At 44.1% G+C, this 72,089-nt stretch overlaps 1 protein-coding gene across 1 annotated transcript; it reads left to right on the plus strand.

The window, feature by feature from the left end:
* The first annotated feature begins 9,136 nt into the window (after nucleotides 1-9,136).
* LOC132394499 (E3 ubiquitin-protein ligase TRIM39-like) lies at nucleotides 9,137-32,371 on the plus strand. The gene is made up of 6 exons (XM_059970737.1): nucleotides 9,137-9,630; nucleotides 23,702-23,797; nucleotides 24,931-25,164; nucleotides 25,253-25,275; nucleotides 25,855-25,967; nucleotides 28,347-32,371. Exons 1-6 carry the CDS (start codon nucleotides 9,220-9,222, stop codon nucleotides 28,931-28,933), a joined length of 1,464 nt encoding a protein of 487 aa, XP_059826720.1. The 5' UTR covers nucleotides 9,137-9,219; the 3' UTR covers nucleotides 28,934-32,371.
* The last annotated feature ends 39,718 nt before the right edge of the window (nucleotides 32,372-72,089 follow it).

Genomic DNA, 72,089 nt, shown 5'->3' on the forward strand with positions numbered 1-72,089 from the left:
TATAATATACTCCAGACATATCGTACAGAAAAAGTAATTATGAGAACTAAACAGAAATATTTTGAATTAGATGAAAGATCACATAAGATTCTTGCTTGGCATTTGAAAACAGAACAGGCTTCTAAAACAATAAACGCAATTGGAACAAGTGTAATTAAGGTTACTTATAAACCTTTAGAAATTAATGAAACTTTTAAAAAATTTTAAACTGAACTATATCAATCAGAATCACAAAATAAGATTGCTGAGATAGATTAATTTTTATTTATCCTTCCAAAATTAAATTTGGAAGAACAGAAAGGATTAGATATGCCCTTTACATTAAAAGAGGTTGAAGAAGCTTTAGGATCACTTCAGAGTAATAAATCCCCAGGAGAAGATGGTTTTCCTCCTGAATTTTATTAAAAAAATTTAAAGATTTATTAATTCCTCCTTTTATGGAATTCATATATCAAGTAGAAAGAATGCATAAACTCCCACTATCTTTTTTTAACAGCGATCATAACTGTATTGCCAAAAAAAGATAGAGATCCTTTAAAACCAACATCATATAGGCCGATTTCTTTGTTGAATACAGATTATAAAATAGCAAAAATTTTATCTAATAGAATATCTAAATATTTAGCAAAATTAATACATATAGATCAAACAGGTTTTATTAGAAACAGACAATCAATGGATAATATAACCCGTTTACTTAGTATAATTCATTTAGCACAAAAAAGAGAGGAAATGAGTGTGGCAGTTGCTTTTGATGCAGAAAAAGCATTTGATAGATTGGAATGGGATTTTTATTTAAGGTATTGGAAAAATATGAGTTTGGAAAATCTTTTAAACAATGGATTAAAACCTTAAATACTAATCCTCAAGCTAAAGTAGTTACAAATGGTCAGATTTCAACACCATTTTGCTTAACGAGGTCAACTAGACAAGGCTGCCCATTATCACCTGCTTTATTTGTATTGGCAATAGTAACATTAGCTAAATTAATTAGAACAGATTCAGACATTAAATTATTTGCTGATGATGTTTTGATTTATTTAACAAACCCATTGCAATCTTTGCAAAGATCATCTTTTAGATTGGGAGAATATGGGAAAGTTTCAGGGTATAAAGTTGGGATAAAAGTCAAATTTTACCCCTTACCAAAGGAAATTATAATCAATGTCAATTAATAACTCAATTTCGTGGTCAATAAATGGGATAAAATATTTAGGTATTAGAGTTGATAATGATGTAAAAAATGTATATAAAGAAAATTATTTGCCATTATTAAAAAAGGATCTTGATAAATGGATGATGTTATCAATAACATTAATAGGTAGAGTTAATGCTGTAAAAATGAATATTTTCCTAGATTGCAATATTTATTCCAAACTTTACCAATACAATTACCTCAGAAGTTTTTTCAAGAACTGAATAAATACGTAAGGAAATTTCTTTGGAAAGAAAAGATGTCAAGAATATCATTGGAAAAATTGACATGTAAATTTGATTTCGGAGGGTTACAACTTCCAAATTTTAAGAATTATTATAAAGCGAATCAACTTAGATTTATTGCGTCTTTTTTTGTTGAAGAAAAACTGGCATGGATTAGAATAGAATTAAATAAAATAGGAGAAAACATACCAGAAGATTTTATATATAAATGGGAATCCAAATGGACATGGGAAAAAAAAAGAATCTCCTATATTAAGACACTTGATTGATTTATGGAATAAGGTAAATATGGACGATGAGATAAAGAAATCTTTATTAGCTAAAAGAACTTTTCAAAATAGGCTTATTCCTTTTACAATGGATAATAAACTTTTATATAATTGGTTCCAAAAGGGGATTAAATATATAGGTGATTGTTTTGAAGGAGGTATATTGATGTCATTTGATCAATTAAAAAATAAATATAAAATATCAAACAACACACTTTTCTGTTATTTTCAATTAAAGGCTTATTTACAAGAAAAGCTGGGTCAAACAATGTTGATGCCAAAACCTAGTGAAATAGAAATATTAATTCAAAAAGGGAAAAATAAAAATTTACATCTTGCATGTACAATTTGATTCAAAAACAGACAATTAAATCAGGAATTCATAAATCAAGACAAAAATGGGAATCTGATTTGAATATTAAAATTGATGGAAAAAGCTTGTCAAGATTATGTTCTGATAGTATGATAAATACAATAAATGTTCGACTTAGATTAGTACAATGTAATTTTTTACATCAATTATATATAACACCACAGAAAATAAATAGATTAAATTCAAATATGTCTGACCAATGTTTTTGATGTAATCAAGAAATTGGTACTTTTTTACATTCTACTTGGTCTTGTTTTAAAACTCAATCATTTTGAATAAATCTAAGACTTTTATTGGAACAAATGACTGGAGTACAACTCCCACATAGTCCAATATTATTTTTGTTAGGAGACATTGAAGGGACAATACCGAAACTTAAATTGAATAAGTATCAGAAAAAAAATTATAAAAATTGCATTGGCAGTAGCCAAAAAAGTTATCACAGTTACCTGGAAATCTGATTTATATTTAACTATGGATCATTGGAATAATGAAATATATAGTTGTATTCCACTTGAAAAAATTACATACAATCTAAGAAATGAATATGATATATTTTTGAAAATTTGGCTCCCATACCTACAAAATATAGGATTAAATACATAGGTCCTTTGAAGATAAAATTATAAAGTAATTGGGGAAAGTAAAAATAAATATTAAAATTATTTTGAACTCCATGGAGCATGTGGGGATCCTCCGATATCCAGGCAATCTTTCTCTTCTTTCTTTCTTTCTTTTTTCTTTCTTTAGACAAGGGTTAGGGGGGAGGGTTAATATTATTTTTCTCTTTCTTACTATTTTATCATTACATTTATTCTTTGTAATTTTCTAAAAATTAATAAATAAATAAATGTTAGTACCGCTCCAGTTCAGGTGTAAACCGTCCCTTCGGAACAGATCCCACCTGCCCTGGAACAAAGCCCAATTATCTAAAAACCTGAAGCCCACCCTCCTGCACCATCCTCTCAGCCACTTATTAATCTGTATATTCCTTCTGTTCCTTGCCTCACTCGCACGTGGCACAGGTAGCAAACCTGAGATTGTTACCCTGGAGATCCTGCTCTTTAGCTTCGCACCTAACTCCCTGAACTCACTACGCAGGACCCCCTCACTCATCCTACCCACGTCGTTGGTCCATACATGGAGCACAACATCTGGGTTCTTGCCCTCCCTCTTGAGAATAACCTGCACCCGATCTGAGACGTCTCGGACCCCGGCACCTGGGAAGCAACATACCATCCGAGACTCCCGATCTTCCCCACAAAATCTCCAATCCGCTTCCATGACTATAGAATCCCCTTTCACTACCGCTCTCTTCCCTTCCCTTCTCCCCTTCCTAGTCGAGGGTCCAACTTCAGTGCCAGAGACAGGGCCACTGCAACTTGTTCTTGGTAGGCCATCCGCACAAACAGTATCCAAAACGGTATACTTATTGTTGATGGGAACGGCCACAGGGGTGTTCTGCTCTATCTGTCTGCTGCCCCTGCCTCTCTTGACTCTCACCCATTTGCCTACCTCCTGTCTTTTCGGTGTGACTACCTCCCGATAACTCTTATCTATCTCTGCCTCTGCCTCACGAATGATCCGTAGTTCATCCAGCTCCTGCTCCAATTCCCTAACTCGGTCTGATAGGAGCTGCAGCTGGATGCACCTTTTGCAGGTCTGGTCATCAGGGACAACTGTGTTGACCCTGACCTCCAACATACTGCATACAGAGCACACCATTGCTCTGCCTCCCCCATTACCTGATCCCAGATTAGTCAGAATAAATGAAAAAAGTACCTACTGACCTTACCTGTTTTACCTCAGCAACCACGTACTGAGGTTCACTGATTTCCACTCACCTAAGTCCCCTTGCGCCAAAGCCCAACGCTCCGCTGCCCGATCCTAAGAGTGAGCCTCTGTTTAAACCCCGCGTTCGCCGCTGGCGTCACCCGCGCCTGCGCAGAATTACATTCCTCCTCAAGTACTGTGCAGGTAGGTCCGACAGTCTCGGCCTACCTACAACAGCTGATCCTCCGATCTCCAGTCGTCTGTCGACCTCGAGCACACCTTGCTCCTGCTCCGCTGCCCGCACCGACACCGAGATAGATTTGATAAAGGTTTACAAAATGATGAGGGGTTTATACAGAGTAAATGCGAGTAGACTCTTTCTACTTAGATCAAGAAAGATAAAAACGAGAGGGCATAGCTTTAGTACGAAAGCAGAAAGATTCTGGGAGAACATTAGGGGAAACTTCTTCACTCCGAGAGTGTGGGAGTATTGAATGAGCTGCCATCTGACGTGGTAAATACGGGCTCACTCGTAAGTTTTAAAAATAAATTGGATAGATACATGGATGGCAGAGGTCTGTAGGGTTATAGACTGGGGCTGGTCAATGGGACTAGCAGCATAAAGTATCGGCACAGACTAGAAGGGTCGAATGGCCTGATTTCTGTGCTGTAGTGTTCTATGGTTCTAGGTAGGATTTATGAAGATTTGGAGAGGCATAATATGATTAGAAACAGTCAGCATGGCTCTGTCAAAGGCAGGTTGTGTCTTACGAGCCTGATTGAATTTTTTTGAGGATATAACTAAACAGACTGATGAAGGTAGCTCAGTAGATGTAGTGTACTCTATATGGATTTCAGCAAGGTATTTAATGAGGTGCCCCATGGAAGGATTTTCAAGAAAGTAAGGAGGCATGGGATCCAAGGGGACCTTGCTTTGTAGATCGAGACTCGGCTTGCCCACAGAAAGCAAAGAGTGGTTGTAGACAACTCCCGCAAGACGAGCATTCCACTATCAATTCATATGCCAATATACAGTATCTTTGGTCTAATCCACTTTATTGTTTCTCATGCACCTTATTGCACTGACGTTTCCTGTCTCTATTGCAACTTCTGCTCAGAGAAAAACTGAGTTAATATCAACTAAGCATCATCCATTCTGCGTTCTATTATTGTATTACCCTGCACCATCTTAATGCACTTTGTAATGATTGATCTGTATGAAAGGTGTGCAAGACAAGCCTTTCTCTCTGTTTTGGAACTTGCAAAAACAATTAAAAATCCATTTCCAATATTCCTGTGATGGCACTGTGAATCCTGATGATACTTAGTTGATATTAACTTGGTTTGTCTCTGAACAGAAGGTGTCAATGAGTATTTCCAGAACTTCCCTTTTATTTCATATTTGGCTTCTCATTTTGGAGTCCAGAAGACATGGACTGGGCACCTGCAGAGAATGGAGGAGAGGGGAAATAGTGACAGGGGACAGAGGCAGAGAAAAGGCAACTGCAGGAGGTTGGTATAACCTCTGTCCATTCAAACAGTTGTCCTTCGGCCCATTGGTTTATGCTGATTGTCAAATACATTGTTGCACAATGGCTACCTTGTAGGTAGATCAGCTTGTAAACAGCCAATAGTCTCCCAGCAACTGAATGCATAAGAGTATGCATATATTGTCAAGAGATTCTATTGTCTTCAAACATCAAAATAGGTAAGAAATGGGGAAACAAGTGTGTGTGTTTGTCTCCTGCTCTACTTGCTTTATACGTATGACTGTGAGGCTAAGCATAGCTACAAAACTATATTTAAGTTTGCAGACAGCACCACTGTCCGTGGTCAAACTGAGGGTGGGAACATATCAACATTTCGGAGGGAGACTGAAATTTTAGCAGAGCTCTGTCACAACAACCACTCTCTCAAGTTCAGAAGGACAATTAAAGTATTACTAACTTCAGGAGTTGTAAAGCAGAGGTGCATGAACCAGTCCTCATTGGGGGATAGGAGGAGGAAAGGGTAAACAACTTTAAATCCTTAGTATTATAATTTAACAGGATCTGTGCTGGCTCCAGCACTTGTCTTTACGAAAGAAACATGCCAGCGTCTCTACCTTCTTAAAAGTTTGCAAAGATTTGGTATGTCATCAAAAACACTTCCAAATTTCGATAGGTGTGTGGTGGAGATTACTTTAACTAGTTGCATCTCGGCTTGTATAGAAACATCAACGTCCTTCAACGCAAAAGCCTACAAAAAGTAGCGAATATGGTCGGGACCATTATGAGTAATGTCCTTCCAATATAATTGAGAATATGTACATGCGACGCTATCGCAGGGATGCAACAGCTATCATTAAGGATCTCCACTATCCATGCCATGTTGTTTGGATGCTACTGCCATCAGGAAGAAGGAATAGGAGCCTCAGTACCCACACCATCAAGTTCAAGATCAGTTATTACCCCTGAACCATCAGTTACTTGGACTACACGGGATAACTTCACTCAACCACTCACGCCCCATTACTGAACTACTCCCACAACCTACAGACTCACTTTCAAGGACATTTGATCTCAGGTTCTTGATAGTCATTGCTTATTGATTTATTTTTATTATGTATTTTCCATCTTATTGTATTTACACAGTTTGCTGTCTTTTGTACATTGCTTGTGTGTCCGTGCGTGCAGTGCAGTTTTCATTGTTGCTTGTACTTACTATAACTACCTGGAAGAAAATGAATTTCAGAGTTGTATATGGTGTGATATATATCAAAGTGTCTGTGTGTGTGTGTATATATATATATCAAAGTGTATGTCTATGTAATATATATATACACACACTTTGATAATAAATGTGTTTTGAACTTTAGAGTGTCAAAATGTGATCTAAGTGAATTTGACTGGAACGCTTATTGTTCTCAGACGGGGTGGTCTGTAGATCTCATCAAGTCAAGTCGTCAAGTCATGTTTATTGTCATTTAACTATATAGAGCACATGTATTTATGTATATAACGATATAATGTATGTGGAAACATTATAAGAATGAAAGGGTTACCACATGAGGAATGTTTGATGGCACTGGGTCTGTACTTGCCAGAATTCCGAAGGGTGAGGGGGATCATAGTGGGAGAATCTAGGACAAGAGGGCATAGCCTCAAGATAGAGGGGCACCTTTTCAAAACAGAGAAGCGGGGAATACTCTTTAGCCAAAGGCTGGTGAATTTGTGAAATTTATTGCCACATGCAGATACGGAGGTCAGGTCATTGGGTGTACTTAACGCAGCGATTGTTAGGTTCTTGATTGGACATAGCATCAAAAGTTAAAAGGAGAGGGCCGGTAAATGGGGTTGAGGAGGAGATTTTAAAAAAAGTATCAGCCAGGATTGAATTGCAGAGCTGACTCACTGGGCTAATTCTGCTTCTACCTCTTATGGTTTTACAGATGTTGCCTGATCGTCAGAGTTCCTCCAACGTCTCCAGCATTTGCAGGATATCCTGCCACAGAGTTCAAATATGGCCCAAGTATGGAGTGAGAGACACTGAAACATAGAAAATAGGTGCAGGAGTAGGCCATTTGGCCCTTCGAGCCTGCACCTCCATTCAGTATGATCATGGCTGATCATCCAACTCAGGACCCTGTACCTGGTTTCTCTCCATACCTCTTGATCCCTTTAGCCATAAGGGCCATATCTAACTCACCCTTCAATATAGCCAATGAACTGGCCTCAACTGTTTTCTGTGGCAGAGAATTCCACAGATTCACCACTCTCTGTGTGAAGAAGTTTTTCCTCATCTCAGTCCTAAAAGGCTTCCCATTTATCCTTAAAATGTGACCCCTCGTTCTGGACTTTCTCAACATCGGGAACAATCTTCCTGCATCTACCCTGTCCAATCCCTTTAGAATTTTATACATTTCAATAAGATCCCCCCTCAATCTTCTAAATTCCAGTGAATATAAGCCTAGTCGATCCAGTCTTTCTTCATATGAAAGTTCAGCCATCCCAGGAATCAATCTGGTGAACCTTATTTGTACTCCCTCTATGGCAAGAATGTCTTTCCTCAGATTACCAAAACTGCACACAATACTCTAGGTGTGGTCTCACCAAGGCTGTAGAACCTCACTGCTCCTGTACTCGAATCCTCTGGCTATGAATGCCAACATACTAATCGCCTTTTTCACCTCCTGCTGTACCTGCATGCCCACTTTCGATGACTGGTGTACAATGTCTCATTGCACCTCCCCTTTTCCTAATCAGCCACCATTCAGATAATAATCTGTTTTTTTTTTAACCGATCTGAAGCAGATCAATAGTTCACAGCCTTTAATACAAATGGTGTTAATGGAAAAAGAAAACAGTAAACGACAGGCCAAACTGGATCGTTAACTAAAACTCTGAAATGGAGAACAAAGCCCAAACTGTGGTTGAAAAGAACAACTAAGAGTAAAATGAATACCACTAGTCTTCAGAGTCAGATTACTCGACAATCCAATTTCTCAGGCAAATCGGAATGCAAGCAGGTAGCGAACTGTTTCTGTATCCAAGTCTCGAAAAATATGATCACATTGAAATAATAATTAGCTGACACGTGCATATTCACGAACTCAAATGCCGTATCTGCTGCACGGCCGAATCCGTGGTTGTGATATAGCCTACCTTCTGATTCCATCTGCATTCACCTTTCCTCAAATTCTTCCCATTCTTCCATCCTTTACCTAACATATTTTAGTCCTTGTATGCCTCCTGAACTTTTTCCAGCCTTTGTCTCCAACTTTCACCCTTCTCTTCCCTCACCTTGCTCCATTTGCCTCTCATCTTTCTCCCCCTTCTCTTTCTCTTTCTTTTGTTCTCTCACTCTCTCATCCTCTCAGTATTTCTCTCTTTGGCTGCTCCCAGTTCCTTTACCAATGACTCCAAATTCCTACCCAACAAGCCCCTCCCAAACTGTTTGTTATCACACACCCTACCTCAGTGCAACAAACTTTTCAGACATTGCCTGGCATATGTTGAACTTGGCTCCATTTTGTACACTGAGGTTCAGACGTTTATCACTTATATCCATGACACTTCAAGCACACACTGTCAGTTTAAATTACAGACAATTCCTCTCCCTCCGACTCGGTTTCCAGCTCAGAGGCTCCTCGATCCGCTGAATGCCTCCAGCAGTGTATTTGTACAATGACGTGTAGTGTTTTCTTCACGATGATTCCCTATGCGAACTTGGTTCGCTGCCAGACGGTTCATAGTTCAGTGGTGACTCAGAGGAAACATGCAAATACTTTAGATTTTTTTTGAACCTCGGGATAATTTGAAAAAGAACTAATGTTTCCGGAATCAAAACTGAAAGCAGAAGAGCAGATAATAAACAAGCTAGACGATGGCGTCCGGAAAACTGATCGCGGGACTATGCCAGGAGCTAACATGTCCCCTCTGTTTTGAGTTGTTCACCGATCCGGTATCTCTAGAGTGTGACCACTGCTTCTGTGGATCCTGCATCTCTCAGGTTTGGGAGAACGTCCTGGGAGATGTCTCCTGCCCTCAGTGTCAGCAAGTATTCACCCAGCGGAATACAAGACCCTCCCGAACCTTGGGCAACGTCGCAGAGCAGCTCCGGCGTTTGAGCGTGAGGGCGAAGCAGCGGGAACTGGAACTGTTCTGCCGCGAACATGACGAGAAGCTGAAACTGTTCTGCGAAGAGGAGCTGGAGTTGATCTGTGCGGACTGCTGGAATTCTCAGCACCAGACCCACAGCGTGATCACTGTCAAGGCTGCAGCCAAGAAGTACAAGGTAAACGTACCGCAGAGGAGAATGGGAGGGGGAAATGGGGACCGAGAGGCAAGATAAGCCAATGATGAAAAAAAGTCAAGAGGTGAAGAAGCTGGTGAGAGAAACAAGACATTACATTTGCCTTCCTCACCGCAGACCAACCTGCAAATTAACCTTTAGGGAATCCTGATCAAATACACCCGTCCCTTTGAACCTCAGTTGTTCTTTGTATTTTCTCTTCATTTAGAAAGTAGTCAACCCTTCCATTTCTTCTACCAAACTGCAAGACCATACACTTCCTGAACACTGTATTCAATCTGCCATTTTTTTTGCGCATTCTCCTAATCAATGTCCTTCTGTTGCCTCTCTACTTTCTCAAAACTATCTGCCGCTACACGTCTTCACATTGTCTGTAAACTTTGCAACAAAGCCATCAATGCCATAATCCAAATCATTGACATATAACAGTGAAAGAATCAACCCCGATGCAGAATTCTGTGGCATACCACTAGTCACCAGCAACCAGCCATAAGAGGCTCCCTTTATTCCCACTATTTTCCAATTCACCACTGCTTTATTCATGCTAGATCCTCTCCTGTGATGCCATGGGTCATAACTTGTTAAGCAGCCTCATGTGAGGTACTTTGACAAAGGCCTTCTGAAAAGTCCACAACATCAGTTGAGTCTCCTTTGTCTATCGTGCTTGTTACTTCTTCAAAGAATTCTAACAGATTTTGTCAGGCAAGATTTTCCCTTGAGGAAAATCTATTTTATCATGCACCCTCAAGTACCCTGAGAGCTCATCATTAATAATCGACTCCAACACCTTCCCAACCACTGAGACCAGACGAACTGGCCTATAGTTTCCTTTCTTCTACCCCTCTCACTTCTTGAAGGGTGGAGTGACATTTGTAAATTTCCAGTCTTCCAGAACCATTCCAGAATCAAGCGATTCTTCAAAGGTTATTACTCATAACCCCAGGATCACTTCAGCCACCTCCTTCAGGATTCTTAGGTGTGCACCATCTGGTCCAGGTAACTTATCTACCTTCAGACCTCTCAGCTTCCCAAAAACCTTCTCTCTAGTTATGGTAGCTTCAAACACTTAATGACACCTGACATCTGGAACCTCCATTAAACTGCTGGTGTCTTCCACCGGGAATGCAAAGTACTTATTCAGTTCATCTACCATTTCGTTGAATCCCATTACTACCTCAGCAGCATCAATTTCCACCAGTCCAATATTCAGTCTCATCTTTCTTTTTCACTTTTTCTCTCTGAAGAAACTTTTGGTATCTATTTTAATATTATTGGTTGGCTTAGTCTTGTGATCCACCTACAACTTGTTAGTGACTTTTTAGTTATTTCCTCTTGGTTTTTAAAATCCTCTAACTGACCGCTAATTTTTGCTCTATTATTTTCCCTCTCTTTGGCTTTTATGTTGGCTTTGACTTCTCTTGGTAACTCCAGTTGTGTCATCTTTCCTGTTGAATATTCTCCCTCTTTGGGATGTATACATCCTGTGCCTTCCTAATTGTTTCCAGAACAAAGATGAACAAAGGGACCTTGGGGTTCAAATCCATACATCCCTCAAAGTCGCTGCACAGGTTGATGGGGTAGTTAAGAAGGCCCATGGGATGCTAGGCTTCATTAACAGGGGGATTGAGTTCAAGAGGAGAAAGGTCATGTTGCAACTCTACAAATCTCTGGTGAGATTGCACTTAGATTATTGTGTTCAATTCTGGTCACCTCATTATAGGAAGGATGTGAAAGCTATCGAGAGGGTGCAGAGGAGATTTAGCAGGATGTTGCCTGGTCTAGAGAACAAGTCATATGAAGTAAGGTTAGCAGAGCTGGGACTTTTCTCTTTGGAACGTAGAAGAGGGGACTTGATAGAAGTCTACAAGATTATGAGAGGCATAGTTAGGGTGGATAGTCAATACCTGTTTCACAGGGCACCAATAGCAAACACCAGAGGACATGTATACAAATTTAAGGGTGGGAAGTTTAGGGGAGATATCATGGTTAATTTTTTTTTTACACAGAGGGTTCTGAGTACCTGGAATGACTTGCCAGGGATGGTGGTGGAGGCTAAAACATTAGGGGTATTTAAGATCCTCTTGGACAGGCACATGGATGAAAGAAAAATGGAGGGTTATGGGGTGGTGTGGGTTTAGTACATTTTTAAAGATTATATGGGTCGGCACAACATGGAGGGCTGAAGGGCCTGTACTGTGCTGTAGTGTTCTATGGTTCTATGGTTAACTTCCAGATTTTGCTGCTCAGCTATCATCCCCACCAATGTTCCTTTCCCAATCAATTCTAGCCAAATGTTCTCTCATGCCTCTGTAATTCCTTTTACTCAACTGTAGTAATGATACATTTGATTTTAGCTTCACCTTCCCAAATTTCTGATTAAATTCCATCATATGAGTCCTGCCGAAGGATTTCGGCCTGAAACGTCGTCTGTACATTTTTTTATAGGTGCTGCTTGGCCTGATGAGTTCCTCCAGCATTTTGTGTGTGTTGCTCAGGTTTCCAGATTTTTTTCTTGTTTGTGATTCAATCATATTATAATCACTTTTCCCTTAAGTACTCTACTCAATTCTATTCATTGCACCTAATCCAGAATAGGGGATCCCCTAATGGAAACAACTATGAGCTGCACTAACAAGCCATCTCATAGGCATTCTACAAATTCCCTCTCCTAGAATCCATCACCAACCAGATTTTCCCAATAAAAGTACCCCATGACTATAGTAGCATTGCCTTTTTAGCATGCATTTTTTTATCTTCCTTTGTAATTTTTAGACCACATCCTTACTACTGTTTGGGGGTCTGTATACAACTCTCATCAGGGGCTTTTAATCCTTACAGATCATTAGCTCTATTCATAACCACTCAACACCTTCCAACCTTTTGTCACCTCTTTGTAATGATATCATTTCATTTTCTTTCCCCAACAGAGCAATGCCTCCCCCTATGCCTGTTTCGATACAATGTGTATCCTTGGACATTAAATCCCAGCTATCAGCCGTGATGCAGCGATGCCTACAAAATCATACCTAGTAAGATTTAATTGTGAGCAAGTTCACCTACATTATTCTGTACATTACTATCAGGAACGGGGGCCGGATGGACCCAAATGCAGGACGCAGACACTAGGGGGAGGACAGGATGGGGATGCAACGGCATTTAAGAGTTAATGCAGGCGGGGCTGGATCCAAGAGTTCAGACGAGGCGGGCGGGTAGGAGGATTCCACAGTTCAGACGAGGCGGGCGGATAGGAGGATCCGAGAGTTCAGACGAGGCGGACGGGCAGGAGGATCCGAGAGTTCAGACGAGGCGGACGGGCAGGAGGATCCGAGAGTTCAGACGAGGCGGACGGGCAGGAGGATCCAAGAGTTCAGACAAGGCGGGCGGGTAGGAGGATCCGAGAGTTCAGACAAGGCGGGCGGGCAGGAGGATCCCACAGTTCAGACGAGGCGGACGGGCAGGAGGATCCAAGAGTTCAGACAAGGCGGGCGGGTAGGAGGATCCGAGAGTTCAGACAAGGCGGGCGGGTAGGAGGATCCGAGAGTTCAGACGAGGCGGACGGGCAGGAGGATCCGAGAGTTCAGACGAGGCGGACGGGCAGGAGGATCCAAGAGTTCAGACAAGGCGGGCGGGCAGGAGGATCCCACAGTTCAGACGAGGCGGACGGGCAGGAGGATCCAAGAGTTCAGACAAGGCGGGCGGGTAGGAGGATCCGAGAGTTCAGACAAGGCGGGCGGGTAGGAGGATCCGAGAGTTCAGACGAGGCGGACGGGCAGGAGGATCCGAGAGTTCAGACGAGGCGGACGGGCAGGAGGATCCAAGAGTTCAGACAGGGCGGGCGGGCAGGAGGATCCCACAGTTCAGACGAGGCGGACGGGCAGGAGGATCCCACAGTTCAGACGAGGCGGACGGGCAGGAGGATCCCACAGTTCGTTCGGGGAGGGCAGGCAGATTCCTCACGGCAGGACGCAGGGATCCCGGGCAGGGCCGCCTCCCAGGCGGAAAGCACGGAGGCCTGGGCCAGCCGCGGGGCACAACCCGTGGGAAACGAGGGAAGGAAAGGGTAGGAGTCCTTAGGGCCGGCTGCATGATATTAACAGGCTCAAAGGGGCCGGGAGGGCAGCTGCAAGACCCGGAGTCCGGAGCACTCGGACCGGATCCTGACACTAACCCCCCCCCCCCCGCAAGGGAGCCTGCTGGCGACCAAAGCGGGGCGGGAGGGCAAGGGGACGGAACGGGGGGGGGGGTAGGGGGGAATATCCAGAGCAGAGAGGACCCCAGGGTAAAGGGGACTAGCCTCCAGTGCCTGTGTTGCTGGGTCCATGCGTGGGGTGGTCGTTCTGTCAGGAACGGGGGCCAGATGGACCCAAATGCAGGACGCAGATGGCATTTAAGGGTTAATGCAGGCGGGGCTGGATCCAAGAGTTCAGACAAGGCGGGCGGGTAAGAGGATCCCAGAGCTCAGACCAGGCAGGAGGATCCCAGAGCTCAGACCAGGCAGGGGGATCCCAGAGCTCAGACCAGGCAGGGCAGGCAGTTGGATCCCAGAGTTCAGAACAGGCGGGCGGGTAGGAGGATCCTAGAGTTCAGACCAGGCAGGAGGATCCCAGAGTTCAGACCAGGCAGGGCAGGCAGGAGGATCCCAGAGCTCAGACATGGCGGGCGGGTAGGAGGATCCCAGAGTTCAGATGAGGCAGGGCAGAAGGATCCCAGATTTCGGGGCAGGCAGTTAGATTCCTCATGGTGGGCCGCAGGGATCCCAGGCAGGACCGCCTCCCAGGTGGGATCACAGAGGCCTGGGCCAGTCGCGCACACATGGGCAGGTGTGGGGCACAATCCATGGGGAACGAGGGGAGGAAAGGGTAGGAGTCCCTAGGGCGGGCCACGTGGATCCCGGGCAGGGCTACCTCCCAGGTGGAATACACGGAGGCCTGAGCCAGTCGCGGACACCTGGGCAGGTGCAGGGCACAACCCTTAGGGAGCAATAGGTGGAAGGGGCAGAACCACCACCGGGCAGCAGCAGTCCGACCGGACCCGCCTGACGGAGACAATGGGTAGGAGGGGGCAGAACCACCACCGGGCAGCAGCAGTCCGGCCGGACTCGCCCAACGGAGGCAATGGGTAGGAAGCTGGGTCCAGGGTAAGCAGCAAAACTACAGTGATCTACCGGTTACATTAGTAAATTGGAAAATGAATGGGTTGCACTTGAATCCCAGGGGACCAATATCCTGGCGGGGAGGTTTGCTAAGATTACAGAGGAGAGTTTAAAGTAGAATTGTTGAGGGGGTGGGAACCAAACTGAAGAGACTGGGTAAGAAGAGATTAGTTCACAAATAGTGAAAGTTTGTAGATAGTATGAGAGGGAGGACAGGCAGGTAATAGGGTAGGGAAGTGCTCAGACAGAAGGCTTGAGATGTGTCCATTTTAAAACAAGGAGTGTTGTGAACAAAGCAGATGAGCTTACAGCATGGATCAGTACTTCGATATATGATGTGGTGGCCATTACAGAGAGTTGCATGGCTCAGAGACAGGATTGGTTACTTCAAGTGCCGGGTTTTAGATGTTTCAGAAAGGACAGAGAGGGAGGCAAAAAAAATGGGAGCGTCCATTGAGCAGACAGTGTCACAGCTGCAGAGAAGGCGGGAATCATGGAGGGATTGTCTACCAGTCTCTGTGGGTGGAGGTTAGGAACAGGAAGAGGTCAATAACTTTACTGAGTGTTTTTTTTTATAGGCCGTCCAATAGTAACAGGGATATCAAGGAGCAGACAGGGAAACAGATCCTGGAAAGGTGAAATAATTCAGAGTTGTCAAGATGGGAGATTATAATTTCCCAAATATCAATTGGCATCACCCTAGAGCAAGGGGTTTGGATAGGGTGGAGTTTGTTAGGTGTGTACAGGAAGGTTTCTTGACACAGTATGTAGATAAGCCTGCAAGAATCTGTACTTGATCTGGTATTGGGAAATGCACCTGGTCAGGTGTCAGATCTCCCAGTGAGAGAGCATTTTGAAGATAGTGATCATAAAAGGATGACAGGAGTGAAGGTAGGACCGATTAGAGATAAAGGTGGGAAGATATGCCTGGAGGTTGTGGAAGTGAGCAAGGTCCTCAATGAATACTTCTCTTCAGTATTCACCATTGAGAGGGAACTTGATGATGGTGAGGACATTATGAGTGAGGTTGATGTTCTAGGGCATTTTGATATTAATGGAGAGGAGGTGTTGGAGTTGTTAAAATACATTAGGATGGATAAGTCCCCGGGTCCTGATGTAATATGCCCGAGGCTGCTCCATGAGGCAAGGAAAGAGATTTCTGAGACTCTGGCTAGGATCTTTATGTCCTCGTTGTCCACGGGAATGGTACCGGGGATTGGAGGGAGGCAAATGTTGTCCCCTTGTTCAAAAAAGGTAGTTGGGATACTCCAGGTAATTATAGACCAGTGAGCCTTACGTCTGTGGTGGGAAAGCTGTTAGAAAGATTTTTAGAGATAGGATATATGGGCATTTAGAGAATCATGGTCTGATCAGGGACAGTCAACATGGCTTTTTGAAGGGCAGATTGTGCCTAACAAGTCTGATAGAGTTCTTTGAGGAGGTGACCAGACATATAGATGAGGGTAGTGCAGTGGATGTGATCTACATGGATTTTAGTAAAGCATTTGACAAGGTTCCCCATGGTAGGCTTATTCAGAAAGTCCGAAGGCAGGGAATTTTGGCCAGGTGGATTCAGAATTAGCTTGCCTGCAGAAGGCAGAGGTTCGTGGAGGAGAGAGTGCATTCAGATTGGAGGGTTGTTACTAGTGGTGTCCCACAAGCATCTGTTCTGGGACCTATAATTTTTGTGATTTTTATTAACACCCCGGATGTTGGGGTAGAAGGGTAGGTTGACAAGTTTGCAGACGACTCAAAGATTGGTGGTGGTGTAGATAGTGTAGAGGATTGTCAAAGATTGCAGAGAGACATTGATAGGATGCAGAAGTGGGCTGAGAAGTGGCAGATAGAGTTCAGCCCAGAGAAGTATGAGGTGGTACACTTTGAAAGGACAAGCTCCAAGGCAGAGTACAAAGTGAATGTCAGGATACTTGGTAGTGCGGAGGAGCAGAGGGATCTGGGGGTACATGTCCACAGATCCCTGAAAGTTGCCTCACAGGTAGATAGGGTAGTTAAGAAAGCTTAAGGGGTATTGGGTTTCATAAGTCAAGGTATAGAGTTAAGAGTCACGATGTAATGATGCAGCTCTATAAAACTCTGGTTAGGCCACACTTGGAGTACTGTGTCCAGTTCTCGTCGCCTCACTATAGGAAGGATGTGGAAGCATTGGAAAGGGTACAGAGGAGATTTTCGAGTGTGCAGCCTGGTTTAGAGAGTGTGCATTATGATCAGAGATTAAGGGAGCTAGGGCTTTACTCTTGGCGAGAAGGAGGATGAGAGGAGACATGATAGAGGTATACAAGATATTAAGAGGAATAGACAGAGTGGACAGCCAGCGCCTCTTCCCCAGGGCACCACTGCTCAATACAAGAGGACATGGCTTTAAGGTAAGGGGTGGGATGTTCAAGGGAGATATTAAAGGAAGGAATTTTACTCAGAGAGTGGTTGGTGCCTGTGTCAGTGCTGGAGGCAGATACACTAGTGAATTTGAGAGACTACTAAACAGGTATATGGAGGAATTTAAGGTGGGGCGGTTATATGAGTGGCAGGGTTTAAGGGTCGGCACAACATTGTGGGCTGAGGGGTGTGAACTGTGCTGTACTATTTTATCTTCTATAATTCTATCTCCTTTACAATAGCCTTGGAGAGAGATAGGAAGAGACAAGTTAGAAAAGTGTTTAATTGGAGTAAGGGAATTATGAGGATATCAGGCAGGAAATTAATATTCATAGAATACGTGTGGAGTTCTGTATAGGCACGTTCCAATGAGACAGGGAAGTTATGATACAGGAACCATGGTATACAAAGGCTGTAATAAATCTAGTCAAGAAGGAAAGAAAAGCTTACAAAAGTTTCAGAGAGCTAGGTAATGTTAGAGATCTAGAAGATTATAAGGCTAATAGGAAGGAGCTTAAGAAGGAAATTAGGAGAGCCAGAATGGGCTATGAGAAGGCCTTGGTGGGCAGAATTAAGGAAAACCCCAAGGCATTCTACAAGTATGTGAAGAGCAAGAGGATAAGACGTGAAAGAATTGGACCTAACAAGTTTGACAGTTGGAAAGTGTGTATGGAACAGGAGGAAATAGCAGAGGTACTTCATGAATACTTCTCTTAAGTATTCACTATGGAAAAGGATCTTGGTGATTGTAGTGATGACTTGTAGCAGACTGAAAAGCTTGAGCATGTAGATATTAAGAAAGAGGATGTACTGGAGATTTGGAAAACATCAAGTTGGATAGATCACCGGGACCAGATGAAATGTACCCCAGGCTACTGTGGGAGGCGAGGGAGGATATTGCTGAGCCTCTGGCGACATTCTTCGCATCATCAATGGGGACGGGAGAGGTTCCCGAGGATTGGAGCATTGTGGATGTTGTTTCTTTGTTCAAGAAAGGGATTAGAGATAGCCCAGGAAATTATAGACCAGTGAGTCTTACCTCAGTGGTTGGTAAGTTGATGGAGCAGATCCTGAGAGGCAGGACTTATAAACATATGGGATGTATAATATGAATAGGAGTAGTCAGCATGACTTTGTCAAGGGCAGGTCATGCCTTATGAGCCTGATTAAATTTTTTGAGGATGTGACTAAACACACTGATGAAGGAAGAGCAGTGGATGTAGTGTATATGGATTTCAGCAAGGCATTTGATAAGGTACCCCATGCAAGGCTTATTGAGAAAGAGAGGAGGTATGGGATCCAAGTGGACATTGCTTTGTGGATCCAGAACTGGCTTGCCCACAGAAGGCAAAGTGTGGTTGTAAACGGGTCATGTTCTGCATGGAGGACGATCACCAGTGGAGTGCCTCAGGCATCTGTTCTGGGACCCTTACTCTTTGTGATTTTTATAAATGATCTGGATGAGGAAGTGGAGGGATGGGTTAGTAAGTTAGCTGATGACACGTGGTTCGAGGTGCTGTGGATAGTGCGGAGGGCTGTCTGAGGTTACAGTGGGACACTGATAGGATGCAAAACTGGGCTGAGAAGTGGCTGATGAAGTTCAGCCCAGATGAGTGTGAAGTGGTTAATTTCAGTAGGTCAAATATGATGGCAGAATATAGTATTAATGGTAAGTCTCTTGGCAGTGTGGAGGATCAAAGTGATTTTGGGGTCCGAGTGCATTGGACACTCAAAGCAGCTACTCAGGTTGACTCTGTGGTTAAGAAGGCGTATGGTGTATTGCCCTTCATCTAATCGTGGAATTGAATTTAGGAGCCAAGAGGTAATGTTACAGCTATACAGGACCCTGGTCAGACCCCACTTTGAGTACTGTGCTCAATTCTGGTCACCTCACTACAGGAAGGATGTGGAAGCCATAGAAAAGGTGCAGAGGAGGTTTACAAGGATGTTTCCTGAATTGGGGAGCATGCTTTATGAGAATAGGTTGAGTAAATTCAGCCTTTTCATCTTGGAGCGACGGAGGATGAGAGGTGACGTGGAGAGGTGTACAAGATAATGAGAGGCATTAATCATGTGGATATTCAGAGGCTTTATCCCAGGGCTGAAATGATTGCCACAAGAGGACACAGGTGCTGGGGAGTAGGTACAGGGGAGATGTCAGGAGTAAATTTTTTACTCAGAGAGCGGCAAGTGCGTGGAATGGGCTGCTGGTAAAGGTGGTGGAGGCGGATTCAATAGGGTCTTTTAAGAGGCTTTAAGTAGGTACATAGAGCTTAGTAAAATAGCGGTCTATAGGTAAGCCTAGTAATCTCTAAGGTAGGGACATGTTCGGCACAACTTTGTGGGCCGAAGGGCCTGTATTGTGCTGTAGGTTTTCTATGCTTCTATGGAGCAGGCCTTCTGGACCACACTGTTAGTTGACAAATAGTTACTTTCTCCCAAGCTGTCAGGCTGATCAAAACCTCCACCCATTAACTAACCCTATGACACCTCTCAGCACCACTAACTTATCATTTCCTGTCAGAGTTACTTCATGTAGAGATATTCCTGTACCTAGCGTCACTTTACATACATGCCCTATGTAGATAAGTTAATCTTATGTATTTATTCTTTGAACAATATGTTCTTTGTGCTAATTGTGTTTTATCCTGTATCGGATCTGGAATATAATTTGTTTCATTTTCCTTTACACTGGTGTGCAGATGAATGACAGTAAGCAAGCTTCAGTCTTGAATCTTGAAACTTGAGACTAATTAAATTAGTACTTGTGCACCTAATGAAACTAAATTATGTTCATGTTCCTCCATTCTCTGCACATCCTTATCCCTATCCAAGAGTTTTTAAAAATCCTCTATCAGATTTACAACTTCTGGCAGAGCATTCCAGGCACCCACCACTCTTGAAAAATAAATCTTGCTGGCACATCTTCTTTGAATTTACCCTCTCTCATATTAAATTCATGCCCTCTTGCATTAATTCTATCAGTTTCTTGACGGGCTCAAAAGGACATCATATTGCTGTGCATTCAATACACTGGGTTATTTGGTGGCAATAACCTACAGACCAAAGGCATTTTGGAAATTTAAATGGTAAAATGTGAAAGTGGTTGAGTAGGTTCAATTGTGATATTGGAATCATAGAATCATAGAGTACACCAGCATGGGAACTGGCCCTTCAGCCCCTCTTCTCCTTGCCAAACTATTATTCCAGCTCGTCCTATTGATCTGTACTGGGAACATAGCCCTCAATAACCCTCTTGTCCATACATTTATCCAGCATCTTTTAAATGTTAAAATCAAACTCACATCCTTGATTTCCAATGGTAGCTTGTTCCACACTTTAACGTCTGAGTGAAGAAATTATCCCTCATGTTCCTCCTAGAAAGGGTTTTGAGGTCTGGGTACAAATGGATGGGCTTAGTTAGATGATCGGGTCGCCATTGGGCCTGTTTCTGTGTTGTAGTTCTCAGTGACTCAAAGTAGACATTAGAATGTGGAACTAAGCTACTCCCTTAATCTGCGACTGTTCTCCTTGTGAATGTGCTGTTGGGGAGGGCGTTTCTGGATTTAGATCCACTGACAATGAAGGATCGACAAAGTTGTTTCAAATTAGGTGGGTGTGCAACAGAGATGAGGAATCCTGAGGAATAGGACAGTGGGGAGACAGGGGAACTGAGGGAAGAGGAGGTGGATTGCAAGTTAACAAGAAGACCACAGAGAGTCCGATTTACTTTTCCACCAGGTTGAAAACACAGAGTTAAAAACTTTCCTCTTTCTGTTCACACCCTTCCTGGTTGTGTAATGCACTGGCTGGGTCTACAGCCTTACACAACCTCTGGTCTTGGCCTTCTTTCATATGCACACTGCATAATGACAATGGAATAATATGATGAAGCATTTTTACTGAATATTTATGTCCCAACACCTCTCTCCCTCACCTGAATGGGGAAAATGACTTAAATCTCCTGCCTTCCAAAATTCTTCAAGATCATCACCCCTGTTTCTTTGGGATACTCCTTTAAACCAGTGGTTCCCAACGTGGGGCATACACCCCACAGGGGGGTAATTTGATTTTTAAGGGGGGCAATTCGAGAATGAGTTATTAACAGTGAATTTTTTCTAGTAAGTCTGAGTGAGTATGAGTGTGTGTGTGAGTTAATACATTTGTGTATATACAGTATGCATACATAAAAATACTTGTGTGTATGTACATGTGTAATTGCGTATGTCCTGTATATATAGTGTATCACCATCATTACAACCATCAAATGGCTTTCCTAATTAATGAATTGACGAATGAACAAGTCCAAACGCGTAAGAAACTCGTATGAGGTCGCGCCAATGCTGCTTTTTGCAGTAGCTTTCGTTTCTTGGTGGTGTGAAGGTGTGTACATTGCGTCATCTCTTTTAAACGGTGTATCTGTCTTTGTATGCTGTAGAAACGAATCAGCATTGTTTTATTTATTTATTATTATCATTATTTTAATATCACTTAATGTTCTTTTTTTTACAATGTCTTAGTAATTTCTTCCTCAGAACTTTAACAGTCCTTTGGTTCTTTTATTTTTCTTTTTCATGAATGTCATGTTCTTTGGAAGCTTGTTTAAACCAAGTTAATGGTCTTTTAGGCTTCCTCCAGGAGAATAGGAGTTCACTTTTTGAATAATAAGAATTATATATTACCACAGGGGCATCAGGATTTTAGAGGTGATTAGGTGGGCCATGGCCAAAAAAAGGTTGGGAACCACTGCTTTAAACTCACCTCTGATCTAGTAATTGCTGCCCATTCTAATGCCTTCTTCCTTGCCTTAAGACTGGGTTTGACCTGATTACTCAGTTTTACAATTCCTTGGATGCTTATATTATTTTGCAAATCACATCTCTGCCATATCTCAGTGTTTAACCGACTATTATATAAACAAAGAGCAAATTCAGAAATCAGAGTTGCACAAGGATTTAGGATTTCAAGAGCAGAATTCCTTAAGTGGTTACCTTGCAGACTGAGTCAGTTGTAAGGTGGGCAAATGCAATATTCACATTTATTTCCTGAAGAACAGAAGATAAAGGCAAGAATGTAATGCTGAGACTTTGTGATGTGCAGGCCAGACCACATTTAGCGTATTGTGAATCACTATCTGAATAAAAAGCTTGCATTGGAGAGCATCAGAAAAGATTTATGAGAATAATTCTGGGGATAACATATGAGGAGCATTTGATAGCTCTGGGCCTGTACTTCCTTGAGTTTAGAAGAATTTGTGTGGGGGTGGGATCTAATTGCAACTCACCGAATATTGCCGAAAATCTAAAAGCCTAGATAGAGTAGACATGGGGAGGACATTTCCAATAGTGGGAGAGTCTGGGACCAAAGGGCTCAGCCTCAGAGTACAAGGACACCCCTTTAAAGCAGACATGAAGATAAACTTCTTCAGCCAGAGGGTGGTGAATGAATGCATAAGCAGACTTGATCAGCGGAATGTCTTAATTTTCCCCTGTGTCTTAATACCTTAGGAATATATGAAGTATCTATTTTAGTGCCTTTGTATAAATAGAATGTCCAATTATTCATGTATTTTGTGTTTTCAATATCTGTCCACAAATTTTTCTATTTTCTTACATCATTTGACCTTTTGTTCAAGTTCAATTTTAATTGCCATTGAACCATTCACATGAATACAGCCAAGCAAAAGAGCGTTCCTTTGTGGCCAACGTACAGAACACAGTACCAACAGTAATGCGCAGCACACATATAATTATGATACAGAAAGGAAACATACAGTGACACAATACAATAATATGAATAATAATAACATAGCCCAAGTCTTTGCCATGGCCTGTAGACTGATGGTGCATGGAAGTTGTCCTGGAGCCACATTTCTGCAATCCCTTAGCAGTTTCTCATCTCGCACAAGCATAGCTGCAGATAAATAAAATTCCCAGTGCCTTTCAGCTGCCATCAATTCCCCCACTTATTTTTAATCACATACCACTGATATTCCCAGTGTTTATTTGTCTGTTTTGAGTGCCAATGTAGTTGCCCATGTATGTCAGCCAGCCTGGTGTTTGTTCATATATATGGGGTGACCCAGTATTTGTGTGGATAGTTTGAGGTTGTGTGTGTTTTTGTACATCTATTGGGTACACCAGTACATGTAAATGTGCTTGCTAGTGTTTATCTATAATTAAAATATTGGACATCCCAATACTTATAAAAATATTTTTGGATTGCTGGTGTTTGTCTATTATATCTCCCTTAAATATTTAAAGGGTACTGTATATTAGTGATGCAAATATCCAGATATCAATTGAGCATATTTCACTGGTGGGCTATAACTGTGTTAATCCTGGTATCAAGGTAGGTTTAGTCAAAAATTAAGTGTAGCTGTACAAGATTGTATCTTTCGCTGCTGACTACTATAACAAAGACTGAATTGTTTATATTTTGACCAGTACACTGACCATGTAACAAACCATAATCATTTACACATCTTGAAAACTCCAAATGTTTCAGGGCAGACTAGAAGCTGTTTTGGATTTACTGAAAAGGAAAATGGAGAGCCTTACTCAAAGAAAAATGAAAGAGGAAGCAATGCTGGAGGAACCAAAGGTAAATCCAATTCACTTTTAATGATCTTACTGTGAATTAATTCAAAGAATTTAGCCATTAGTAGAAGGACTAGATTTACTGCCTATGTTTGGTGCTCTAACTGGTATTACTATCCATGCCGAGATCCAGGGTTATGTCCACATCCAATTATTTAATTGCTCAAGAGTTCTTGGGCAATGAACCCACCATGGTGAGATTCCTAATGTGGGCCTTTCTGAATTTTAAAATAGTCTTTAGACATAACGAAGATATATGTTGTATGAAATCAAAGAAATCCTGCCAAAAAAAAATAATCCATGGTTTTACATTCATAGCACTATTGCCTCTCATGTCGTTCCCTGAAGTGATATCACTTTCAATGTTCAAGGGTCTCCACATCAAGATCAACCCCTCCATGTGAGGCAGTGCAAGAATCCAAGATTGTGTTCTGTCCCAGAGCTTCTTAACATTAGCTTCACCAAGCTTCAGTGCATCCATCAGCATGTACTCCAGTAGCCTGGAATATGCCAAAATGAGTCACAATATGTAAGTGGGTGTTTGAAGAGTTACTGGATCTGGATTTGCAAAAGGATCCCCCTGCTCTTCTGTAGCATCACCTTAAGAGTCAGTGAGAGCCTTGAGAGCTAAGTTGCTTCACCATTCTATCGTCTGACGGTGGGATCACTGCACCAACACCACAACAATATACCAGTTAACGGAGGCAAGTCAAGCACTGCTGTGTCCATGTATTCTGAGATATCAGGAGGAAGAAATCACTGCAAATCAACAAAATGCTTGGATCTTACCAAAGAAACAAATTATATTATGAGGAAGAAAAATGTCATAGAATCATACAGCACAAACAAGCCCTTCACTCCAACTCATCCTTGCCAACCATCACCTATCTCAACTGGTCTTATTTGTCTGTGTTTGCCCCAAATCCATATAAAACCTCCTATCCATGTACCTGTCTGAATGTATTTTAAATGTTACTGGGTTCAGCTTACTTCAGATTCCGCAAAAGAGTTCATGGAAGCTCCAGCTCATCTTCTGTTGAAACTGTGGTTTCCCAGGTCATAATAACATGTGACAGAACTTCTTCAAGTTAGTCGATCTTTGCTGTTGCTTGTGCTTTTCCTCCTCATTCTCTGCAGGTGTGGGTGGAGGAAGTGACAGATGAAATTGGAGCAGAATTCGAGAGAATGCACAATTTCCTGAAAGAGCAGGAAGAGATCTTGAGACATCAAATAAAAGAGGATGAGAAAAAAATGTTGAAGAAACTGGAGGAGAGAGTGAAGGAAATCGAGGATGAAATGTCATCTACTGAGACCAAAATCTCCGAGATACAAGCACACCTAGAGATTAGTGATGACACCAATATGATGAAGGTAGCTAGTAATATGGAACTAAGTTCAGCTGATTTCAGAACTACGTCTGCTTGATTCTAATCACTATCCTTTGTCTTTCTCTGTTTAGGACATTAAAGACATTCTATGCAGGTGCGTCCATCTCATTCTCTGTTCTTGCCATGTACTTATTCTGTTGTTGTTTCCTATGTAGAAACCCACCTCCGCCCCCATAAATTTCTATGGATGTACATTTGGAGAGCATTCTGATTGGGTGCATCATCATGTGGTATGGAGGGCCCAATGTGCAGGACTGAAAGAGACTGCAAAGTGTTGACCCAGGTAGCCCCATCACAGGCACAACCCTGTCCACCACTGAGGGCATTTTCAAGAGAAGGTGCTTCAAAAATGGGAAAAAAGTATCACTAAGGATCCTCACCATCTGCAACATGCTCTCTTCTAGTGACTGCCATCAAGGAGAAGGAGCCTGATGACACATACTCAATGTTTTGTAGCAGTTTTTCCCCTCTACAGTCAAATGTCTGAGCAGGCCAGGAACCTATGAATACTACCTCACTATACCTCTTTTGGACTTTTTATTTATTCTAACGCATTAAATATTATGTCTTGCACTGTACTGCTGCCACAAAACAATATATTTCACAGCATATGTCAATCATAATAAACCTAATTCTGATTCTGGTGTTTGCACCATCTCATGTCTTTCCCAAGATGTACTGTTGACCAAGTAAGAGTAGGTGAAGAGGAGTTGAGCAGAGAAACCTTCACCGAACCCTTCCATTCTTTCAGAGTGTGGAAAGCCATGAGGAGAATAATTGAACCAGGTAAAACTGACTAGACTCTCCTATTCTCTGTTTGCTATGAGAATAAGTGTGTTATTTGTGTTAAATACTCAATCTTTCAACTGAATATTTAATCTGCCAGCCAGGACATTGAGTATAGTAGCAGAGATGCCATGTTACTACTGTCCAAGACATCCGTGAGACTGTGTTAGGAATGCAGTGTGCAGATTTGGTTGACTGGGTGAAGATGGATGTCATTAAGCTGGAAAGGATGTAGAAAATATTCAGAAGGATATTACTGGGACTGGAGTGTTTGTGTTAAAAGGTAAGACAGGATAGCCTGGAGCTGTTTTCTCTGGAGTGAAAGAGACTGAGGGATGACATTATGGATGTTTGTAAAATCATGAGGTTGTAGGTGCTCTGGATAGAGGTAGTACCCTTGTTGTTTGGCAGGTGCACCCTACCTAATAGGGTGGACAGGCATCGCTGGTCTTCATCCACCTCCAGAAGTTTTCATGTTTACATCCATGTGGCACATTGTGGTAATCCATTTCAGCTGGCAGGCTAAATGACATGAGGGCATGTTGTTAGCACGGCACCACTGTTTAAAGGACCTCTTCAACAAAGACACCGGCAAGGGCATACGAGTACCCCAAAGATCTACAATGGCCATGTGGCCAAGACCAGGGTGAGCCTCCAAGTTGGAGAACATTGGCTGTTGTCTGGTCTGGAGAGGTCCTGGTCTCACAAGCCCAAGACACATGAAAGTGCCCCTACAACAGATAGGCAGCTTGTGGGATTTGAATGGAACCAAAAAATCATAAGGGGCATAGATAAGTTAAATGGACTTATGGTAGGGATATATACAGCTCTAAAGTTAGGGTAATATAAAGAGTTTAAATGGGAAGGTAAAGATTTAAATGAGGTTCTGAGAGACATCTTTTTCAGACATAGGGTGGTGGATGTGCCATGCCTAAAAAGAATGGCATTGGTTTGGGAATGTCCATTGATGATCACAGTGATGGAAATGTCCATTGATGATCACAGTGATGGAAATGTTCATTGATGATCACAGTGATGGAAATGTCCATTGATGATCACAGTGATGGAAATGTTCATTGATGATCACAGTGATGGAAATGTTCATTGATGATCACAGTGATGGAAATGTCCACTGATGATCACAGTGATGGAAATTGAATAGTTGCCTCTTCATTTTAAACAGGCAGTCAAGCTGATTGTTCTCTTTGATCAATAAGTCACTCAGCGAATGGATGGAGGCTGATATAAGAGTATAAGCTGGTGGAGGGAGCTGGAAGTGAAAAAAAAGCTACAGATGCTGTAAAGCTGGTGGGGGTGGTAGGGGTCAGGGTTGGGGCCGGAACCAGTCTGTCGGAAAGAATGAATAGTCTTGTAGTGTCACTCAGTCATTCCTCAGAGGCCATGAAGGTAATCTGATGTCTAACCTCTTGTTTCTTTCTCTTCCTGGGGATCCAGCCATTCCTCTGCACCTGTCCCCAGTCCTTTGTGAGTGTAACATGACAGACAAATTGTGGCATGTTATTCTAAACAAGACAATGGTTAGACTACACTTGGAGTATTGTGTTTAATCCTGATTGCCCTAGTTATAGGAAGGATGGGAGTGTTTTGGAAAAGGTGCTGTAGAGGTTCACCTCAAATAGAGGTTATAAAATATAATGAGAGGTTAGACAAATTCTTCTTGCAGTTTACCTTTATGGGTGGTCAGAGTGAACAGGAAATCATGCTGCTGCTTTATGGAAGCTCATATTTTGGCTCTTACCCTTATCTCCTCCTCATCTGCCTATCGCCTGCATCTAGTGCCTCCTCCTTCCCTTTCTCCCATAGACCACTACCACTCCTATCATATTCCTTCTTCTTCAGCTGTTTCTATCTATCACCTTCACAGAAACATTTTACACAGTGTGGTAGAGTCCAGTAAAGGATTCCAAGGTTGTTGGTGGAAATAAACATACTGCAGCTGTTAGATGCATGAAAATACAGAGTATGGAAGGATTTTGGACCAAGCAGGAGCAGAAAGGATTTACTTTAAGTTGGCACTGAGTTCAGCACAGAAATCATGGGGTGAATGTAAATTGGCAACTTTGTTTATTATTGCTACATGTGCTGATGAAAAACCTGTCTGTATGCTATATATATAAATAACCTCTGCATGATAGAAGCTTGTTAGATGTTTGATGCTAAGGCCTTTTGTCATGCTGCACTGCTCCTTTCCCTATGTTAATTGGTAGAGAATCTCAATGAGCAATTGGCCTAATTTAGGTCCTTTGCCTAATAATGACTGAGGGATCATGAGACACTTTCCTTCTGTGCTTGTCCTCCTCGTCTACCCATACCAGATGGTGTTTTGTGATTGTAACATGTTCTCCTGATTTATTCCAGTCCCAGAGCATCTCACTCTGGATCCAGAGACTGCAAACAGGCAGCTCCTTCTGTCCCAGGACCTGGTTAGTGTGAAGCAAAGTGAGGAAGAGCAGGATGAGGAGGAAGACATGCTCAATCCACCGGCCCGGTTCGATGTCTACCTGTGTGTTCTGAGCTCTCAGGGATTTACGTCTGGGCGACACTTCTGGGAGGTGGATCTTGGTCACAAAGTCCAGTGGGTTATTGGTGTCTGCAGAGAGTCTGCCAACAGGAAGGGTGACATTATAACCATTCCTTCACATGGTTACTGGGTCATAGGTTTGTTTGGTGAAAATGACTACAGAGCATCTACCTGCCAGGATGCTGTCATTCCAGTTGATAGAAAACTTTGCAAGCTGGGGGTTTACTTAGACTATGAAGGGGGTCGAGTGTCCTTTTACAATGCTGACAAGATGTCCCACCTGTACACTTTCACTGACACCTTCAATGAGAAACTTTACCCCATCTTCAACCCTTGCAATAACCTGACTGGCCGAAACTATGAACCGCTAATATTGTGCAGTCATTTGACAGCACTCGGTCATCATGTACAACACTGTGCATAAAAGGAAGACAGTGAATGTTCCATCCCCTCTCTGAATCACAGTTCAACATTTAGTCCCATGATGTTCAGCAGATCAAAGTCCTATAGCAGTGAAACAGATCTTTCACCAACACAGTACGTATTCCAATTTAATCAAATCAATAATCTTGAAAAAATTGCAGGGAAAATTTACAAGTATATTTTCTGAACTTGAGAAACTCAGTGATAGGAAATGGTTGAATGGGTTAGGACTTTATTACCTGGCATGCAGGAGAATGAGAAATATCGTATAGTGGTTTACATATTTATGAGGGATATAGATAGTGAATGAGTGCAGACTCTTTCCCCTCAGTTTTATTGAGTCAAACTAGAGGTCATAGTTTTAGGGTGAAAAGGGAAATCTGAGGGAAAAAAATACTTCTATTAGAGGGAAAATTAGCGAAAATATGCTGATGCTGGAAATCCAAGCCAGGAACGCAGCAGGCCTGGCAGCATCTATGAAACAAAGTACACTTGACGTTTTGGGCTGAGAACCTTCGGCTGGAGGTTAACTGTACATTTTTACATGGATGCCGCCTGGCCTGCTAAGTTCCTCAAGCATTTTGCGTGTTGCTTCTCTCAGAGGGAGGTGTAAGTGCAGAATTGGCTGCTAGTGGAAGTGATGGATGCAGGTTTATTTGAAACATTTAAGAGAAGTTTCAGGACTCCATGACGCTATAATACCAGATTCTTCCCCCATATTCCCGTGTATTTTCCCATCTTTATACACAGTAGAAGCAATTTTCAGTGGTCAATTAAACTAATTGTGGGAATGAAACAGAAGCATTCAGAGGAAAGCCACAAATTGACAGGAAAAACCTGCAAATTCCTCGTACAGAAAGTGCTGGGGTTTGTCATTGAACCAGCATTGCAGAGGCTGGGAAGTTGTGGCTTTGCTCACTGTGCAACCATGCCCCTCTACATTATACAACATTAAAAATGGTATAGTTATTAAGTCAGACAACACAGACAAAGGGCCTCTACTCATCTGAGTATGAGAAAAATATTAAGTGTCTTATCTGTATTAATCCTATTTACCATGTATCTGGTCAGTAACCTTGAATTAATTACAGAGTATCAAGGCTCAGTGAGGTGAAGGCTTTTCCTTATCCCATGTCAATGTTTGATCTGAATATTTTCCGCAGCTCTGTCTCTGAGTGTGCGAACATCCGATTGGATCTGTCAGGCTTCAGCATAATTTCCAGAATGGACATCAGCCAGGAGGAGATAGAGAAAAGGCAGCATCTATTTTCCTTACTACAAGTAGGAAGTGGTACGTTGATAGAGGAAGGTGCCAGATGACACTTTTTGATTTTCATCATCGTACTATTAAAAAATCGGTCTCAGTATATTAGTCAAGGGCATCCACCAGAGGTTATTCACCTACTCACCTGCACAACAGTGCAAAGTATCTTGTGGTGGTTCAGTCCGAAGTCCATGGTCTAGTCCACGGACTCCGAACTCCGGGTTTTCCAGCGGTCTCTTGCTGCGGTTGGACGTAATCAGAAACACCTGAGGCTCATATTGGAACTGGGAATATAAGTGGCCCTGGAATTGAGTGTGGTTGGGGGTTGTCTTGTCAGAGGTGCATGGCACAGATGGCTGGTGGAAGGCTAGAATAGGGTATTGCCATCCTTGGGGCGGTGTTGGAGAACCATGGCTTCTGGGAGCCTTGCTGGTAGTAGTTGGAGTGGTCATTGCAGTATGGATTCAGCTGTTTCCTGGGCCAGCTGGGTGACTGTCAGCCACTCTGAGCTAGGTGGGAATCTGGTTGCTTCTGTAGCCAGCCAAGGCTGCTGGCTGAAATGGCTACTTGGAGCTACCCTGGTGCAGAAGTGGAACTGTCCGTTGTACTTTGGTGTTTGTCTCTTCCTGTCCTTGCCCCTGTGGGGTAAGTCAGGCTGTTCTGCCGTTGCCCTGCGGGGGGAATCTGTCTTGTCTTGTCCTCACCTGTGGGGTAAGTCAGGCTGTTCTGCTGTTGCCCTGCAGATGTTCCTGCCCTACCTTGGTGTAGAGTTATAGATTTGGCTTGTTGGTGGATAAATCCTGGCTCTATGTTTGTGTACTGTCTGTCTCATGTCAGTGTCCTGTCAAAGATGAGACCCGGCTTGTCGGAGGGTAAGTCCTGGCTCTATGTCTGTGTACTGCCTGCCTCATGTCAGTGTCCTGTCAAAGATGAGACCTGGCTTGTTGGAGGATAAGTCCCGGCTCCATGTTGATGTGTAGTTCCTAGTCTGCCCCTAGCTCTAGCCTCCAAGTTCCCCAAGCTCCAGGACTGCAGCCTCGACCCAAGCCTCAAGCCTCATCACGTCCTTGCCTGGGTTTGGGGGTCTGAGCCCGAGGCAAGACCCAGGTTCTGGGTTCTTGTCCAGTCTCGGGCTTGGAGTCCACCCCAGGCTCCTTGTTCCCAGTCCCTCGTTCTGGTCCTGCTTCCTTTGCCTCGGCTGCATCCCGTCCCATCCTTGGGTTCCGTTTAGTCCTGTTTGCAGGACTTCAATGTCTGTCCTGCAGTTGGGTCCTGATTCAACACCTGACTTATGACACATCTGACACCCAGGAAACACCATCTCAAAGGGATGGTGTGTTTGTTAGCAAGTAAACACCAATGCAAAAAAAGAATCACTACAGCAGCACTTACACAGCACTTCCAAGCTGATAACTTCTTTTTAAAATGTAGCCAGAATGATAAAATAACTCTGACTAATACTTGCACTGCAAGTTTACAGAAATGAATGATGCTTTGCGGACTATACATTCAGAATAGCAGCAGGAGACCACGGACGTACACTCAGTAGCCATTTTAAGTACATCCTTACGTAGCCCTTAAATTAGTCACCCATCCACTTTGGTTCAATGTGTTTTTTGTTCAGAGATGCACTTCTGCACACCACTGTTGCAATGTGTGTTTATTTGAATTGCCTTCGTCTTCCCATCAGCTTGACTATTCTCCTCTGGCTTCTGTCTTTAACAAGGCATTTTCACTGACAAAACTGCTACTCGGTGGATTGTTTTTGTTTTTACACCTTTTTTGGTAAACTATACAGAGTGTTGTGTGTGAAAATCTTTGGAGATCAGTGAGATACTCTAAACACACCAATCATTCCACAGTCAATTACTTAGATCACATTTCTTCTTCATTCGAAAGTTTATTCTGATCTGAACAGCAAATGAAGATCTTGATCATTGCCTTCATGATCTTATGCATTGAATTGCTGTCACATGATTTGACATTTGTGTTAATGGACAAATGTACAGATGTACATAATAAAGTGGCCCCTGAATATAAGCATCAACCCAGAGTGGTATTTTTGAATGGCCAATTCTTTACTATAGCTCTGATTATAATAAATACTACATCTTTGTATAGATGCGTTCTACCTTTCTCCTGATACAGAAAGCCTCAATAAAATAAATTCACTGAGACATCTATTTTCTTACTTTATAAACAGACAATCACTCCTGAGTATTTCCTATTTATTTACTCCTACCATCTTGCTGAAGAATTAGTCACATCATTCCAAGTTATGATCGTGTGGCAGTTACCGAGGCACTATTACAGCCCAGGGCATCAGAGTTTGGAGTTCAGTTCCAAGGAGTTTATTTGTTCTCCCCATGACTGCATGTGTTTCCTCTGGCAGGTCTGGTTCCCTTCCACAGTCCAAATGTGTACCCATCAGTAAGTTAATTGGTCATAAATGATGGTCCTGTGATTAGGTTGACTGTTAAATAGGTGGATTTCTGGGAGGTGTGGCTCATTGAGTTGGAAGGGCTTGCTCTACACGTTATCTCCAAAAAAACAATAATAACAGATTATGGGTGCTGATTAAGTAACTATTTGTTTCTACAGCCTTTGGTGATTAATGCCAGGTTTTAAAAAAAAAGGTTAGCGAATTGTGACTGGCAGAAGGAATTTGGATCTATGTTATTAATTTGCAGTAACCAAAGCAGTGATCCCAGCATGGATGCCAGTAAATGCCAAGGCTACTTTCCACCAATTTGAATACAAACATTGAGCACCATTCTCTCCTCTTTGAAGTCTATTTTTTATCCACATTACTAATAATATTTTAATTCCAAGGTAATCCATTTAACAAACCAGCTTTTGAGTGAGGTTTAAATGCAACCCTGTAGCGGTGTGCTACAAACAGCGCTAAAATTACGACACGGAGTCGGTTCGCATACGCTAGGAAATGAGCCGCCACATAACCCCCCCCCAGAACCGGCGATACACCCCCCAATGTCCACAGCCTGGGCCAGAACCTGCTTGGGAGGTCGGCCTCTGCGCCGAGGCGCCGGAAACTCGGCCGGTTGCGCCAGGTCCACATGGGCCGGCTTGAGGCGGTCCACCGTGAAAACCTCCTCCTTCCCCCCAACGTCCAGCACGAACGTGGACCCGTTGTTCCGGAGCACCGTAAATGGCCCCTCGTATGGCCGCTGCAGCGGTGGCCGATGCCCGCCCCTTCGTACAAACACAAACTTACAGTTCCGTAGGTCTTTGGGTACGCAGGTCGGGTGCCGCCCATGCTGTGAAGTGGGTATGGGGGCCAGGTTACCGAGCTTCTCGCGAAGTCTGCCCAGGACTGCAGCGGGTTCTTCCTCTTGCCCCCTCGGGGCTGGTAGGAACTCCCCGGGGACGGCCAGGGGCGCGCCGTATACCAACTCGGCCGACGAGGCGTGCAGGTCGTCCTTGGGCGCTGTGCGGATGCCGAGAAGGACCCAGGGAAGCTCGTCCGCCCAGTTGGCTCCTCGCAGGCGGGCCATGAGGGCCGACTTCAGGTGACGGTGGAAACGCTCCACTAGCCCGTTCGACTGTGGGTGGTAGGCAGTGGTGTGGTGCAGCTGAGTCCCCAAAAGGCTGGCCATAGCTGACCACAGGCTGGAGGTGAACTGGGCGCCTCTGTCGGAGGTAATGTGGGCTGGTACACCAAAGCGGGATATCCAGGTGGCGATCAGGGCTCGGGCGCAAGATTCGGAGGTGGTGTCGGTGAGCGGGACCGCCTCTGGCCATCTTGTGAACCGGTCCACGATAGTCAGGAGGTAACGCGCTCCGCGCGACACTGGCAGGGGGCCCACGATATCCACATGAATGTGGTCAAAACGCCGGTGGGCGGGATGGAACTGCTGCGGTGGGGCTTTGGTGTGCCGCTGAACCTTGGCCGTCTGGCAGTGCATGCACGTCCTGGCCCATTCACTGACCTGTTTGCGGAGTCCGTGCCAAACGAACCTGCTGGAAACCATCCGGACAGTTGTCCGGATGGAGGGATGCGCCAAGTTATGAATGGAGTCGAAAACACGTCGCCGCCAGGCTGCGGGGACGACCGGACGGGGCTGGTTGGTGGCGACGTCACAGAGTAGGGTCCTCTCACCTGGGCCCACGGGGAAGTCCTGGAGCTGCAAACCAGAGACTGCAGTCCTGTAACTCGGAATCTCCTCATCTACCTGCTGTGCCTCTGCCAGTGCCTCAAAGTCTACCCCTTGGGAAAGGGCATGAACGGTAGGGCGAGAGAGCGCATCCGCCACGACATTGTCCTTACCCGAGACGTGCCGGACATCCGTTGTGTATTCAGAGATGTAGGACAGGTGGCGTTGCTGGCGGGATGACCAGGGGTCGGATGCTTTCGTAAACGCAAAGGTAAGCGGTTTGTGGTCCGTGAACGCGGTGAAGGGCCGACCTTCTAGGAAGTACCTGAAATGCCGGATTGCCAGGTAGAGCGCCAACAGTTCCCGGTCAAAAGCACTGTACTTGAGCTCGGGTGGCCGCAGGTGTTTGCTGAAAAACGCCAGGGGTTGCCAGCGACCTGCGATGAGCTGCTCCAGCACCCCACCGACTGCCGTGTTTGATGCGTCCACTGTGAGGGCGGTAGGGGTGTCCATTCTGGGATGTACTAGCATTGCGGCGTCAGCCAAAGCTTCCTTCGTTTGAACGAAAGCGGCGGCGGACTCCTCGTCCCAGGTAATGTCCTTGCTCGGACCCGACATCAGGGCGAACAGGGGGCGCATGATCCGGGCAGCTGAAGGGAGGAAGCGGCGGTAGAAATTGACCATACCTACGAATTCCTGAAGGCCTTTGACCGTGGTGGGTCGGGGGAAGTGGCGGACCGCATCTACCTTAGCGGGCAGAGGGGTTGCCCCGTCTTTAGTAATCCTGTGGCCCAGGAAGTCAATGGTATCAAGTCCGAACTGGCATTTGGCAGGGTTGATTGTAAGACCGTACTCACTCAGTCGGGCGCAGAGTTGACGGAGGTGGGACAGATGCTCCTGACGACTGCCGCTGGCTATGAGGATGTCATCCAAATAGATGAACGCGAAGTCCAGGTCCCGTCCCACCGCGTCCATTAACCGCTGGAACGTCTGTGCGGCATTCTTCAGGCCGAACGGCATGCGGAGGAACTCGAAGAGGCCAAACGGGGTGATGAGAGCCGTCTTGGGGACGTCGTCAGGATGCATCGGGATTTGATGGTACCCTCGGACAAGGTCGACCTTGGAGAAGATCCGGGCGCCGTGCAGGTTCGCCGCAAAGTCCTGAATGTGCGGCACAGGGTAGCGGTCCGGTGTGGTAGCCTCGTTCAGCCTGCGGTAGTCGCCGCACGGTCTCCAGCCCCCCGTCGCTTTGGGCACCATGTGCAGGGGGGAAGCCCAGGGGCTGTCGGACCGCCGGATGATCCCCAATTCCTCCATTCTCTGGAACTCCTCCTTCGCCAGTCGGAGCTTGTCCGGGGGAAGCCGCCGAGCACGGGCATGGAGGGGTGGTCCCTGTGTCGGGATGTGGTGCTGTACGCCGTGCCTGGGCATGGCTGCTGTGAACTGCGGTGCCAGAACCGATGGGAACTCCGCCAGGACCCTGGTGAAGTCGTTGTCGGACAGCGTGATGGAGCCGAGGTGAGGGGCTGGCAACTGGGCCGCGCCCAGGGAGAACGTCTGAAAGGTCTCGGCGTGTACCAGTCTCTTCCTGGGCAGGTCAACCAGCAGGCTGTGAGCTCGCAAAAAATCCGCACCCAGAAGCGGTTGGGCTACGGCGGCCAGTGTGAAGTCCCACGTGAACTGGCTGGGGCCGAACTGTAGCTGCACCTGACGGGTGCCATAGGTCCTTACTGTGCTGCCATTCACGGCCCTCAGTGGGGGACCCGGTGCCCTGCTGCGAGTGTCGTAACTTGTCGGAGGTAAAACGCTGACCTCAGCCCCAGTATCGACCAAAAAGCGGCGTCCCGACCTGCTATCCCACACATACAGGAGGCTATCCCGATGGCCAGCCGCCGTAGCCATCAGCGGCGGCTGGCCCTGGCGTTTCCCGGGAACTTGCAGGGCGGGCGGCAACGGCGGGCTTCTGCGCCCCATCGCTGGTGGTAGAAGCACCAGTGGTCATTGGGCCGGGGGTTGGCGGGCTCTGCGGCCGGGCCAGGACTGGTTTGCTGCTGGGAGCGTGGCTGGGAGATCCGTGCGATGGACGCCCCGCTCACCTTTTTGGCGTTCCACAGCAAGTCCGCCCGGGCTGCCACCTTCCGGGGGTCACTGAAATCCGCGTCGGACAGCAGCAGGCGTATGTCCTCGGGCAGCTGCTCCAGGAATGCCTGCTCAAACATGAGGCCTGTGTGTCCCTCGGCCAGAGACAACATCTCGTTCATTAAAGCCGATGGAGGTCTGTCGCCCAAGCCGTCCAGGTGCAGTAAACGGGCAGCCCGCTCGCGCCGTGAGAGTCCGAAAGTCCTGAGGAGCAGGGCTTTGAATTCCGTGTACTTGCCGTCTGCCGGGGGCGACTGTACGAACTCCGCGACCTGGGCAGCTGTGTCCTGGTCGAGGGAGCTCACCACATAGTAGTAGCGGGTGTCTTCTGAGGTGATCCGGCGAACGTGGAATTGGGCTTCGGCTTGCTGGAACCATAGGTCCGGGCGCTGTGTCCAGAAACCCGGCAGTTTCAACGAAACCGCATGAACAGAGGCGGCGTCGGTCATTTCTGGTCCAAAAATCGTTTGGACCGTCGGGGTCACCAATTGTAGCGGTGTGCTACAAACAGCGCTAAAATTACGACACGGAGTCGGTTCGCATACGCTAGGAAATGAGCCGCCACAACCCTGTTGTATTTGTCTTTGTGAATTGGCAACTATCATTTAACAGTACCATTTACATAAATCAGCCTTTACTACATCAGAATATCCAGTCTGGTTTGTCATACATGAATTGTCTTTAACAAAGATTTCAGATTACTTGAATTCAGAATTCCATCATCTTCCAATTTCTTTCTTCATTTATTGTCTTATATAAATCACTCTGGCCTCTACTTTATCAATCTGGACTTTTCCAAGCACCTGTCAATATTTTCCCTGATTATCATTTCTAAAACATTCCCCACAATGTAGACTTTACTCTCTGGCATCCAGTTCACTGGCATGAACTGTTCCTAAAACATTTACCCAGCTCCTCTTTTTGCAAATGCTGCCTAACCTGAACACCCTCATAGTTTGTTTTAATTGCAAGTTCTGCGGCATCTGCAGGTAATTGTCTTTTAAATTTATGAGAGGTGATTGCATGCTTTAGGACCTGGCTCAGCCAGCTCTTAACTGAAGCACATCACAGGCTGCCCTGTTTATGTGTTAATAGAACATAGAGCATAGAAATCTACAGCACTTTGCAGGCTCTTTGGCCACAATGTTGTGCTAACCAAATAACCTAGTCTAGAAGCAACACGAGTGAATCTGCAGATGCTGGAAATAAATAAAAAACACAAAATGCTGGCAGAATTCAGCAGGCCAGACAGCATCTATGAGAGGAGGTAGTGACAACATTTCGGCCCGAAAAGTTGTTACTACCTCCTCCCATAGATGCTGTCTGTCCTGCTGAGTTCTGCCAGCATTTTGTGTTTTTTATTAACTTAGTCTAGAAACTGCCTAGAATTTCTCTAGCGCATAACACTCTATCTTTCTAAGCTCCATGTACCTATCTAAGAGGCTCTTAAAAGACCCTATTGTATCCACTTCCATCACTGGCACTGGCAGTACATTCCATGCACCCACCACTCTCTGTGTGAAAACTTACCCCTGACATCCCCTCAGTACCTGCTTCTAAGCGTCTTAAAACTATGCCCCCTTGTGGTAGCCATTTCAGCCTTGGGAAAAAGCTCTAGCTATCCACATCCAATGTCCCTCATAATCTTATACATCTTTATTAAGTCACCTGTCATGCTTTGTTATTCCAAGGAGAAAAGGCCAAGGTCACTCAAGCTATTCTCATCGGCATGCTCTCCAATCCAGGCAACATCCTTGTAAATCTCCTTTGCACTTTTTCTATAGTATCTACATCCTTCCTGTAAGAGGTGACTAGAACTCACATGGCTTTTGAGCTCAGTCACATGGTTGACGAAGGCAACCATAACATACGCCTTCTTAACAACACTGTCAACCTGCACAGCAGCTTTGAGTGTCCTATGGACATGGACCCCAAGATCTTGCTGATCCTCCACACTGCTAAGGGTCTTGCCATTAACATTATATTCTGTCCTCAAGTTTGACTTCCCAAAATGAACCACTTCACACTTACCTGCATCTGCCACTTCTCAGCCCAATTCTTCATCCTATCAAAGTCGTGCTGTAACATCCGACAACCCTCCAGACTGTCCGCAATGCTGCCAACTTTTGTGTCAGCAGCAAACTCACTAACCTTCTATTTCCTCATCCAGGGCAGCCATGAAAATCACAAAGAGGAGCGGTCCCAGAACAGATCCCTTAGGAACACCACTGGTCACTGTCCTCCATGCAGCAGATGAACCACCCACAATCAGCTTTGCCTTCTGTGTTCAAGCCAATTCTGGATTCACAAAGTAAGGTCTCCTTGGATCCCATGACTTATTATTTCCAGAATGAGTCTCGCATGGGGAACCTTATTGAAATCCATACACACTACATTTAGTGCTCTACCTTCATCATTGTGCTTTGTTGCATCCTCAAAGAATTCAATTGAACTTGATTAAGTTTCATAAGGCATGACCTGATCTTGACAAAGTCATGTTGACTATTCCTACACAGATTATGTCTCTCCAAATGCTAATGAATCCTGCTTCTCAGGATCTTCTCCAACAACTTGCCCACCAATGAAGAAAAATTCACTGGTCTATTACTTCTTCTGTTATCTCTACTAGGGAATAATGTTTGCAACCTTCCAATCCACTAGTACTTCTCCTGTCCCTATTGATGATGCAAGGATTATCAGCAGAGGCTCAGTAATCCAATTTATACCCGACATCCTAGCCTCTATTCAGAGCCCTATACAGAACTCCCATCGGGGCCTTATTATCCCTGCAGTTTTTTTTTTAAGTCTGCCCAAGAGAATGCCCAATTTTCTGGCCCCATTTCCCTAAGGATTTGATTTCATTTTTTACCAACAGAGCCCACTCACCCCCTTTGTCTCCCTGCCTATTCAGAGTCTTTGAAAAGTACAGCATAGAAACAAGCTCTTTGGCAATCTAGTCCTTGCAGAAACCATTTAATCTGCCCACTCCATGCATCAGGTCCATAGTCCTCCACACTCCTACTATCCATGTGCCTATCCAAACTTCTCTTAAACACTGAAATTGAGCTTGCATGCACCTCCACTGCAGCCAGTACGTTCCATATTCTCACTACCCTCTGAATGAAAAAGTTTCCCTCATATTCCCCTTAAACTTTTCATCTTTCACCCTTGACTCATGACCTCTGGTTGTAGTCCCACTCAAACTCAGTGGAAAGAGCATGCTTGCATTTACCCTATTTCTAACATTCAAAATTTTGTATACTTCTGTCAGATCTCCTGTCAGTTGTCTATGTTCTTAGGAATATAGTCCTATTCAATTTTTCTTACAACTCAGGTCCTTGCAAATTTTCTCAGTACTCCTTCAAACTTGTTTACACATTTCCTGTAGGTAGGTCACCAAAACTACACACAATAATCCTAATCAGGCCTCATCAATGTCTTATACAAATTCAACATAGCATGGAATCTCCTGTACTCAATACATTGATATTTGAAGTCAAATGTGCTAAAAGCTTTCTTTACAACTGTATCTACCTGTGATGCCACTCTCTTTTAATTATGGACCTTTGTTCATTCACACTCCTCGGTGCCCTATCATTCACTGTGAAAGAACTACCCTGGTTGGTCAAACCAAAGTGCAACAGCTTGCAATTTTCTGCATTATATTCCATTTGAAATTTTACAGACTATTTTTCCAGCTTGTGCAGAGCCAACTGCTGCCCATGACACCCCAGGTCTTGGTGACATCTGCAAATTTGCTGATTGAGTTAACCACACTATCATCTAGATCATTAATATATTTGACAAACAACAAAGGATCCAGCATTGATCCCTGCTGCACTCCTCTAGTCACAGGGCTCCAGTCAGACAGGCAACTGCATACAACCACTCACTAGCTCTCTCACAAAGCCAATGTCCAATTCAATTTACTACCTCATCTTGAATGCTAAGTGACCAAACCTTCTTGACCAGCCTTTCATACGGGACTTTGTCAAATGCCTTGCTGAAGTCCAGATGGAAAACATCTACTGCCTTTCCTTCATCGATTTTCCAGGTAAAATCCTTAAAAAAACTTTATAAGATTGGCTGAACATGATCTGCCACACATGAAGCCACACTTAACCAGTCCATGTCTATCCAAATCTTTATCCAGCCCTTTAGAATAACTTCCAATAACTTTCCCACTACTGATGTCAGGTTCAATAGCCTATAAGTTCTTGGTTTATTTATAGGGCCTTTCTTAAACAGCAGAACAACATTAGCTATCCATAAATAATCTTCAATCCTCTGGTACCACAACTGTCACCAGAGATGATTTAACTATCTCTGCTAGGGGCCCTGTTCTCTCAAAATGATGTGTATTCTTGGGTGTTTAGATTCCAGCTGTGATCTTTTTCAACCAGTGCTCTAGCTGGTCAATATGTTATACCTACTATTTCTAGCTCTGCTCATAAGCTCATCTATCTTAGTTCATATATTGTAGGCATTCACATGTAACATGTTCAGCCCTATATTCACCACCCTATTTCTCAGTTTTTCTCCATGTTGACTGGAGTTAAATTCTTATTCCTTTCTAACCTCTGGCATTCTTTATTCTACAGACTTCAGTAACCTCTGCTGTGCTCTTATTTTATCCATACTTTTCCAAACTGTTGAACCAAAATCTTCCTATTTTTTAGTTCCTTTCTCCCTAATGTAGACAACTTTGATGCAGTTTGTCCAAATAGTCCACACACTAACCACACTTCAGGCTGCTACGTTATGTCTCTATTAAATTGCTGGATAATTATATTGTATTATTGCTCTCTCATCCTGTGCGAATATCTCTATGCTCACAATTTCATAATCAACTTCTTGTTGACGTCTTAAGTATTCCCTCTAATGGAGAAAAAGATCTTGGTCTAATAAGATATTGCTGATGGTTAAAATTTCTCTGTCCTTCCTCAAACCTGTTTTTACCATCATCTTCATTTGCTCATTATCCCTGCAGTAATAGGGAGACCAGCAATGTTCCTGACACTCTGATTGTGTTCAGCCCAATTTTGTGCATTTGATGTGAAATAGGATATAATCTCAGGTGACAGTGTTTTGTTTGACATCTCAAGTGTGTTTCAATACCCTGACAGAGAGTGAAGTCAGAATAACTACTTCAACATTTCATCACAGTACTTTTGATATAGATTTTTCTGGTTCCTTGCTCAACTCATTGAGAGTGGCTGACTGGGCAGGAATAAGTCTGTTCACTTCTATGGGCACTTTAACCAAAATATCACACTATGGGAAAGTCTGTTGCTTAGCACCCAGATATTGTGCTATTAGATAGGATTGTGGAGACCTGTGTGCCGTCTCCATGAGCTCATAAACATAATGGCTTTCAGGAAATTATTAAGTATCTATCTGTCTGTTCATGCTTTCCTGTTGTCCTTTAATATTGTGCATTAACCACCATCCTAATAGAGTTAACTTTACAAATATGGGGAAGAAATGGCAGATGAAGGTTATTTCAGACAAGTGTGGGGCATTGCCAAAATGCAAGAATGCACACAGTGAATGACCAGACAGTTAACAGTGTTGATGTACAGAGGGATCTTGGAGTCCTAGTCCATAACTCCCTAGAAGGTTCAACATAAGCATACAGTATGGTAAAGAGGATGAATAGGTGCATTGGGAGAACTGAGTGCAGTTCTAATCACCCCATTACAGGAAGAATGTGGAAGTGAGGGTGCAGGGGTTTACCAGGATGCTGCCTGAATGATATTATCTATAGGTTAGTCAGGCTTTGATAATTTTCTCTGGACTGGCAGCAGCTGGCAGATAGGATTACTTCAAGCTACCCTTATGGTGGACACTGACATGGTGGAGTAATTTGTCTGTTCCTGTGCTCTGCTGTACTGATCTATGTTCGATGTAATATCTCAATGCTGGGTGAGGAATTGTCTGAACTTTGCCGCCCTCTGAATGTAGAAGAGTTTCCCAGTTGATAGAGATTGTTGTTACTTTTAATACTCTCACTGAACACTAACAGCAGGTTGGCAAGGAGATGTGTATAGGGAGATGGGGTGGAGAATTGAGAGAGGGAGTTAGGCAGGGTGGGGAGATTTGGGAATGTATTTAGCAGAGGGAGTTGGGGAGGGATGAGGTGGAGACTTTTTTGGGGTGGGTGGTGTGGATTTGAAGAGAAGAGTGAAGAAGTGGACGAGGAAGTTGGGGGATGTGGTGAAGAATGTGGAGTGGAGGAGAGATATGGAGATGGAGGTGAGTGTCGGATGGAGATGGGGGGGAGGGGGGAGCAAAGCAGAGGACGCAAGATCAGTGCGGGTGTTTGATGGAACCAGAAAGCAAATGGTGGGACAAAGATAAAGATCCAGCTGCTGGTAATGGTGTATAGCTAAACACAAGGACTTGACAGAGAACAGAATTATGGCACTAATTGACTGATAGGAGGGCAGGACTGGGTTTTGTCCCAACATCCGGCATTGTCAATGTGAAGTTCTCCCTGCATGGGTCCTCCCATATCCAAAAGAATTGCGTGTCCGTCGATTAATTGCCCCTCGGGTGTGAGTAAGTGGTACAACTTGAGAAAATGAGGACTAATGAGAATGTAGAGAACAAACTGTGTTGGAACAACATTAGTGGAAGATTAGAATCCAGATTTTCAGGTCTTAACGTAAAACATCGACTGGCCCTTACCCTCCATAGATGCTGCCTGCCCCGTCAAGTTCATCCAGCATCTACAGTTTCCAGGGTCACTATTACTGTAAAAATGAAGTCATTGCTGGGGGCTGAAGGAAATGTTTTGTTTTCTGATTTTTGTGACTCTATCATTGGAAATGTTGGATTTCAGGATGTTTAATATTGCACGCATCTTGTCTTTATAACCTTTGGACTGGGAAGTGATCAGAGGGTTCAGACTACACCTTATACAATAGCTGGTTGTACTTATACATTTATCCATCGCCAATGTGCACATTTATCCACCAGTCAACATCAAGTGGGCTGGAAATTGTATAAGGCAACACTCAGCTTAGATGTGCATCTTGATCGGCATGGACAAGTTGGGTCAAAAAGCCTGTTCCTGCTTGGTATGGCTCATCACTCTGCCAGTCTATTTCTGGATTGTTATTGTGCATGAGTTACCGCTATATTCGCATGGGAAGGTGGTGACTTCTGGTCACCTGAGCCTGAACCTGTGGTCATGAACAGAGCAGATCTACCTGATTTGCTCAAGCTAGTAATCTCTCTTTGGTTATAGTCTGCTAACCACATGGTTTTGTTTATGCATTCCTCACACCATCCATCACTAGAGTACCAGAATCTGTTTCTGGGGATATTGTAACAGTACAAATGAACGGGGCACGTGAACATGGATTTACAACGGGGGAAGTCATAGCTTAGAAATCTACCAGAATTTTTTGAGGGGACTATAACTGGCAGAGTAGATAGTAAATAAGGAGGTGTGGTGTATTCATATTTCCGAATCCTTTCAATACTGGCACTCTAGAAGTTAGGACATGCCGGGCTGAGGGATGCATGCCAGTGTGGTTTGCGCATCGGCGAGCAGATAGAGAACAGTGGAGAAATAAGTGGGTCATTTCAGTTTTATATATTGGGGAGCCACTGTCATGAGCACTGGGACTCCAGAGTTTCACAGTCATTATCACAGGTTCACAGACTCACTCGCCTCCCCCTTCCCCGGTTAATGGTAGGAAGTAAATGGCATAAAAAGTTTGGGAACACTTGATCTATATTAATGAGCTGGACTGTGGTTCATGGAGCCCAGAGTAAGTTGATCATCAAAGTACATATATGTCACCATATATAACCCTGTGATCAATTTCAATAAATCCTTCATGAATCCTTAAAATATTATCCACTACATTTTTTAAGGAGTTTAAGATGTCCCTGATATCGGAGAGGGTTGTGTCTGAGCTGGAGCTGCTTGAGTCTAATTAAGCTGCCCATACCCCCCACTGGACTTTATGGACATTTGGCTCGCTGCAGCCCTGCTAACAACCATGAGACTCAATAGTGAGGAGGGCACTTTTCATAAATGTGTCTTGGGTCAATATGATTTTGGGTAAACAGGAATGTGTGATGTTCTGGTTAAAGAAAGCTCAGCTTGAGCTAATGTTACATAAATACTGCCCATACACAATTGCCGGTCAGCACAATATAGCAGATCGTACACCCATAAAATTATAAAGAAAATATATTTGCAAATTTCAGCTTTATCGAACTGTTAGTAGGAAAATGAAAAGGGGAAACAATAAAAGGGCCATTTTCGGTTAACCCAGTCCAAATGTTTACATCAAGTTGAAGCTCATACTGCAGTCATCTTTAAATTGTGTGCTGAATTCACCGTCTTGTGAGAAAGCCCACACAACTTCCCAAACATTGCTTGAAAATCCATCTTGGACAAACGGGCACTTTCTCTGGAGTGTTTGCCCTTCCTTCTTGGAGCCATCCATCTGTACAAAGCACCTTGTGCAACGGGGATGCTCCTTCCCATGGTGTTCTCAAGCATCTTCCCTATGGTCCTCTTTGCAGCTCCCACCAAAAAGAGCCTGTACCCCACCAGTGACCATCACAAATCTTTCTCGAGAACCTTCTTCCAATTCCACTATCCTGATTTGCTGACACAACATTTCTTAGTTGAACATCACTGCCCCTCATTCTTGCCCGAAACCCAAACATACTGTCAGCAAGAGAGACTGCTTCTCCAGGAAGCTACTAAGTGCATACCCTATAGTATTAGCAGCAGAAACCTTGCCCACGGCATTACAGTAATGGTAAAGATGGAAGAGTGTTCACAACCCCCCAGTGCTTTTGGCAAAGTTCTTGCCAGACCATAGTGCATCAATAAAAATTGGTGGGCGGGGGTCAAAGGGGTTTCTTTAGCTTCCTGAGGAAGTAGATTTGATGGAGTGTTTTTTGTTTAGGCCATGAGGTCTGCATTGCTGGATCAAGACAGACTGTTGGTAATGTTTATGGTTTGCAATCTGAATATCTCTACCTCAGCATGCTTGATGTAAACAGAAGCAAAGTGCACATAGAACTTAGGACATGAATCATGGATCAGTACAGCAGAGTATAGGCCCTGTTGTGCAGACCCATGTATTCCTACATGACAATAGCTCTGATACTTCACTCCAACACAGCACATAGCCTTCCATTTCCCTTACATCCATGTTCCTGTTTAAGATGTTCCTATTGTATTAGTCTCTACCAGGACCCCAACAGTAGGGTCCAGACACCCACCACACTCTGTAAAAAAAAAACTACCTCTTTCATCTCCGGTACAGTATCCTCTGGTATTGCCCAGTGCCACCTTGGAAAGAAGATCTTGGATCTCCAGTCTACCGGTGCCTCTTATCATCCTGTACACCTCTAACAAGTCACCTCTCATCCTCCCTCATTCCAAAGAGAAAGCCCCGAGTTCATACAACCTTTGCTCAAGTTCTCTAATCAAGGCAGGTGTCTAGCAAATCGCTTCTGCACGCTCTAAAGCTTCCATATCCTTCCTGTAATGAGGCAAACAGAAATTAAAACAATACTCTAAATCTGGTCTAACTGGAGGTTTGTGGAGCAGCATCATTATGACTTTGGATCATGGCTTTTGAACTCAACCCTGACTAGTGGTGTGCTAATTTTTATCTGTGTTTTTCCCCACCCAATTGCCTTGTGCAATGACTTTCACACATATACAGATGTGTACACCAAAATTGCTGTGCTACTCCACATTGCTAAGAATTCTGAAATAAACCCTGTACTCCATAGTCAAGTTCAATCTTCCAATGTGTATCACTTCATATTTCCCAGATTGTACTCCATCTGCTACTTCTCCACCCAATCCTGTGTCTTGTGTATATTCCACTGTAACCTACAGCAACCTTTTATACTATCCACAGCAAACCTACTAACCTACCCCACCAACTCCTCATTTTAGTAATTTTGACTCCCCTATGCTGTATGCCCCTCATGATTGTATAAAGCTCTCAAAGATTAACTCATGGCCTCTTAAACTCCAAGAAAAATTGTCCAAGCCTTTCCAGTTTCTCCATATAATTCAAGCCCTCCAGAACCAGCAGTGCACTCGAGAAAAATTTTTGGGTCCAATCTAGAAATGTGATAGGTCTCCTACAACAGCATGACCAGAAATGCACACAATACTCCAACGATTTGTACAAACAGTGTAATTATGGTTCATCAGAATGATTCCTGGGTTGGCAGATGTGTCATGGGAGGACATAGAGTATCAAAACAAATCTGGGCCTTCTTAGGGTTTAAAAGAAAAAGCCTCATCACTTTGAAACATGACAAATATTAATGGGGTGACAGAATATTGTGGGAATAATGATTTGCCTGGATGCATGTTGAGAATGACAGGTCACAGTGTAAAACAAAGAGTTAGGAAATTATAGGTCTAGAACATAGGAACAGGCCATTGAGCCCACCTTGTCTGTGCTGTCAATTATGCCAATTTTAACTAATCTCACCTGCTTGCCTATGATCCATATCCCTCCTTTCCCGACTGGTCATGTGCCTGTCTAAATGCCTCTTAAACATTACTGTTACCACCACCTCCTGCAGCAAGCCACCACTTCCTGTGTAAAATACGTACCTTGCAATGTCCTTGAATGTTCCTCCTCTCAACGTAAAACTATGCCCTCTACTATTTCACATTTCTACCCTGAGGAAAAAGTCTGGATAAAGTAAGAAGAAATCTCATCTACAGTACTGTGCAAAATTCTTGGGAAGTTCAAAATAAAAATCTGAAAGTGCGGATGCTTTCAAAAGTAATGAATTGAGAAGTTTTTAAGTATCAAAAATTACAATAAAAAGCAGCAAACGGTAAAAGATAAATCAGGTCAATACTTGTTATGACCACACTTGCCTTAAAATTTTTCTTATGTAAACTGCCATACAGTTTTATAAGAAAACAAGCTTGTAGGTTGTTCCAAGCATCTTGGAGAACTTTCCACAGTTCTTCTGTAGATTTTGGCTGTCTCAATTGCTTTTGTCTCTCCAGGTAATCCCAGACAGACTTGATGATATTGAAATCAGGGCTTGGTGTAGGCTAGATCATCTGAAACTATGCAACAAATCTCTGGTGCCTAAGAATTTTGCTCAGTGCTATAGATGATGGAACAGGCATTGTTTTGTTATTGTTCTATGTACCAAGACACACTGGAAAGCTTGTGTTTCAGACTGTACAAGCAGATCAGATCATTACAGTGCATTCAGGTAAAATAAGAGCAATGCAGAATGAAGTGTAACAGCTATAGAGGAATTCCAGTGCAGGTGAACATAAAGGAGCAAAACAGATAATGAGGGAGATTCTGAGGTCAAGGGTCCAACTTATCATACCAGGGAGCTATTCAGTTGTTTAAAAACAGAGGGGCAGACATTGTCCTAGAGGCTGGTGTTACGTGCTTTCAGTTTTATTTAATCTTCTGACTGATGGAAGAGTGGAGGAGAGAGAATGCTTGCAGTGGGTAGGTTCTTTGATTATACTAACTGATTACTGATGCAGTGAAAGGTATAGACGGAATCCATAGATGGGAGGCTGGTTGCTGTTCAGTCACTGAGTTCAGGGCAAAGGTGGATTTCAGAGGGGCCGATAGATGTGGGGTTAGAGCAGGAAAATGGTGCTGAAGTAGGAGATCAGACATGACCTTATTGAAAGAGAGAAGAGGCACAACAAACACCACTGTGACTGGGCTTTGAATGGAATGCAGGATGTACATCCAGCATCTGGGAAGATATAGCTTCTCCATGAGATATTATCAAACTTCCACTGCACTGTAGGAAGTATCCTAACCAGTTACATCTCACATCACATACTGCAACCGCTCTGCAATGGAACAATGGAATCTGCAAAGCATATTAAACACATCCCAGTCCATCACAGGCCCATCATTTCTTTCTAACCAGTCACCTACACAGTGGTTTGCAGTAGAAAGGACAACAGTGTCATCAAAAATGCATGTCGCCCTTCCAGTTCTCATTTCTCTCATCTACCATCTGGGAGAAGATACAGGAGCGACAAATCCTGGGTGACTAGACTCAACAACAGTTTCTTCCCCACTGCTAACTCTTGGACAAACCACATCTTTCCCATCCCCATCCAGTGTTTCTACTATGTTCTTGGATTCTCACTTCCAGCTCCTCCCTTATCAGCTCTTTAGCATTTATTCTAGGACTGCTCTTGATTGCACCATTCCTTTGTTTTGCACTTATCACTAACTTCACTGTTGTACTCGTTATTATCATGCACACTGTTTACTCTGTGAGCCTCACGGAAGTGAGGAATTACATTGCACGCTGCAGTACATGACAATTTACTAACCTGAATCTGAATCCAAATCCAATGCGTGAAGAGATCACTGAATCTGTCAATGCACAAAGTTTTATTGGGTTGGTCTCACAAATGAAGCTTCTGTCAGATAAAGGCTACTTAATCACAGGAGTGCCGGAGCAGGGGCAGAATAGGAGGTGGCGAGAGTGTGGACCGAAGAACAGCCTTCCCACTGACAGGCACACATGGAGACACAGATGCCAGAGCGCTGACACCAAGCCAATCATTCACATACTCAGAAGGCTAAAGAAACCTTGCATAACCCTGTCAACTCTTACCAATTTTATTGATAACGATATACATAACAACTTAAGAAAACAGCATAGAGAGCATTCTATGTGGACGCATAATGACAGTAGCAACTGATCTGCTGTGACTGTAAAGAACTGCGGATCATGCAGTCTTCATGCAAACACGGCATTGTATTGTACCCTGGTTTCATCATAATAAATTCCGGTACCAGCACTGAGTTTGGACCGTAGTTCAGAAGGGCAGGGAATCGCAGAGGATTGCAGCAGTAATAGGGGACAGCTAGGCGATTCTTCAGACATGGAAAGGAAACACTGATGGTAGTTTGACTCCCAGGTACCAGGGTATGCAATGTTTCTGAAGATGTCCACAATATCCTGAAAAATGAGGGTGAGCAGCCAGAAGCTGTGGTACATATTGGTAGAAACAGGGAGCAGATTCTGAAAAAAGAATACAAGGTGCTGGGAAGAATGCTGAGAAGCCAAATTTCATCGGTAGTAATCTCCAGACTGCTCTTCTGCCTGTTCCAAGTGACAGTGAGGATAGGAATAGAATGAGGAGGTGGTGGATAGATGCGTGGCTGAAGCATTGGAGCGGGGGTGGGGGGTGGGTTTCAGATATTGTGACCTTTTCTGGGCAGGTGCTACCTGTACAAATGAGATGGGTCGCACTTGCATCCAATGGGGGCCAACAATATTACTGGGAGGTTTACTAGAGCTGTTTGGAGTGGTTTAAACTAATATGACAGGGTGATGGTAACCAGTATGATAGAGCTGAGGATGAGCCAGCAGGTTTACAAGTACATAACTCCATAAGACCAGAAGATGTGGCAGCAGAATTAGGCCATTTACCTCCTTGTGTCTGCTCTACCATTCAATCATGGCTGATCCTGTTTTCCCCAGCCTTCTTTATTTGATCTTTGATGCTTTGTCCAATCAAAAGCATATCAGTCTCTGTCTTAAATACGCCCAAAGACCTGGTCTTCACAGCTGCCTGTGGTAATAAGTGCCACAAATTCACCATCTTCTGGTTAAAGAAACTTTTTTGCATCTCTGTTGTAAATGGACACCCCTCTATCCTGATGCCATGCCCTCTTGTCTTACACTCGCCCACCCTAGAAAGCATCCTTCCCACATCTGTTTTGTCTAGGCCTTTCAAATTCTGAAAGCTTGCAATGAGATCCTCCCTCATCCTTCTAAATTCCAACAAGTACAGACACAGAGCCATCAAACATGTCTAGAATGATAACTCTTTCATAGAAACATAGAAAACCTACAGCACGATACAGGCCCTTCCGCCCACAAATTTGTGGTGAACATGTCCCTACCTTAGAAATTACTAGGTTTACCTATAGCCCTGTTTTACTAAGCTCCATGTACCTATCTAAAAGTCTCCTAAAAGACCATATCATATCCACCTCCACGATCGTTGCCGGCCGCCCATTCCATGCACTCACCACTCTCTGAGTAAAATACTTACCCCGGACATCTCCTCTGTACCTACTCCCCAACACCTCAAAACTGTGTCCTCTTATGGCAACCATTTCAGCCCTGAGAAAAAGCCTCTGACTATCCACATGATCAATGACTCTCATCATCATATACATCTCTATCAGGTCCCTCTCATCCTCCGTCGCTCCAAGGAGAAAAGGCAGAGTTCACTCAACCTATTCTCATTGCTCTCCAATCCAGGCAACATCCTTATAAATCTTCTCTGCACCCTTTCTCTGGCTTCCACATACTTCCTGTAGTGAGGCGACCAGAACTGAGCACAGTACTCCAAGTGGGGTCTGACCAGGGTCCTATATAACTGAAACATTACCTCTAGGCTCCTATATTCAATTCCACGATTGATGAAGGCCAATACAAAGTATGCCTCTTAACCACAGAGTCAACCTGTGCAGCTGCTTTGAGCATCCTAAGGACTCAGACCCCAAGATCCCTCTGACCCTTCACACTGCCAAGATTCTTACCATTTTTACTATATTCTGCCATCATATTTGACCTACCAAAATGAACCACTTCACACTTATCTGGGTTGAACTCCATCAGTCACTTTTCAACCAGGTTTGCATCCTATCAATATCCCGTTGTAACCTCTGACAGCCCTCCATACTACCCACAACACCTCCAACCTTTGTGTCATCAGCAAACTTACTAACCCATTCCTCTGTGGGCAAGCCAGTTCTGGATCCACAAAGCAATGTCCCCTTGGATCCCATGTCTCCTTAGTTTCTCAATAAGCTTTGCATGGGGTCCCTTAATAAAATGCTTTGCTGAAATCCATATACACTACATCTACTGCTCTTCCTTCATCAATGTGTTTAGCCACATCCTCAAAAAATTCAATGAGGCTAATAAGGAATGACCTGCCCTTGACAAAGCCATGCTGACTATACCTAGTCATATTATACCCCTCCAAATGTTCATAAATCCTGCCTCTCAGGATCTTCTCCATCAAATTACCAACCACTGAGTTAAGACTCATTGGTCTATAATTTCCTGGGCTATCTCTACTCCCTTTCTGAATAAAGGAACAACATCTGCAACCCTCCAATCCCCTGGAACCTCTCCCGTCCACATTGATGATGCAAAGATCATCGCCAAAAGCTCAGCAATCTCCTCCCTCGCCCCCCACAGTAGCCTGAGGTACATTTCATCCGGTCCCAGCAACTTATCCAACTTGATGCTTTCCAAAAGCTCCTACACTTTCTCTTTCTTAATATCTACATGCTCAAGCTTTTAGGTCTGCTGCAGGTCATCACTACAATCACCAAAGTACTTTTTCATAGCGAATACTGAAGTATTCATTAAGTAACTCTGCTATTTCCTCCGGTTCCATACACACTTTCCCACTGTTGCACTTGATTGGTCCTATTTTTTCATGTCTTATCCTTTTGCTCTTCATAGACTTGTAGAATGCCTCGGGGTTTTCCTTAATCCTGCCTGCCCAGGCCTTCTCATGGCCCATTCTGGCTCTCCTAATTTCCTTCTTAAGGTCCTTCCTGTTAGCCTTACAATATTCTAGATCTCTAAAATTACCTAGCTCTCTGAACCTTTTGTAAGCTTTTCTTTTCTTCTTGACTAGATTTATTACAGCCTTTGTACACCACGGTTCCTGCACCCTACCATAACTTCCCTGTCTCTTTGAAACATACCTATACAGAACTCTACACAAATATCCCCTGAATATTTGCCACATTTCTTCCTTACTTTTCCCTGAGAACATCTGTTTCCAATTTAAGCCTCCAATTTCCTGCCTGACAGCCTCATAATTCCCCTTACTCCAATTAAACCCTTTTCTAACTTCTCTGTTTCTAACTTTATTTCCAGGAATCATCATTGTGAACCTTCCCTGGACACTCTCCAATGGCAGCACATCTTTTTTGAGATAAGCAGCATAAAGCTGTTCACAATATTCAAGGTGAGGTCTCACCAGTGCCTTATAAGGCCTCAGCATCACATCCCTGCTCTTCTATTCAAGTTGTTATGTACCCCGTAACTGGGAGTCTAACCAGCAGAGAAAGCAGAGTCCATTGGAGTCTGGTGGTACTATACTAAAGGTGTTTATTAATAAAAAATAAGCAAAACCATATCAATAATGCAAATATACATATAAAACCAGTTAGCAGTAATAAACCTAAATGTGTAGGAATAATAATAATAATAAACAAGCTCTATCGATGTCTAGGGGTAAATAAATTGTCATAGAAAAGTATAAAGTTCAGTTCAGTTCATGAGTGCTGATGTAGTTATAGTTGTTGTATTGTAATTGTGAGAGAGAGAGAGAGAGAGAGAGAGAGAGAGAGCGGGCGAGATGTAACAGCTATAGTCAGGCAAACCTTTCTTTGTTTTCTTAATCCGTCGTATTGGTGTGGTCAGTCATTTATGACCTCTCCGTCCTTCTGCTAGACCATTCTTCTGTGGTGGACTCGTCACTCTGGAATGAGTGGACACACACAGAAGTGCCCACTGCCCAGCTTTAACACTGATAGCCTTAATGACTGACCTCCTGGTTCGGTCTTCGAAGCCCCCACCTTTCTTGTGGGCTCCAACACTCAATCAGTGTCCACTGGCGTGCCTGGAGGGTGTCTCTCTAGACCTGTTTTTTATCCCCTCTAACAGGGGTCTCAGCTATCCATCAATTCTGAATGAGTGTGTCCATCAAATCAGGCCACTCCCTCAGTCCATTGAGGAATGTTTATGAGCAAATTATTGTCCTTGCAGCAAAACAGTAAATAATTCAAAAAGGAGTCACAATACGGTTAATCAGCAATCTCCCCCTCTCTCTTATCTGTCGCCGATGTTCTTGCTTGTTTTTCCGTCTCTCTTTCTCAGAATGGTTAACTCTGTACCCCATTGTCCATCAGGTCTATTCATCACTCATAAACACCCCCATCCTTCTGGGAATTTTCATCAGGGGGAAAATTAACTCTTAAAGCACATGACTGAATTACAGAGTTTAACAAATACAGTAGTTGTCTTATTTACTAAAATAATAGATACACGTTCAAATTAACATCTAGATAAACAATCAGCATTTACATTGTCACTCACTTTAATATGTTGTATCTTAATATCAAATTCCTGTAACAACAGACTCCAACTTAGTAACCTCCTATTTTTATTTTTAATATTAGCCAAAAATACCAAAGGGTTGTGATTAATATAAACAATTAATGGCCTCTGTGCTGAACAAATGTAGACCTCGAAATGCTGTATCGCTAAGATAAGTGCCAACAATTCTTTTTCCACACTCGAGTAATTTCTCTGATGCACATTGAAATTTCGAGAGATATACACTATTGGGTGTTCCACTCCATCCCCTGCTTTCTGCAATAGGACTGCCCCGGCAGCCTCATCACTTGCATCAGTCACCAGGGAGAAAGGTTTAAAAACGTCAGGTGCTTTTAACACAGGGTGATGGCACAGTATGGTTTTTAACTTTTCAAAAGCTTCCTGACAAGAATTGCTCCACACAAACTTTTTGTCCTTCCGTAGGAGTGTTGTTAGCGGGAGGGCGATATCCGCAAAGTTCTTACAAAATTTTCGATAGTACCCCACCATGCCCAAAGACCTTCTCAGTGCCCACTTATTTGTTGGTACAGGAACCTCAGAAATAGCCTGTCCTTTAGCCTGCACAGGAGCCAGCTGCCCCTGTCCTACCGCATAACCCATATGTGATCGTGGCATGACCAAATTCACTCTTTGCGAGTCTCACTGTAAGATGGGCTGCAGACATTCTTTTAAACAGGTTTTCTACAGCCTCAATGCGTTCATCCCAGGTGTCATTCCAAACTACCACATCGTCAATATAAGCCTTGGTGTTTGTTAACCCTTTAATCACTATGTCAATCATCCTCTGAAATGTCCTGGTGCATTTTTCATTCCGAACGTCAAAACATTGTATTCGTAAAACCCGGATGGGGTGACAAAGCCTGAAATTTCTCGAGCCCTGTCCGTTAAAGGAACGCACCAGTATCCCTTTAACAAGTCAATCTTCGTGATGTATCTCACTTTCCCCATTTTATCAATACAGTCGTTCACCCTAGGGATAGGGTAAGCATCTGTCTGCGTGACAGCATTCACCTTTCTGCAATCGGTACAGAATCTTATGGTACCGTCCGGTTTCGGTACTACCAGGCAGGGAGAGGTCCACGCAGAAGAGGATTCACGAATTATACCAGCAGCTAGCATATGCTCAATTTCTTTTTCCACTAGCTTGCTCTTTTCCAAATTCATCCGATAAGGGGATTGTTTAATAGGCTGGGCCGAGCTAACAATGACATCATGCTCTGTTCCTTTACACCTCCTTGAAACATCCGGACATAAATCTGCATGCCGTTTAATGAGCTGGGTTAGCTGCTGTCTTTGTTCAGGCTCTAAATGACTGACTTTATCAGCAGGGTTGGCTAAAATAACAGAGATCTCTCGTCTGGTGGGTACTATGCTTATCTTTTCAAAACGCTCTGGTCCCTCCTCAACACTCCTTTCTGCCTCATCGGTTTTCGTGACCGCACCGACCACCGCGGGGGTCGATTCATGATAACCTTTCAGCATGTTTACGTGAACCAACTGTCTCGGCTTTCGTCTATCAGGTGAGTCTATTTTCTTAATCACTTTGTACGGTCCTTGAAACCTTGCCTGTAGGGGGTTGGTAAGGACAGGGAATAGGACCAAAACCTTGTCTCCCGCGTGAAATTCTTTCTCTCGGGCTCGTTTATCATACCACTGTTTCATTTTAGTCTGGGAGTCCTTAAGATTTTGCTTTGCCAGGTCGCATACCTTATGGAGTCTTTCCCGGAATTTCAAAACGTAGTCAATCACATTGACTTCAAGGTTCGGGCTAGACCATTTCTCTTTAAGGAAGGTTAAGGCCTGTGACCAAAGACGAGCTCAAATGGACTGAACCCCAGAGATTCCTGAACTGTGTCCCTCACTGCAAATAACAGAAATGGTAATGCATCATCCCAGTCACGAGTGTTTTCCTGACAGTAAGTTTTGATCATTGCCTTTAAAGTAGCATGGTATCTTTCCGACGCTCCTTGAGATTCCGGATGGTATGCAGAGGCTAAAATTTGTTTCACTCCCATCTGTGTCAACATTTGCTGAAATGCACGGGATGTAAATGTACTCCCCTGATCTGACTGTATTTCTTTAGGTAACCCTACTGTGGTGAAGAATTTAATGAGTGCCTTTACCACCGCAGGGTTCCTAATGTTTCCCAGGGGCACAGCCTCTGGAAATCGAGTAACAGCACACATCATGGTCATGACGTACTGCCGCCCACTCGCAGTTCTAGGCAAAGGACCCACAAAATCACAATGATTCGGGAAAAAGGACTCCTCAGAAGCGGGTATCGGTCTGAGAGGTGCCTTAGGGTGCCTTGTTTGGCTTTCCTACCACCTGACAAGTATGGCACCTTTTACAATAGTCAGCAATATCCTTCTCAGTGTGCTTCTGAGGATCCCAGGAACTCACATTTAATTGACTCTGCCTCCCGTTGTTTCTCCCGTCGAGCTCTGAGGGCGACACTCTCCGCCATGAGAAGGTACCTGGCGTCCCTATCACAATCCCTTCCTCGCCTCCGGGACACCTTCTTCTCCGTTTGCAATGGACATGTCCGTTATTTCATCCTCCGCCAGATCCACGCGAGCAATCGCCGTTTCTTTGAGTTTATCACGTCCTGCAAGGATCGCAAGATCTTCCATCTGCAGACCCCAGAGCATAGACTTCGTATCGAGTCCCCGGCCCCGGTAGTCAATCTCGGCTGCCCCAGCGACCCAGGGCATATTGAAAACCCGGACTCCAGCACCATCGACGCGGGTTCATACGGCCATGGACAGCTTCAAAGCGATTGCGCAACCACCGACTGCGACTCCAGCCTTGAACTCCAGGCCGGGTCTTCACATGCTGCGATTGAGACACCCATCTCTCCTTCCCCCACCACCACTCTGCAATCCCCTCTCCCTCAGATCCCATCGTCAGCTCCTGGGCCCTCAGAGGCTCCATCTTCCTCTCTCCCCAACCCTTCCCTCTCCACTGACACTACCAGCCTCCCTATCCCCTCTGATCCCATCTGTCATCCGTGCCGGGTCTTCACGATACCCTCCGACCTTCAACTCTCTGAGGCAGAGCGCTCTGTCCTCATAAAGGGCCTCACCCTTGCCCCCCTTCGCCCACACCTCAGTGAGTTCTGCGGACGCCTTGACGCTGAACTCTTCTTCCGCCGGCTCCGTCTCCGTCTCCGAGCTTACTTCTTTGGCAAGGACTCTCCTACCCCCACCGATGACCCCTTCTCCCATCTTCAACCCTCCTCCTCTTCATGGACACCCCGCTCTGGTCTTCTGCCTGCTCTGGATCTCTTTATTGCTAATTGCCGACGGGACATTAACCGTCTTGACTTCACCACACCCTGTTCCAATTCCAACCTCACTCCTTCCGAACGCTCTGCTCTCCGCTCCCTCCGCACCAATCCCAACCTTATTATAAAACCTGCTGATAAGTGGGGAGCTGCTGTTGTCTGGCGTACTGACCTCTACCTGGCCGAGGCAGAGCGACAACTCTCTGATAACACCTTTTATTTACCCTTTGATCATGACCACACTAAGGAGCACCAGGCCATTGTCTCCAATACCATCAACAACCTTATTAGCTCTGGGGATCTCCCATTCACTGCCACAGTTCCCATACCCCGCACTTCCCGTTTCTACCTCCTACCCAAGATCCACAAACCTGCCTGTCCAGGTAGACCTATTGTCTCAGCTTGCTCCTGCCCCACTGAACTCATTTCTGCATACCTTGACACTGTCTTATCCCCCCTTGTTCAATCTCTTCCCACCCATGTTCGTGACACTTCTCATGCTTTGAATTTTTTCAATGATTTTAAGTTCCCTGGCCCCCTCCGTCTTATTTTCGCCATGGACATCCAGTCCCTATATACCTCCATCCCCCAACGAGATGGTCTCAAAGCTCTTTGTTTTTTTTTGGATTCCAGACCTAACCAAATCCCCTCTACCACCACTCTCCTCTGTCTAGCGGAATTAGTCCTTATTCTCAATAATTTCTCCTTTGGCTCCTCCCACATCCTCCAAACCAAGGGTGTAGCCATGGGCACCCGTATGGGTCCCAGTTATGCCTGCCTTTTTGTTGGCTTTGTGGAACAGTCCATGTTCCAAGTCCATACCGATATCCATCCCCCTCTTTTCCTTTGCTACATTGACAACTGCATTGGCGCTGCCTCCTGCACGCATGCTGAGCTCGTCGACTTCATTAACTTTGCCTCCAACTTTCACCCTGCCCTCAAATTTACCTGGTCCATTTCCGAGACCTCCCTCCCCTTTCTTGATCTTTCTGTCTCCATCTCTGGAGACGGCCTATCTACTGATACCTACTATAAACCTACGACTCTCACAGCTACCTGGACTATTCCTCTTCCCACCCTGTCTCTTGCAAAAAGGCTATCCCCTTCTCACAATTCCTCTGTCTGCGCCGCATCTGCTCTCAGGACGAGGCTTTTCGTTCCAGGACGAAGGAAATGTCTTCCTTTTTAAAGCAAACGGGCTTCCCTTCATCCACCATCAATTCTGGTCTCAAACGCATTTCTCCCATTTCACACACACCTGCCCTCACCCCATCCACACGCCACCCCACTCAGGATAGGGTTCCGCTTGTCCTTACCTACCACCCCACCAGCCTCCAGGCCCAACGTATAATTCTCTGTAACTTCCGCCACCTCCAATGGGATCCCACTGCCAAACACATTTTTCCCTCCCACCCCCTTTCTGCTTTTCTTAGGGATAACTCCCTACGCGACTCCCTTGTCCACTCGTCCCCCCATCCTTTCCCAACAAACTCCCTCCTGGCACTTATCCTTGTAAACGGAACAAGTGCTACACCTGCCCTTACACTTCGTCCATCACGACCATTCAGGGCCGCAGCCAGTTCTTCCAGGTGAGGCGACACTTCACCTGTGAGTCGGCTGGTGTGGTATACTGTGTCCGGTGCTCCCGGTGTGGCCTTTCATACATTGGCGAGACCTGACGCAGACTGGGAGACCGTTTCGCGGAACACCTACACTCTTTCCGCCAGAAAAAGCAGGATCTCCCAGTGGCCACACATTTTAAATCTACATCCCATTCCCATTCTGATATGTCTATCCATGGCCTCCTCTATTGTCAAAAAGAATCCAAACTCAGGTTGGAGGAACAACACCTTATATACCGGCTGGGTAGCCTCCAACCTGATGGCATGAACATTGACTTCTCTAACTTCCGTTAATGCCCCTCCTCCTCTTCTTACCCCATCCCTGACATATTTAGTTGTTTGCCTGTTCTCCATCTCCCTCTGGTGCTCCCCCCCCCTTTCTTTCTCCTGAAGCCTCCCGTCCCATGATCCTTTCCCTTCTCCAGCTCTGTATCACTTTTGCCAATCACCTTTCCAGCTCTTAGCTTCTTCCCACCCCCTCCGGTCTACTCCTGTCATTTCACATTTCCCCCTCCCCCCTCTATTTTCAAATCTCTTACTATCTTTCCTTTCAGTTAGTCCTGACGAAGGGTCTCGGCCCGAAACGTTGACATAGCTTCTCCCTTTAGATGCTGCCTAGCCCGTTGTGTTCTACCAGCATTTTGTGTGTGTTGTTGTTTGAATTTCCAGCATCTGCAGATTTCCTCGTGTTTGCTCAGCAATATCTTTCCTCATAGTTGGCCAATAAAAATATTTCATAACCCTATCCACTGTCTTCCTTACTCCCAAATGTCCACCTAGAGGTCCCTTGTGAGCTAAGTTCAAAATTTCATCCCGATACACCTTCGGGACTACCAACTGATGTACCACCGCCCAGTCCTCATCGACTGGCACCATGGTCCGCCTCCACTTCCTCATCAACACTCCCTCCTTCAGGTAGTAGACCTCTGGTTCTTTTTCCATTTCTGTCTCAGAAAGAACTGATTCTCTTAATGCCGCAAGCTCCTCGTCAGGTCCCTGCCCTTTTATAAATTCTCTCCTTTCTAAGGGTAAGTCTACCTCCTCTCCTTTACCCTCTTTCACCTCCCTGTTCTCTGTTTTACCATCCCCTAACCCCTCTTGATACAGGGTCGGTAAAAACGTCTCAGCAAAATCAACACTGGACTCATTTAAACTGTCTTCTCTCTCAGCCGCCTTTCTAGACATGCTGCGAGTGAATGCGCATGCGGGATAGATCTTAGACTCTATGGGCGGGTCCTCAGCACTCACAGGCTTGCTCGTCAGCTTCACTGCTGAACACATGTCACCACCTGCTAAATCATTACCAAGAAGGACGTCCACGCTGTCTCTCGGTAATTCTGACCGCACGCCTATTTCGACTGGTCCAGACACCAGGTCACATTTTAAAATGATCCTGTGCAAAGCTACAGCTTCTGTCCCTTTCCCTATGCCTCTTAATACCACCTCTCCAGTTTCAGGACCAAAATCTAGCACCTTACTTAGGATCAATGACTGATCAGCCCCAGTATCTCTCCAGAATCTCACTGGAACTGGGGTTTTTCCTTCTTTCACAGAAACCGTCCCTTCGGAAATAAATTTCTCACGCTCCTCTTGTACTCTATCTACCTTTGCCTCCCTCATCGATCTGCTGACCGACTCAATGCAACCTGTGAGGGTTGCTGTTTTCCTTTTCCCTGTCTCCTTCTTTGGAGCAAAGCACTTAGATGCAATATGACCAACTTTTCCACAATTATAACAGGTCAAGCTGGGAACCTTCTTGCCTGCTTTTCATCCTACTTACCTTTACCACTAGCTCCCGGCTTATTCTCTACCTTAGCCGACGGGCTTTCTCTACCGTCCCTACAGTCTTTCTGGTAATTCTTATTTGAGGAAAGCTTTGCCTTGTGGGTTAGGGCGTACTCGTCTGCTAATTTGGCAGTCGCAGACAGAGTCTCCCTCTCCTTCTCATCCAAGTACGTCTTCATTTTTTCAAGGATACAACTTTTAAATAGCTCCATCAACATTAACTGCACCAGTTTATCATAATCTCCAACAACCCCTTTTGAGGCGCATGCACCGATGCTCATAACACATCTCTATCTCACGGGCAAACTCTAAATACGTGTGGTTCCAGGGCTTCTTCAAATTCTGGAACTTCTGCCGGTATGCCTCTGGCACCAACTCGTAACTCCTCAGTACAGCCCTTTTTATTTCCTCATAATCCTTAGACTCATCCATGGACAATGCCAAATATGCTTGCTGAGCCTTCCCCATAAGTACGCTCTGTAACAGAACAGCCCATTTGCTCTCAGGCCAGTTCTGATTCACAGCCACTTTCTCAAAATGGAGGAAGAACATATCGACATCCATCTCCTCGAATGGAGGTACCAACTGTATCTCCCAAGTAATCTTGAACCCCTCATTTGTGTCTGCCACCCGGTCTCTTCCCTGCTGTACCTTTAACCACTCTATTTCCAGCGCATGTTGCCTCTCTTTCTCCCTTTCCTCCATCTGCCTTTCAGCTTCTCCCTTCTCCCTTTCAGCCGCCTCTTTCCTCCTTTCAGCATTCCTTTCTTCCTCCTCTCTCCTCCTTTCAGCTTTCCTTTCTTCCTCCTTTCTTTCCAGCTGCCTCATCTGAAGTTCTTGCTTCCTCTGTTGCTTTCTCAGCCTACTTTAATTTTTCTATCTCTAACTGAACCTCCGCCTTGGCTGGCTTCCTCTCAGGGAACAGGTCCAATTCATCTGGTGTGAACACACCCTTGGATACATAATGCATAGCTATTTCTCTCTGTATATCCACCTTTCTCATCGACAAATTCACCTCTGGGAGATCTATTCGTTTCGCAACATTCACCAATTCAGCCTTCCTGGCAACCTCTAATGCCTCCACAGTTGGGTCTTTGAAAAATTTGACAATGTCCATCTCTGCTGGTTTCCCGTCTGGTTAATCTCACAACCAGATCAGATAAGGGACTTTTATCCTGATTCACTGGCCCCCTAATTTGGTAATCAAATCTCGAGACGAGGCCCCAATTTGTTACGTACCCCGTAACTGGGTGTTTAACCAGCAGAGAAAGAAGAATCAGTCTGGTGGTACCAAACTAAAGGTGTTTATTAATAAAAATAAACAAAACCATATCAATAATGCAAATATACATATAAAACCAGTTAGCAGTAATAAACCTAAAAGTGTAGGAATAATAACAATCAATAATAAACAAGCTCTATCGATGTCTAGGGGTAAATAAATTGTCATAGAAAAGTATAAAGTGCAGTTCAGTTCATGAGTGCTGATGTAGATATAGTTGTTGTATGGTAATCGTTGGAGAGAGAGAGAGAGAGAGAGAGAGAGCGGGCGAGATGTAACAGCTACAGTCAGGCAAACCTTTCTTTGCTTTGTCATATTGGTGTGGTCATTCAGTTATGACCTCTCCGTCCTTCTGCTAGACCGTTCTTCTGTGGTGGACTTGTCACTCTGGCATGAGTGGATACACACACAAGTCCCCACTGGCCCTGCGTTAACACTGATAGCCTTAATGACCGACCTCCTGGTTCGGTCCTCGAAGCCCCCACCTTTCTTGTGGGTTCCAACACTCAATCAGTATCCACTGGCGTGTCTGGAGGGTGTCTCTCCAGACCGGTCTTTTATCCCTACTCATGGGGACTCAGGTATCCATCAATCCTGAATGACTGTTTCCATCAAATAAGGCCACTCCTTCAGTCCACTGAGGAATGTTTATGAGCAAACTATTGTCCTTGCAGAAAAACAGTAAATAATTCAAAACGGAGTCACAATACGGTTAATCAGCAATTTCCCCCTCTCTCTTATCTGTCGCCGATGTTCTTGCTTGTTTTCCATCTCTCTTTCTCATGGTCAGCATAGCAACAGTAATAGTTTGTGTTTCTCAGGAGGGGAATGGTTAACTCTGTACCCCATTGTCCATCAGGTCTATGCATCACTCATAACAAAGTTAACCTTTAGGGTGTTCTGCACAAGGGCTCTGAAGTCGCTTTGCATCTCAGATTTTTGGATTTTCTCGCAGTCTAGAAAATAATCTGCACATTTATTTCTATGACCGAAGCGCATGACCATGCATTTTCCAACATTGTATTTCATTGCCACTTTCTTGCCCACTCTCCTAATCTGCTCAAGTCCTTCTGCAGCCTATCTGTTTCCTCAATGCTACCTGCCCCTCCACCAATCTTTGTATCATCTGGAAACTTGGCAACAAAGCTTAGTATTCCATCATCTAAATCATTGATATACTGAACGGCATAAAAAGCAGTCCCAACAATGACTTCTGTGGAACACCAATAGTCACTGACAGCCAACAAGATAAGGGTCGTTTTATTCCCATTCACTACCTCCTACCAATCGGTCAATGCTCCCAGCAGGTTAGTAACTGTCCTTTAATACCATGGGCTTTTAACCTGGCAAGCAGCATCATATGTGGCATGTTGTCAAAGGCCTTCTGAAAGACCAAATATACAATATCCACTGCATCCCATTTATCCATCCTACTTGTAATATCCTCAAATAACTCCAACTGCTTTGTCAGGTAAGACTTTCCCTCAAGGAAACCATGCTGACTTTGCCCTGTCTTGTCCAAGTTCTCCACAACCTCATCCTTATCAATTGACTCCAACATCTAGATGATGGATGCAACAAGAATGTGAAGAAGAACAAGCCAGTGGGACTGTCATATGTTGAAAGATTGGAGCGACTGGGCTTGTATACATTGGAATTTAGAAGGATGAGAAGGGATCTGATTGAAACATGTAAGATTATTAAGGGATTGGACACACTGGAGGCAGGAAGCATGTTCCTGCTGATGGGTGAGTCCAGAACTAGAGACCGCAGTTTAAGAATAAGGGGTAGGCCATTTAGATCAGAGATGCGGAAAAACTTTTTCACCCAGAGAGTGGTGGATATGTGGAATGCTCTGCCCCAGAAGGCAGTGGAGGCCATGACTCTGGATGCATTCTAGAGAGAGTTAGATAGAGCTCATAGATAGCGGGGTCAAGGGATATGGGGATAGGGCAGGAACAGGATACTGATTGTGTATGATCAGCCATGATCACAGTGAATGGTGGTGCTGGCTAGAAGGGCCAAATGGCCTACTCCTCCACCTACTGTTTATTGTCTATTAGGTACAAATGCAGACAGAGCAAAGACTTAAACTGTAACACTGAAACAAAATTCAAAAGGGTGAAGAATGCTGGACTGAAGGTGCTGTATTTCAATACACATAGCATTGGGAATAAGGGGATGAACTCATGGTACAATTAGAGATTGGTCAGATGATGTTGCATGCATCACTGAGTCGTGGGTGAAAGAAGGCCATAGCTGGGAGCTTAACATCAAAGGATATACTTTGCATTGAAAGGTCAGGCAGGAAGGCATAGGTGGTGGTGTGGTTCTGTTGGTAAGAGACTGAATTATATCTTTAGGTGACAAAAGGCTCAGGGAAGGCTGAATCTTTGTGGGTGGATTTAAGAAACAGCAAAGGTGAAAATCCCGTTATGAGAATCATCTGTACACCTCCAAAGCGTACACAAGATATGGGGTTGAGATTGCAAAGAGAGCTGGAAAGAGCATGTAATAAGGGTAATTGTAAATTGTAAAGGGGAACTTCAACACAAAAGAGGATTAGGTCAAGAAGTTTGGTGTCGGACCGCAAGAGAGGGGATTTGTTGAATGCCTACTAGATGGCTTTTTAAAGCGGCTTGTGCGTGAGCCTACTTTGGGAAAGGCTATCTTAGATTGGGTTTTGTGTAATAACCCAGATATTATCAGCGAGCTTAATATAAAGGAAGCCTTAAGAGGCAGTGATCATAATATGATTGAATTCGTACTGTAATTTGAGAAGTAGAAGTATAAAGTCACATGTATCAGCATCGCAATGGAACAAAGGGAATTACAGGCATGAGAGACGAGCTTGCCCAGGAGGATTGGAGGAGGATGCTGGCAGGGTTGTCAGCAGAGCAAAAATGACTCAAGTTTCTGGGAATAGTTCACAATGCAGAGGATAGATATGTCCCACAGTAGTTCTCAAATGGCAGGGATAGGCAACCGTGGCTGAGAAGGGAATCTAAGGACTGCATAAAAGCCATCAAAAGGGCATATAAGGTAGCAAAAGTGAGTTGGAAGTTGGATGATTGGGAAGCTTTTCAAATCCAACAAAAGGCGATGGAAAAGCCATAAGAAGGGAAAAGATTAAAAGTGAGGGCAAACTAGCCAATAATATAAAGCAGGATGCCAAAAGTTTTTTCAGTTATATAAAGAGTAAAAGGGAGGTGAGAGTTGATATTGGACCAGTGGAAAATGATGCAGGTGAGGTAGAAATAGCAGATGAATTTAATGGTACTTTGTAACTGTCATCACTGTGGAAGACACTAGCAGTATGCCAGTGCTTTTATGAAAGTCAGGGAGCAGGAGAGCGTATCATTGCGATTACCACAGAAAAATTGCTAGGCAATCTTAAAGGTCTTAATGTGGATAAGTCACTTGGACCAGATGGACTACATTTCAGAGTCCTGAGAGAGGTTCCTCGGGAGATAATGGATGCATTGGACATGATTTTTCAAGAGTCACATGGTTTTTAAAGATTCTGGCATGGTCATGAAGGGCTGGAAGATTGAAAATGTCACTCCACTTTTTAAGAAGGGAGGAAAGCAAACGAAAAGAAATTATAGACCAATTAGCCTAATCTCAGTGGTTGGGATAGCGTTGAAGTCTATTATTAAGGATGAGGTTTCAGGGTACTTGGAGACATTAATAATGAGTCGCACTCAGCATGGTTTCTGGAAAGGGAAATCTTGCCTGACAAATCTGTTAGAGTTCTTTGAGCAAGCAACAAGCAGGGTGGGACAAAGGAGCGGCTGTGGATGTCATTTACTTTGATTTTCAGAAGACATTTTATAAGGTGCCACACATAAACCGCCATGAACGTGGCAGAAGGAATACAGCACTGGGAAATGTATGATAATTCATTTTGGTAAAAGGAACAATAGCATGGACTATTTTCTAAATGGGGGAAGATTCAAACATCCGAGGTGCAAAGGGACTTCGGAGTCCTCGTGCCAAACTCCCAGAAGGTTAATTTACATGATGAGTATGTGGTAGAGAAGGCAAATGCAAAGTCACCATTTATGTCAAAGGGAACAGAATATAAAAACAAGGATAAAATGCTGAGGATTTATAAAACTCTAGTCAGGCCACACTTGGAGTATTGTCAACAGTTTTGGGCCCCATACCTCATAACGAATGTGTTGTCATTGCAGAGAGTCCCCAGGATGTTCAGGAGGATGAGTTTGGGAATAAGGGGGTTAACGTATGAGGAGCGTTTGGCAGCTTTGTGCGGTATTCACTAGAATTTAGAAGAATGTGGGGGGATCTCATTGTAATCTACCGAGTGTTGAACGGACAAGATAGGGTGGATGTGGAGAGAATATCTCCTATGGTGGTGGTATCCAGAACTAGAGAGCACAGCCTCAAATTTGAGGGGTAACCTTTTAGAACAGAGGTAAAGAGAATTGTTTTTTTAAACCAGAGAGTTGTGAATCTGGTGAATGCTCTACCACAGACTGTGTTGGAGGCCAAGTCTGTGGGTATATTTAAGGTGGAAGTCAATAATTTCCTAATCTGTCAGGGCATCAGAGGAAATGGTGAGAAGGCAGGTGTATGGGGTTGAATCAAATACTGGAACAGCCATGATGGAATGGTGGATCAAACTCGATGGGCTGAGTAGCCTAATTCTGCTCTTTATGTTTTGTGGTCTTATAAATTTATAAATTTATCTAATCTTCACTTCATTGTCTTTATTATGGTAGCACCCATGTATTAATGGATCTGTCCACAAGATGGCGCGCAAGAACACTTTTTTTAAAAGGCATTGAATTAACGTGCACTATTGGCACCACGAAGGAAAACATGTACTTTTTGCTTTAAAAGGTTAGGTTACAGTTAAGCACTGATCCAGAAGAATAGATGACATAGGGAGGCTTTGTTCATTGGAGGGGTAAGATGTAAATTAATCTATTTCCTTAAGGATAGGCGGAAATTTCAAGACACATAAAGAAGTCTATCTTTTCCTTTGCAACACACACAAAATTCTGGTGGAACGCAGCAGGCCAGGCAGCATCTATAGGAAGGACAGTCGACGTTTCGGGCCGAGACCCTTCATCGGGACTAACTGAAAGAAAAGATAGTAAGAGATTTGAAAGTAGGAGAGGGAGGGGGAATTCCGAAATGTTAGGAGAAGACAGGAGGGATGAAGTTAAGAGCTGGAAAAGTGATTGGCAGAAGGGATACAGAGCTGGAGAAGGGAAAGGATCATGGGACTTGAGACCTACAGAGAAAGAAAGGCGGGGAGGCAGCTTCAGAGGGAGATGGAGAACAGGCAAAGAGTGATGGGCAGAGAGAGAGAAAAAAAAGGGAGGGTGTAATAAATAAATCAGGGATGCAGTAAGAAGGGGAGGAGTGGCATTAATGGAAGTTAGAGAAATCAATGTTCATGCCATCAGGTTGAAGGCTACCCAGACAGAAGATAAGGTGTTGTTCCTCCAACCTGAGTGTGGCTTCATCTTGACAGTAGAGGAGGCCATGAATAGACGTGGAATTAAAATGTGTGGCCACTGGGAGATCTTGCTTTCTCTGGCGAACAGAGCATGAGTGTTCAGCAAAACAGACTACCAGTCTGCGTCATTTTTCAATGAAACAGTCTCCCAGTCTGCGTCATTTTTCAATGAAACAGTCTCCCAGTCAGCGTCATTTTTCAATGAAACAGACTCCCAGTCTGCGTCATTTTTCAATGAAACAGTCTCCCAGTCAGCATCATTTTTCAATGAAACAGTCTCCCAGTCTGCGTCATTTTTCAATGAAACAGTCTCCCAGTCTGCATCATTGTCTCAGTGAAACGATCTCCCAGTTTGTGTGTGCTTCTTCCATCGGGAATGAACTTCAGGTTAATCCCATTTCTCTCCATGATCATGCAGGCTACTTTTCCCACAAGTTCATTAGGCTCTTCATATGTTCAGAAGCTGGAAAATAAACATACAACATGCAAGAAAATTTCGAAGTTCATGCAATATCTATGGAGAGAAAAAGTAGAATTGTTGTTTCTTCCAGCATTTTCTGCTTTGATTACACTTGTGATCAACCTGTTGTAGACACCCATCACTCAACGACTCAACTAATTTGCTTTCTCAAATCTCCTCAGGTACATCTACCAACTAACATCACCAGATGTCCTCTAATTACCGATCTCTGTAATGAAGGAAGTAGATATTTTATGCTTGCTCTTTTCATGTCTGTCTTCATTTTAGTCACCTAAATGGAATCAGTCCTCAAGATCTTTGCTCTAGGGTTCCCAAACATTCACTCTGAGAACATGCAAACTACACATGGATATCATTCGAGTTTAGGTCTGAACCCAGGTTACTGGAGCTGTGAGGTATTAGGATTTAATCTGCTGTACTACTTCCCTAAATCAACATTCAATAAAAAACAAAGAAAACTATTGAGTTCAAAGTAAAACCAATCTGGTGACATAGAGATGTGTTGACTGATAATGAAATAACTCTTTCAATCTCTTTTGATTTTCCCATGGCCACCCATGTGCATCAAGTCAAGTCACTTTTATTGTCATTTTGATCATAACTGCTTGTGCAGTCCATAGTAAAAATGAGACAACGTTTTTCAGGACCATGGTGTTACATGGCACAGTATAAAAACTAGACTGAACTACGTAAAAAACAACACAGAGAGAAAAAAAACTACACTAGACTTCAGACCTACCTAGGACTACATAAAGTGCACAAAAACAGTGCAGCATTACAATAAATAACAACCAGGACAACAGGGCAGTAATGTGTCAGTCCAGGTTCTGGGTATTGAGGAGTCTGATGGTTTGGGGGAAGAAACTGTTACATAGTCTGGTCGTGGGTGCCCGAATGCTTCGGTGCCTTTTCCCAGATGGCAGGAAGGAGAAGAGTTTGTATGAGGGGTGTGTGGGGTCCTTCATAATGCTGTTTGCTTTGTGGATGCAGTGTGTAGTGTAAATGTCCATAATGGTGGGAAGAGAGACCCCAATGATCTTCACAGCTGACCTCACTATCCGCTGCAGGATCTTGCGATCTGAGATGGTGCAATTTCCGAATCAGGCAGTGATGTAGCTGCTCAGGATGCTCTCAATACAACCACTGTAGAATGTGATGAGAATGTGGGGTGGGAGATGGACTTTCCTCAGCCTTCGCAGAAAGTAGAGACGCTGTTGGGCTTTCTTTGCTATGGAGCTAGTTTTGAGGGACCTGGTGAGATTCTCCGCCAGGTAAACACTAAGAAATTTGGTGCTCTTAACGATCTGTAGCGAGGAGCCATCGATGTTCAGCAGGAAATGGTCACCCCGTGCCCTCCTGAAGTCAACAACCATTTATTTTGTTTTGTGCACATTCAGAAACAGGTCGTTAGCTCTGCACCAGTCCATTAGCCGCTGCACCTCCTCTCTGTAAGCTGACTCGTCGTTCTTGCTGGTGAGACCCACCACAGTTGTGTCATCAGCGAACTTGATGATGTGGTTCGAGCTGTGTGCTGCAGCACAGTCGTGAGTCAGCAGAGTGAATAATCTATTGAAGATTGTGTGAGTTTGGGATGACATGCTCAATCTGTGCAAACTCCTAAGGTGTAGGAAAGGAATGAAAGGATTTCTTATAGTAGTGTAGCAGTAGTCTAGTACATTTCATCCTCTGGTGCAGCAGGTTACATGCTGATGATAATTGGGCAAGGATTTCTTCATACAGGCCTGTTTGAAATCACCAACTATAACTTGAAATCCACTGGGATGGGCTGTTCCTTTCCTGAAGACAACAACATGCAGTTTCACGAGTGCTTGCGTATAATCAGCCGCTGATGGTATGTAAACTGCAGGATTCAGGAGACAAATAGAACAGTCGACATTTGTTTGTTAAGTGTTCTAAGTCAGGGGAACAAGAGGACAACATAACCCCAATGTCGGAACAACAAAGTGAAATGACTAAAAAGCTCATGCTGCCACCTTTTTGCTTAATGAGTGTTCGCGGTTCAATCCACTCTGAAAATTGAGAAACCCTGTCATATGTCTGTGCTCTGCACTTGATGTGTTTGCTGTTAACAAAGTCTATATACAACAAACAAATAATACAACTGTTGCATGGACCTCTCATACAAATCTTGCCCTCAGAATCTACTGCATCCCATTGTCTGCCTGCACTGCATTTTTCCTGCAACTGTAACAGGTAACACTTTATTCTGCATTCTGGTAATGATTTTTCCTTGTACAACCTCGCTGTACCAATGTGGAAACAGTAATTAAATCAACTATTCAACTTGGAAGAGCACTGATTCATCAGCTGAAGAACGATGAGAAGGTTGCAATCATCTTTGAAGATGATTGACCTCATACCTGAGGTTTTATAGGGACTTGATATCAATGCTTAGAATGTCTGAACATTGTACATCACCATAGCATCCTGTCTGTATATTAACCCCTCATTGAATCCACCCTGTTCCTGAGATCGATTATAATCAGGAATAGTCTGAGTGGCCACATTTCTGTATGTTTGTAGTCTTCTTTTGCTGAGCCCATTTTCTCCAAGGTTTTACATATTGTGCATTCAGAGATGCCCATCTACCCACCACAGCTGTAATGTATGGTTATTTGAATTCCTGTCACTCTCCTGCCAGCTTGTACCAGTGGGGTCAATCTCCTCTGACCTCCCTCATCAAATAAGGCACTATTGCCCACAAAACTGCTGTTGACTGGATGCTCATTCCTCACACCATATTTTGCAAACTCTGAACACTGCAGTGTGTGAAATTCAGTAGTTTTTGAGATACTCAAAGCACCCCGTCTGGCATCAACAATCATTCCACAGTCATCTCTTCAATCATATTTTCTGACATTCAGTTGGAGCAACAGATGAACCTCTTAACCATGTCTGTATTCTAGTATGCAGTGCTTTGCTGCCATATTATTTGCTGATTAGATATTTGCATTAATGAGTAGGTGTATGAGTGTACCTAATAAAGTTGCCACTGAGTGCATGTCTGGCTATTATTTGATGAATCTGTGGAACAATCCTCCAGATTTAGGCACCATCTCCAAGACATGCAGATAAGGATATTGTGTCAGGATAGGAATGACATTGCCATACCCAAATATAGTGCCAAGGTTAGGGAGAGCAAGAGACAGCTCAGGAACTGGGGATACAGTAGCTGGAAAGAGAATGAGGGAACAGGGGCCCAGCATGTCAAAGGGAGCACTGGAGCTGAGTCCCTGGTCAGTGCAAGAGAGTGTGGCAGACATGGCCAGATGCTGAAGCATTGGGATTGCTGAGTTTCACAAAATAATTGTGAATTGGTCTATTATCATTATGTGCATTGAGATGCTGTGGAGGTCTTCTGAACAGTTCATTCTATTTTGTACTTCAAGGTAATACAAAAGGAAAAACAATAACAGAAACAAGAGTAATAGAATGAGTTGGCAGATAATTGCGTGGCTGAAGAATTGGAGCTGCGGGCAGGGATTCAGATTTCTGGGTAATTGGGACCTCTTCTGGGCTAGTTGGGACCTGTACAAAATGGACAGGTTGCAAATGAATCCAACAGGGACCAGTATTCTTGCAGGCAGATTTATTAGAGCTGTTGAGAGTGGTTTAAACTAATATGGTAGGGGATGGGAACCAAGATGATAGAGCTGAGGATGAGCCAGCAGGTCTACAAGTAGACGATGGGTGCAACACCAATGTAAGGAAGGACAAGCCAATGATTAGATACAAATGAGGAGAGGGTAAAGAGTTAATTTGTACCAGAGAGGCGAAACTCAAAAGGATGAAGAATGCATAACTGAAAATGCTGAATTCAAATAAGGTGGCACAATTAGACATTGGTCATTATGACATTGTGGGCTTCACTGAGTCATGGCTGAAAGAAGGCCATAGTTGGGAGTTATACGCCAGTTAGGCTAAATACAGTCATTGGCAAAGTGTTGGAGGAAGTCTATTATTAAGAATGATGTTCTGTGGTACTTGGAGATTAATGATAAATTAAGTCAATGTCAGCATGGTTTCTGTACAAGGAAATCTTGTCTGACAAATCCTGTAGAGTTCTTTTTGGAAGTAACAAGCAGAGTGGACAAAGGAGAGGTAGAGGATGTCATTTACTTGGATTTTCGGAAAGCATCTGATAAGGTGCCACACATGAGGCTGCTGAACAAGATAAAATCCTATGGTGTACAGGAAAGATGCCGGCATGGATAGCAGAATGGTTGACAGGCAGCAGGCAGCCAGTAGGAATAAAAGGGGCCTTTTCTGGTTGGCACCCAATGAATAGTGGTGGTCCTCAGGGGTCAGTATTGGGACCGCTATTTTTAAACAATGTCAATTATTTAGAGAACAGAATTGATAACTTTGTGGCAAAGTTTGCAGATGACACGAAGGTGTGTGGCAGGTTAAGTAGTGCTGAGTAAGCAATTTACAGCAGGACTTAGACAAATGGGAAGAATGTGCAATAAAGTGGCATATGGAGTACA

Source organism: Hypanus sabinus, chromosome 5 (genome assembly GCF_030144855.1).
Source record: "Hypanus sabinus isolate sHypSab1 chromosome 5, sHypSab1.hap1, whole genome shotgun sequence".
Classification (NCBI taxonomy): Eukaryota; Metazoa; Chordata; class Chondrichthyes; order Myliobatiformes; family Dasyatidae; genus Hypanus; species Hypanus sabinus.

Excerpts from the sequence above, each read along its gene's own strand:
- LOC132394499 (XM_059970737.1), top strand. The coding sequence starts at position 9,220 with ATGGCGTCCGGAAAACTGATCGCGGGACTATGCCAGGAGCTAACATGT. Across the intron at positions 23,798-24,930 it reads CAATGCTGGAGGAACCAAAG|GTGTGGGTGGAGGAAGTGAC; the intron begins GTAAATCCAATT and ends CATTCTCTGCAG. Across the intron at positions 25,276-25,854 it reads ATTAAAGACATTCTATGCAG|ATGTACTGTTGACCAAGTAA; the intron begins GTGCGTCCATCT and ends GTCTTTCCCAAG.